Source organism: Neofelis nebulosa, chromosome 7, assembly GCF_028018385.1.
Source record: "Neofelis nebulosa isolate mNeoNeb1 chromosome 7, mNeoNeb1.pri, whole genome shotgun sequence".
NCBI lineage: Eukaryota > Metazoa > Chordata > Mammalia > Carnivora > Felidae > Neofelis > Neofelis nebulosa.
This window is the reverse complement of record NC_080788.1, coordinates 65,646,427-65,718,515: the sequence shown is the minus strand read 5'-3', so window position 1 is coordinate 65,718,515 and position 72,089 is coordinate 65,646,427. Positions and strand designations below refer to the sequence as shown.

The window sequence follows — 72,089 nt, the reverse complement described above, 5'->3', positions numbered from 1 at the left end:
ATCTGTCTGTCACCAAAAGAAATCTCACTAATGGTATTCCACACTGTCACCAAACTCTTCCCATCCAGCTTAGAGAGCCTTGGAGACATATGAAGATATTTTAATCAACGGCAGAGCATGGAAGAGACGCAAAGAAATGGACATTCAAAACAACTTCACTTCCTTCTGCGCTCCTTCTTCCTTCTCAAACATGTAAAATACTAAAAATAGGATACCGCCTTTATCTTTCTAATGAGTTGATATGGGAGGGCCACCAAAATTTGGAAACTTTTCCATTCAAGTAGCTGCAAGCCACACCCCCGGCCGATATCAAGCAGTGTGCAGGCAGAAGCACAATGAAGAATGTCCAGCAAGAGAAAAAAAAAAGTTTATGATGTGAGGTGTGTGTGTGTGTGTGTGTGTGTGTGTATTTTTTCCCCTTGACGCTCAGCCTACCTCTTGTCTTCTGGACATTGCTTTCATCAGCAGGAGGGAACTGAAAATGGGATGCTTTTGAAAACTCACAATCCTGAGCTGCTGCCTTCCTTTCTTGAAAGGAGCAGAGGGGAAGGATAAATATATTAAGAATTTGTCAGAGAAAAAGAAATGTTCTGTGCCTGTGTGCAGCCTGCTGATGAGGGTGAGAAATCAGCCCTTCTTTCTTGAACATTAGCTTAAGTCTACAGACCCTGGAAGGAGTCATGATTTCAACTTTGCCCTTGTCATCTTATTTTCAGTAGCAAGGTCATCTATACTTGGGAGGTTTCAAATCACCTTTGAAAAATTTAGGGCACTATTTTTATCTGTCACCCTTCTACACACAAGCCTTGGGCTGGTTCCCATATCTGCTATTCATAGATTTGGCCGTTTTCAGCCTAGATTTTTGATGTGTTGTCCATCATGTGATTTTTCCCAGTTGGTCTGAATTAGCCAGACAGGGTATGGGAAGATGGTTTTTTTCAATTCTCTTACTTTGTCACATATTTTTAAATCACACAGGAGGAAAGAGTGGTGTGGCTCTTTTCAAAATTTTGGAGCTGCTACTTTATTTATAGTTTTTGCACTGTGGACCTTCTGTAAAGTAAGACTTTCTGACAAGATCACACAGCTATTATATGCCAAACCAGATTTGTTTTTTCTTTAAACATTATTGTGTTTTTTATTGAAATTTCCCAGTTAATAATGCTGCTTTACAAATTTTCATGAACTTATTTAGAGAATTTGGGAAATAAGGATTTAAGAAAATGGGGAGGACTACCCACTCCTAAGATTTCTATGAATGTTTCATTTAGTATTTAATAGTGAAAATGATGACAGCACACAGAAAGCAAGACTAACATCAGGGACACAGGCAAAGAAAAAAAAAAGCTTACGGCCACTTCTGTTCTCTCTGCATGGACACTAACCCAAAAATGTCACAGGTAGAGACACTGATATGTATTTTATAAATATCTACAAAATCAATTTAATCAAATTTTCAAACATTGGATAATCATATGTAAAACAGAGATGTTTAAAAAGTACTTTTCCCTTGTGTTCAGTTATCATTAAAGTCGCTGGTTTTTACCAGGGAAGTTAAATGCTGGAAATAAGCCTCAAATCTCCACAGAGTTCCATGCAATAGAAAGCTGACCATGAATGTAATGGGGTCACATGTGGTGAATTGGAATAGATGGGCCTGTTTTTAATAGCAAGTTTGTTACAAAGGTACAGAGAGGTCATCCAATAAATCAATCTAAAGTAAACTTTTGAGAACTGTTCATTTCTCTTTTTTTTCCCAAATACTTTTCATTTGTTATCTGGAATATGTGCAGGGATGTATAGTAATTCCAGAAGAAGCTTTTCCAAGATGGTTTACCAGATGTCAGGGTTAAACCAGGGAGCTTGGAGATGCAACGCTCAGAAAATACTGTAGAATGGGGGGCCCTGCATGGGGACACACTGGCTGGAGAAGGGGCTCAACATGGAAGACATGTTGGTGTCTGGACTGTGACCCCTGCCTTCCAAAGGAACACGGTCCCTGTTCTCCAAACGTGTGAACCTCTGACAAAGGAGGAGAAAATAATTGAGGGATGGGGGAGCCAGGCAAGAAATAAAAGAAACAAAAGTAGATTAATAGAGAGCATCCAGGAGGGAGGAAAGATCGCTTTTTGGGGTCAATGCCCTGGAACATGGTGAATGAATACAGTATCCCCTTACCTAGAAATTCACTGTTTTCTTGGTCACCAGCACCTCAGCAAACTTCTTCACCATGCAGAAGTCAAAAGAAGAGTTCGTAAATTCAAATTCTGCCTCTTCCAAAAGAAGCATAGGATTAAGGCAGGGGGCAAAGAATTAATTTCCTCCACCCTGAAAAACTCTGTACTAGAATTGACAAAGGTAAAGACAAAATTTAATACTATATACTGTAATCAGACAATATTAATAAAGCAGCACCCCTTGGACTCAGAAAATATACTGTGATTTTCCATAAGTATTTTTAATTAATAATACAAAAACTGGAATTCAAAAATCAAACCTATCTGATGACCTCAATGAGAAGAAGTTTCCTAGAGTCTGGAATTACAAATACCTGTGTTTTTGTAGCTAATTGATTGTACATGTTTTTAAACCACTGCTTTGTAATTTCCCTTAAGACAGGGCTAGTACTTTAGCTTGATGATTTGCCTATTATTTGATAAGAAATACTGACTGGAGAACAGACATGCCAACTAGCACTGAAGTGCTATTTAGTAAGATGAGAATCTCCCAGTTTTTAATCTCAAACTGTTTTTGTAAAGTCAAATTCTTATTGAAGGAGAAGAAAGAATCCAAACGGTTCTCTGAAACAAGATGTGATTCCAGCAAAGTATCTCAGCTAAAGACTAAATGGGACCATTTACTACTCTTCTGTCAAATACTCCAGGTCCCCACACCATGGTCCCCCCACCCCTTACCTTGTTGGCATCATACTTGGCCATGTGATTCGCATGGGACATATATAGGTAAGCAAGAGAAACATGTATCACTTCCAAGACAAGCCTTTTGGAGCCAGAGTGTGATTTGCCATTTCTTCTTTCCCCGTGCCATAAAACTGGCCACTATCCAAAATGGCTGTGCCTTCAGCCTGGGTCCCAAAGTGATAACAACATGGAGGGTCAACCCAGATGTATTTGTAAAAACTAAACCTTTGTGGTTATAAGCTATGGAAAATTTCAGGTTGTTACTGCTAGCATAGCCCAATTCACTCTAATTTCTAATTAATTTCAGACAGCAATGGATAATCGGTTAAGGTAAAAAGGAGAAGAAAGACTCAAAGAAATAAGGCCTGAATTATAGGGAGAAAAGTGGGGCCCATGGAGATCATAGCACTTTGCTAAGAACATCTTCACAACGTAGTACAAGTCCAGGTATCCTGTTCTTAGTGATTTTACTCTCTAACTTGCTATTTTTATTATATCCTGGGGAACTCTCCCTACCTCCTTCACTCCAACTGAAGCACAAAATATTTTAGATTCTATATATAAACCAAACATGTGGGGGACGGATATGCACGAATAAGAGAACTAAGGCTTGATTATCAAGTACAAAATACAAATGTGAAAATGTGGAAACGTAAAGTTATGTTCATATCCATAGATACCTATCCATGAAGGGAAGGGAAGGTATGTTTTACATTTTTACATGAAATAAGTGGCATGTTAACATGAGTTAATAACTGAGTCTCATCATGATGGCAGATTGATTATAATGGGGACAAACCACAAATGCATCTCCCTCATCCATAAAGTGGGAAGAATATTAATCTCCTTGGCATATATAAATTGTTGTTGCTAACACGTAAAGGATACACAGAACCCTCTATTATTTGGCACAGTAAGGGTACGGAGTGCTTAATCTAAGCAAGTATTTCAGTCTTCCATAGTTTGCCCATTTCTAAAGAATCCTAAGACAAAAAAAAATACACTTAATTCCAAAATTCTGTTGACTACAGTTGAGTTTGGTAAATATTCATATGGTACTACAGGATCTTGCAATGCCTCATGATCATCATTTATTATGACTTTGCCAACAACGGGAAGATGCAGAAATTATACCTTTGAGAGCACAGTGTTCCAACCAGAGTCAGAAGACCCAGATACAAGTCCTCACTTTGTTACTTAGTAATAGAAGCACCATACACTTCATGTTGCCAGAACAGACCAGTGTGCATTGTTGAAGTGACATACTTTATCAATGCAATTCCCTTTCCATCTCAAAACTATCCTCATTTGAACAATAAATGATATGGTCACCCTACTTATGTCTGCCCTTGAAGACTGTTGAAAATTTCAGAACCCTATTTTCCTCAATTACAGAACTGAGGATGAAACTGAAATAACATTCACAAAAAGGCATTTGTAAGCTCTGAAGTGGTATATACATGTAAGGTATCAGCACTAATATTGGAAATTTTTTTGCCTATAGAGTATCAAATAACAAAGTGTGCTGTCTTAAGAAAACAATGTATCCTTTTTGCTTCCTTCATACAACAAGTACTCATTTGGTTACTACTAGAACCCATAGACAATAGAGATTTAAAAGAAACAAATGGTCCTTACACTTCTGTAGATTTGTCACCAGCGCTTCTGTGAAAATTAATCCTCCTGGAGAAGTCCAAATGAATAAGGGCAAATCTATTTTTTTCCATTAATTGAGAAGACAACTAAAATGTAAAACGGTGAAGCTCTCAGATTACTCTACAACTCAGTCCACTTTGGATGGAGGCTAAAACTCAAGAATCCTAGTTCACATCCATGCTCTGGCCCGTTCATTATTTTGTTTTTAAAGGATTAATGGAAATTCTTATAGTGTCCTTGATCTTACCTCAAGAGATCTCCTAGTTCATCCTGGCCTCTAGGCAGGATTGCCCTTAAAGGCAAAACAAAAATAAAACTAATCCTTGCAATTGTGAACAAAGTTGGTCAGTCATGTTTATACTGACTCCACAAACCTATCTTCAGGATGTTAGTTTCAAGCTTAATAGCCCCATCTTCCAAACTTTATGAGCTGCCATAGTCCTAGAGACCTCAAAACAGTCCAACAACATTCCCAGCTGACAAATGTAGGACTTTTAAGGAAATAAAAGGAAGGAGAGAAGCTTCCATAATCGAATACCAAACAAAGCACCAATGAGAAAAGTTTTGGCTACACATCTATAAAGGTAAGTTTTCAAGGTGAATATAAACATTAGTCTTTTGCTGCTGTATTCTGTGGCTATCAAGACAGCAGCTCCTTCTGACACTAATCTATTACTACTCTATAAAGACAAAGGGAATAAGATTGTGAATCACTAACATTAGGTGCACTTAAATAAATGTGCATCTTCAGTTTCAAAAAGACCAAAGTCAGAGCCTACCTACCTGCATCTTCCATATCTTTTCCAGATTCCAAAACCATATTTTAATCAGATCTATTCTATGGGAGTCAGAAAACATCCTGACAAATCTGAGCCAAATGCCTGCTCAGATGCAGTTTGTAACAGCCATTCGGAGAGCTCCAAGTGCCCTCTTTTGGCCTGCAGAGAGAACTGCAATCCCCTTCCATTGTCAAAAGAGCCCTTTAGAAAAAGAATGTGTTTACAACAAAGCCCTTTACTCATAAGCAAACCACAATAATGACTAGACAAGTGGAAGTTGCCTCTAGTAAAAGCACTTCTGCTTTCAGAGAGCCTCATTAAATGAATTTCATTATACATCCCTCTCAACCCTGGTCGGCAAACACAGCACATTCTTAACCTCTCAGTCGAACACTAGATTTTAATAGCAATTCATCAAGGAACACATGGTTCTCTGTCGTATAAGCTGTCTCTTAGGACAGGTTGTGGCCAATAGTTATCTGTCCTCTTCTCTCTCCATTTAGTATTTATTTCATTCCATCCTATAGTGCAGTTGTCTACTTACAAAATGGCTTGTCAATTCCTTGAGGACATGGACTATATACTGTTTATCTCTATACCCCTAGAACCTAGCACAGTGCCTGGCATTCACTGGGGCTCTGTAACGAATGAAAAGATGGAGGGATGTGACATCTTCAGAAACATGTGAGAAATGTGTTCAGTTACATCATTGTTGGAATGGATTTTCTTCCTTCAACCTCTTTTGTTTTAATTCCCTGATAAACTTTGAGGACTCAAAGAGCTTGAGCACAGCAACAAAACACAAAACAAGCAAACAAACAACAAACAAAACCAAAGGTACTAAGTGGCATAAGCTTTTCAATGGCAAGAGGAGAAACTCAAAGTTTTACGGTCCCCTTATTAGGTCCCTGCCTTTTAAATACCTGTAGAAAATGTAGTGTGATTTCAGTTGCAACCCGCAGACTTCAACCTTGGCAAAGAGTTCTACCCAGTTATACACAGGCAACAAATCCACAATCTACTAGGTCAACACCCAACTTTATAATATATTCTCATGGGAAATGCTATCTTTGTTGAGAGATATCCTTGAGCATTCTTAAGATATCTTGAGCAATATCCTAAACTTAGTATTTACTCAGGTGATCTGCACAGCAACTTTACTATTTAGATTAGTGCTAAGTATGGTGGCCGTGTTGGACATGCTGAGTAATGTGTTGGAGATGCTTGCTTGATAAGTGCAGTGAAATTTTTTTTTAATTTTTTTTTAACGTTTATTTATTTTTGAGACAGAGAGAGACAGAGCATGAATGGGGGAGGGTCAGAGAGAGGGAGACACAGAATCTGAAACAGGCTCCAGGCTCTGAGCTGTCAGCACAGAGCCCGACGCGGGGCTTGAACTCACGGACCATGAGATCATGACCTGAGCCGAAGTCGGACGCTTAACGGACTGAGCCACCCAGGCGCCCCAAGTGAAATTTTTTAACGTGACATACCTCAGGTATTATACTGTGTCTTTATCAAATATGACTTTCTGAAATTCCAAAAAACAAAGTTGACTTTATCCGACAGACAGCCTAGATCACACAGCATAAAACAGGTGTATAATGGCCACTTATATGACTGAATAAAGTTTTATCAGCACTTACATCAAAAGAGATTTAAAATGTAGTAGGAACATTTTCGTTAAATGTTTGTTTTGAGAGAACGAGAAAGACAGCATGAGTAGGGAAGGGGCAGAGAGAGACAAAGAGAGAAAAAGAGCATTCCAAGCAGGCTCCACACAATCATCATTGTCAGCACAGAGCCCAACACGGGGCTGGAATCCATGAGCAGTGAGATCGTGTCCTGAGCCGAAATCAAGATTTGGATACTTAACCAACTGAGCCATGCAGGTGCACCGGTAGTTGGAACATTTTGATCAGACAGCACCATTTATCATGAATTGGTGTTTACTGAGCTTCTGACAGATCCAGGGGACCTTGGCAACTACTTTACTGGAAAGACAACAAATGGTGCCAAGGACCATGGAACCCAATCAGAGGGACTCAGTCCACTTAACTGACTACTTCAGGGGCTGACATTTAAAGAAAGGACTTGAAACATAAACTCAACTAGAGATACCCAATATACATGAATAGAATAAAACCTATCACAGCAAGATAGTAATAGGTCACACTCGAGTCTAGTCAATATCTGCATAGAAAAAAATATATGAACAAATAGTCTTTTAAATGACTATTTTTGGAAGGGGTATGTAGAAGGTATAAATCACCTCTGCCTCTTCCTAAAACAGAAAGGCTTTAAAAAGTAACTAAAATAAAAACCTTGCTTTCAATGAGAAGCTGTGGCAAAGGCTCAAAAGTAATGTGTCAATGGATAAATAGATAGTGTAGCACATAAATGGAACAAATAATTTTGCCAGAAATAAACAATTTGTTTCAAATATAAATTTTAAAATCCAAAATTTTACTTTTTATACTAATATTTGAGGAACTGATGACTAAATTATAACACAATCTAATTGGACAAAGTAATTAATTAGTTGAAATTTTATAAATTCATTTTTTAAAACCCCAATAGATAAGAACCAGAGAGATTTATAATAGAGAATATTAGTATTTAAGGCAATAGAAAACTCCCATTTTAAGTCTTAGCTATAAAGTGTATCATTAATAAAAATGACTTTTCACTACACAGTAGATAAAACTTTGATATCTATGTATGTCCATGTATGTGTACATAAATACAGACCTATACATATAAATGTATTTGTGTATATATACATAATCTTAAAGGATAGTTGCTTGAGGAAATATTCAAATCAAGAGACAAAGCAATAAGTCTCATTTCTAGAAATTATTTGTTAGCATTTCCCCTTTGTCAAATATATACTCAAACAAAGAAAATATGGTATTAAGGTAGGATATATTAACATTTCCAAGATTGCTCTAGGTTTTTTAAATTTCTCTCTGAGCTGAAGCATTCTGTATTTGATCACTATGCATAACCCTTTAGTTAAATAGAAAAGGAGGTTCTATGGAAAATATGCTCAATCTTTTGCTATAGCTATATTATCAACATGTTAAGAGAGTGCCCATTGCTTTTGGATCATCTACTGATTAATGAAAAGGAGAGTCAAAGGAGGAAGTCTGACCTTATGCAATGGTTTCTTTCTTTCTTTCTTTCTTTCTTTCTTTCTTTCTTTCTTTCTTCCTATGTGTCTGTCATTCTAATCAAATCATTAATATCTAATACCTAATTCAAAACATTATGTAGTTCAGGGTTAACTTTTTGTGTGCCATGGATTCCTTTGACAATCTGGTGAGATCTATGGATCCTTTCTGAGTATAAGTTTTTAATGTTTATAATAAAATACAGAGAATAACAAAGAAACTAATTATATTTAAATACATTAAAATATTTTAACATAAAAAATGATGATGAAATAATACGGTGCTTCTTCAGCTTATTAAACATCAATATCTAATGGTGGATTTAATAACTACTGTAATTTAAAGTAGTGATGACCACGAATGACATTTTGAGGGACCTGCAACAATAATAATATGCCAAAAGAATCCATGATATGTACTGGTGACAAATTCACAAGAATTGATAGAGCTAATGTGGCATAATAATTAATTAAGAAATGTTAAATGTCTGTGAGAGATTAGTGAAAAGAAAGATGTAAGTTATTCATCATCAGTTCTCATGGACTCCCACATCTTAAAAATCCCCTGATGTAGACTCATAGTACATACACACAGATTGTTAATGGTCTGATTTGGGTAAAGTAATAGTAATGTATATTCCTTGTTTAGGAATAAAATGTGTGTCTACATTTCCTCCTGTGTTACTGATACAATTTGCAGAAATCTTTACCAAGCCAAACTTATACAGCAAAAGCAGTGCTTCATGTTATACATTTTAAGATTATTAACGGAATTCTCAAGGGCAATTAGTAAATCACTGAATTGTTTCTAGACTTGATGACACAAGGCGCGGGGATATTGGAGAATTAAATAACAAAGTCATAAAAGAAAAGGGGATCGAATATATATGGATATTTTAATAAAATAGTGAAAGCCTAAATTCACTGGTGATTAGAAAATGGCCTAGCAGCACCTAGGTGGCTCAACTGGTTGAGCACCTGACTTTGGCTCAGGTCATAATCCTGTAGTTTGGGAGTTCGAGCCCAGGCTTGGGTTCTGTGCTGACAGCTCAGAGCCTGGAGCCTGCTTCAGATTCTGTCTCCTCTCTCTCTGCCCCTTTCCTGCTCACATTCTTTTTCCTCAAAACATTTCAAAAATTGAAAAAAAAAAAAAGGAAATGGCCTAGAGATTTCATATACAAAGATGTTAACTAACCATTGCTTCCAAATGTTCTATGACTTTAGATGTAAAATTGAACAGCATACACTACAAAGCTACATGCAGATAGGGCTTAAGAAAGCCGAGTGATGGGGCGCCTGGGTGGCTCAGTCGGTTGAGCATCCGACTTCACCTCAGGTCATGATCTCACGGTTCGTGAGTTTGAGCCCCGCGTCAGGCTCTGTGCTGACAGCTCAAAGCCTGAAGCCTGCTTCGGATTCTGTGCCTTGCTCTCTCACTGCCCCTCCCCTGCTCATGCTCTGTCTCTCTCTGTCTCAAAAATAAATAAAACATTAAAAAAATTAAAAAAAAAAGAAAGCTGAGTACAATAAATGTCCTATAGAACAAAGGGAATGCACTGTTCAAGGAGCTTGGCTTAAAAGAAGAGAATGCAGGAAACAAAATAGGGTCAGATGGTGATAGAAAGGAGTGGAATTAAGGATGAGTAGAAACGGATTTGAAGGCCTGAAACAATATTGAGGTTGGCCATTTCCTGGCCATCAAAGTTATTCCCCTCTGGGAAGCATTTGAGACTTTCTAATACATCCTTACCCTCCAAGCTAAACTATTCACTATTTTCTGTATTTGTTAGTGTACTTTCCCATCAGCATACTATACCTTTCTTCATGTTCCTCTATTTATCTCTTATAAAAATCTCACTCTTTCTTCAAGATGAAACTCAAATGTGAATGTCTTAAGAGTCTTTTATAATGAATGCTCTCTAGTTAGAATTAATCTTCCTTCCACTATTTTGGCCTTTTGTCACCATAGCACACAACGCCCTTCAGTGGGTTGGTTGTGCAAATGACTATGATTATGGTGAAGAACATAAGTTTCTCATGTTTGATATTCTCTGTAGCATTTAGCATCATACCTAGAAAAGAACAGGTACTTAAGAAATTGTTGTTATGTTGCTAGTGATATCTCATCAATAGGAAGCAACTCCAAGGATACTGTATCATTCAGAGAGCCATGTTGCTTGTGACCAGTAGAAATGCTGAAGATGAAACCTAATTGTCTGCTCACTAGCTGTCATCTCCAGAAGTTCCATCACCAGCCACGAACGCTTTGTTGGGTTTTAATGATGACAAAATTAAAGTCTGGAAAATATGTGCTTATTACCCAAGATCACAGAGCCTAAACAATAATGTTGATTTCCTAATATCCACTCCACCAGTCTTCTGGCTTCATTGTATGTTAAGAAGAGAAGACAAGAGAGGCTCTGGATTGAAAGGTCATAATTCCCACCATATTGTATCTAGCTCTTCAGGAGTTTTTCTGCTTTTTTTTTTCTTTTTAGTAAATATAAATTAAAAATAAATGGAAAAAGTAAACAAGATGGCAAATGATATTTTGATATGTCACAGAAAGAAATGGAACACTCCTGAGCTTGAAGGTACAAGATATCAGTGAATGAGGTGTAAAGAGCTGAAGAAAGTAGAAGAGGCAATGTGGGGGTAGGAGCAGAGGAGAGAGGAGTGAAGAGAAGAGAGGGGGACACATGTCTCCTTGATGTTTTCCACCATGACTTAGGTTCTTCCAGTTCCTCAGACCAAAAGCCCTGGAGCCATCTTTAACTCTTTTTCTCACCTCCTCACCTAGTAGTCCCACAGCAAATCCCATTGGCTCTACTTTTAACATACACCCATAAGTTGATCATTTCTTACCACCTGATCTCCACTTCTGCCTCTGTAGGCTATGCTCATCAAAGCAACAAGTGAGACCCCACTAAACTGTTTGTGAGATGTCACTTCTCACTCAAAGCCTTCCAATGGTTCCCCATTGGCCTCAAGATAAGAGTTGATGTCCTCATTGTGGTGTACAAGACCTCTATGAGCGCCCCTCATTCCCCATTAACAATGACCTCACCTCCCACTACCACACTCACTCTATTCTGGCCACAGAGGCTGCTCTCCAGTCTCTCCAGTGCAAGCTCACTGCCACCTCCAGGTCTCTGAACTTGCTCTTCCAGAATAAGCCAGAGCCTGCCCAGCCCCATAAGCCAATTCATAAGTCAGGGTCTCAGTGAGACCTTCTCTGGCTACCTTTCCAAACTGAACTCCACTTCCTCTAGTGATTCATTTGCCTGCCTGTGATTTCCTTGTTCTCCTTAGGTCCTAGCACTAAATATTGTACTTAAATATCTTGTTTATAGCTGATGCCCAAATAAAAATTAGATCAATGAGAGATTTTTGCCTTTTTCATTCTCTTTTGATCATTGATACACCCCTAGTGCCTGGAATGCTGACTGGCATCTAGTAGGTGCTGAATAAATGTTTGCTGAATAAACTAATGAATAAATGCAAAAATCACTCTCTGCTCTTAATAGGCTCTTAACATAGAAAGCTTTGCACCTCCCTAAAGGAAAACTTTACCCACACTCTAACATCATTTAAATCTAAACAAATTCTCTAAAAGGTAATTAAGAATTTTTTCTTCCAGAGACAAATGAGACAATTTCCTACTGACTAAAGAACTCCCTACTTGATCACTAGAGTTTATTAAGCATACTAAAGTGCACATAAGAGGAGGGGTGTGTGTGTGTGTGTGTGTGTGTGTGTGCACACAAACAAAAAAAAAGGGGCTAAAGGGTCATGTGTTTTGGAGAGAGATTAATATCTGTCAGACCTAAAGACTGGTGCAGGTATGACTGGCAGACACCAAATCATTCAGTTACTGAAAACCAGAATAAAAGTGTTGCCAAAACTGGAATGTGAAATAAAGAAGTCTTCAGAAAGAACAGAAGCCATATCTAAGCTTGTTCTTCTGAGCCTTTAGATCTCAGAGTATGATTCTCATTTCAAAAATCAGTTCCAGGGGCACCTGGATGGCTCAGTCAATTAAGTGTATTACTCTTAGTTTCAGCTTAGGTAATGATCTCACATTACCTAAGTGCGCTCATGTTGGGCTGTATGCTAAAGGCATGGAACCTGCTTGCAATTATCTCTCTCCTTCTTTCTGCCCCTCCTCACTCATGCTCATGCTTTCTCTCTCTCTCAAAATAAATACATCAATTAATTTTAAAAAATAAAAATAAGTATCAGTTCCACAATATTTTATAATATTAATTTCAGAAATTCAGAAATAAAATCATAAAAGACTCTTAAATACAAACAAAACACTGGGGGGTTGGTGGAGAGGTTTTGGGTAGGGGGGATGGGCTCAACTGGTGATGGGCATTAAGGAGGGTACTTGTTGGCATGAACACTGGGTGCTACATATCAGTGATGAACCAATAAATTCTATCCCTGAAATCATTATTACACTATATGTTAACTAACTTGAACTTAAATAAAATTTTTAAAAAATAAGTTAGAGGAAAACAAACAGAAGTTCTGCAGAAACCTCAGGCATCTTTATGATCCAAATTTAGTGAGAGCGTGTTCATTAGAGCTAGTACCTAGAAAAAATATAAACATTATTTTTAACTAATATTGAATCAAAGTTTACAAGGCATTTTAATAGGTATTATTTCTGTAATATAGTATATGAACTATAATTCTATATTTCACCCTCTCCCCCAATCTTTACACTTTATCTGTATTTCCCCCCAACCACAAGTTTTATCTGTATTTATTTAAATCATATATGGCACAAGGTAAAAAGATCTAGCTAGCTAAGCATAGTGGGTGTGTATGCATAAAGTTTCATTACCCATGTTTGGCAGGTAAGGAAACTGAAACTCAGAGAGTTTAAATGAATATGTCCAATGCTACACACCTCACTAAATTAAAGAGCTGAGATGCATACAGGGATGATCTGACCCAAGCTCTGTTTACCAAACCACACATCTTTTCTATGATATACCATCCAAGTTAATGCAATGCTTTGCCCAAGATAATAAACTAGTATAAAATATCACCTCGTATTGTACCAGGCTCTCCCTCCAGCTGCAGTATGAACCTTTCAAGTTTTCAGATGTAAACATGGGACGACCAGTCTGATTGGCCTGTCTGCACTCATGCCTGTGATGAGTCCAATGCCTGGCCAGTGGTGTTCATCTTGGCTGACAGCAAAGCCACGCGAGTGCACACAAACCCACAGAATTCCTCAATCTGTCTTCCTAGTGCTCTGCTCATTCTCTAGTCCTCACCCAAGGTCCATTAACATGCACATTAGGCTACTGTCCAAAGGAATTTGTTGGACATCAATTTAGGAACTGGGACTTTCTCTTATCCTAGTGGACTCCCTGGCATATAGAGGATGTTTATTAAGAGCAGTTGAATTGCTCAAAATGAGGGATCCATGGATTGGAACATGTACGTTTATATTATACTCAGTATTTTTGGTATTGTAGTCATAACATTCCTAGCAAGATTTGATCTATAATGACATCATGAAACAGACTTTAAAATCTAGGGGTGCCTGGGTGGCTCAGTCAGTTGAACAGACAACTTTTAATTTCAACTTAGTTCATGATCTCATGGTTGGTGGGATGGAGCCCCACATCCAGCTCTGCACCAGCATCATGGGAGTCTGCTTGGGATTCTCTCTCTCAAGCCCTCTCTGCCTCTCCCCCACTCATGCTTGCTCTCTCTGTGTCTCTATCTCTGCCCCCCCTCAAAATAAATAAATAAGCATTTTATTTAATTCCAGATGTATCAGGATATTTCCCACCCCAGCCACTCAAGCCAAGTAAGGGAAGCTTCAGGGAAACCTCTCAGAAGGCTTAATGTGCAACCCCTGAAGTTTGGAGGACACAGAACCTGGAGGCTGACTAGTCTGGAAACAATCCAAATCTGTGAAGCTTGCAGGAACTGCTGCCTTTTATGGCCAAGGACAAGAGAGGGCCAGGGTGGAAGCAGCCTGTACTGTCAGAGTTTATGGGACAGACAAGCCAAGTGTGTCCTTTGAGCCACAACGGATGCCAAGGAAAGTAGGAGGACTAGAGTTGGCATCAAAGGGCCATGCCCAAGTGGTCACCATCCAGGGTCAGGGGACTCCAACAGAAAGAACAAGGGCCAGAGCCAGCCAGAGGCTACATCTTTGCCAGATAACAATGCTAGAATAGAGGTCTCTAAAGAACCAAAAAAAATTATCCCAACGGCCACTCAGAGGGCTACAAAGTCATATGACCACTATACTAATTAAGAAAGACTTTGAGTCATCCTTCTCCTCCTCTTCCTCACCTCACCCTAACCTTGAGAAATATGTAGGACAAGGTAGAATACAGAAAGCAAAGACAGACTCCATCCCCCTCTTTCCCCACTGCAGATTTCTGAGCCTGAGTCAGGCTGGGAGTTATAGGGTGAAGACAGGGGAGGATCTTTAAATTGAATAAGAGATTGAATGCTTGGGGCACCTGGGTGGCTCAGTCGGTTAAGGATCTAACTCTTGATTTTGGTTCAGGTCATGATCTCACCATTCGTGAAATCAACCCCTCATCAGGTTCTGTGCTGTCAGCTCTGTACTTGGGATTCTCTCTCTCCCTCTCTCTCTGCCCCTCCCACCCTCGCTCATGTGTGAGTGCACACGCACTATCTCTCTCTCTCTCTCTCTCTCTCTCTCTCTCTCTCTAATATAAAATAACCATTTTTTTAAAAAAATCAATCTTATAAAAAGAGAGAGAGAGAGAGAGAGAAAGATTCAATGCTTGACATTCCAGATACTAGGCTTCCAAGTTGAGTACTTTTTCTGAGCATTGTGCTACTTACTCATGGTGACCTGCTGTTTTCATACATATTATTATATAGTATATATGCTAGACCACACAGTGTAGAGCTTAGGATATCTGACTAAGGAGGCAAAGAGATGTAACCTTGGGCAAGTTACTTAACCTCTTTAAGCCTCAGTTTCTTCACAAGCAGAAAGAGAATACCATAGCACTATTTGGTCAGATAGCTGTGGAAATGTGGTAGTACACATGAAGCAGTAATTGATTCATACATTTAACCAATCTTTTTGAATACCTACTATATTCATTCCCTCAAGCTGCCAAAACAAACTACCAAAAACTGGGTGGCACAGAACAGAAACTTAATGTCTCGTGGTTCTGGAAGCCAGAAGTCTGAAATCAAGGTGTCAGCAGGGCTCTGCTCCCTGTGAAGGTGTTAGAGAAGGATCTTTACCAGTCCTCTCTCCTAGCTTCTCTCAGTAACTTGGCTTGGGGCAACAGAACTTCAGTCCCTGTGTGTATGTCTATGCCCAACTTCTCCCTTTCGTAAGGGCACTGATCATACTGAATTAGGGGCCATCTCCAGTATGACCTCATCTTAACTAATTACATCTGCAACAATCCTATTTCCAAATAAGCTCACAATCTGAGATAATGGGGATTAAAACGTAAACATATGAATGTTTAAAGTACATAATTCAACACATAGTGCCTATTTCGCACCAGACACTTGCACCAGACACTTCTAGGCACTGGAAGTCCGACAGTGAATAAACTGTACTTAGAGAATTTGTATTCTAATTGGGAAAGTCACACATTACATATACAAATAAACAAGGCAATTCCAGATAGACATAAAGCTCTGGAGAAAGTAAAATAATAGATTAGAGCAGTGGTCCTTAAACATTTTGGTCGTATGACCCTTTTCCTCTTGGGCTCAAAAACCTTTCATGTATATGAATTATACATTTGTCAATATTTACCATTAGGAAATTTATTTTATCCATTGTTCCAAGTTGGAAACTTGGTGACTTATGTTTAGTATTTCATGTGGAAACACCAAGTTTAATATTAAAAAACTAAATAAATTAATGAGCAGGAAAATGTAAACTTTCAGGGTCAATATTTATAACTCAAAAACATGACTTTTATATCATCATGGCATCTGGGTTCAAGTGATCACTCAAAAATCATGCCTCACCTCACCTAGCCAAATACCTAAGCAGTGTGTACCTATCGGTAGTTAATTAATTGCTACTCACCTCTAAATTTGTCGTTCTCAGCCTAACTGTACCTTAGAAACACTTGGGGAGCTTAAAAATTTTGATAATGAAAAGCCACCCCAAACCATTTAAGTCATAATGTTTGGACATGGGTTCTGCTGGCTATCAGTGTGAATTCCTTACTTCACCACAGATAATTAAGTAAGCTACAGTATCTGTGAAGAACTGAAATCAAACAGGCACAAATGCTATACAGGTGATTATAGGCCAGAATTCAGGACCACTCCTCTATTCTGGATGAATATGAACTCTAACAGGCATGGATTAGTAAAATCACCCTCTCTCAATATTCTGAGAGTCCTCAACCTGACCTTGCTCTGTTCCATGCAATCATTTTGATCTAACATGAAGAGGAACTAGAATATAAACATTGTATTAATTCCACCTGTATATAGACAGTCAAATGATTTCAATGCTGGAAGAAAAAAGTTCAAGTTCAGCTCTCGCTGACTTGGAAGATGCCCAACAATCTGTCCTGCAAAAAAGGATGAAATGTCAAATGATGCTGTTTCCTACAAAACCGATTTAGAGCATGGCCTCAAAAGTTAATATATTCAGAACTTTCCTCTGTCCTTAGAAGGTCAAATATTCACAACAGTCATAAAATCTACATGGCCCTGTACCCCAAGATATCTGAGGTTGTAAGAACAAATTATAAAATTAAAGAAAAAGAAATCACTTATTGAAGGAAAGTTAGAGTTTAAGAACAAGTAAGACTTTATGAAGATACAACTAAACAGAGAAACATGTCATTGATACTACCTAAATAGTTGCACCATGCTTTACAACTTATAAAATTCTTTTGCATCTGTCAATTGATGTGAACCTTGCAACATTTGTATTTGGTAACAATTACTCATATTTCCTTCCATTTTCCAGAAAAGGACACAGAGATTACAAGAGGTTAAGTAACAGAGCCAATGTTAATGGCCCCGATAATATGTAAACTCAGGTCTTATTCAGGAAATCTTGAGGCCTTTCAACAGCCTTTCCCTATATGTGGGAATGTGTCAACATTTCTCGAACAGGTTTTCGTTAGATACTACCAACGATAAAAACTTCCTTCCCAGGCCAAATAAATGCAAAATCTGTTTTTAAATTTTATCAATACATTACTCCACTTGTAAGTCAGAAAGAGTGAATTAATTCAGTAAAATAGTATTTTTCACCAAAGATTATTGGGCATTTTCTATTCTTTATTTTCACTAACAATATTTTAAAATCAACAGTTGCACAGTCGAGCCAGTTTGGGGGAGATTCCTAGAATGCAAGATAGAATTTTTTAAAACTATTTTTCTCAGTATTGTCTCTAAAGTAAGTCAAATAAACTGTAACTATGAAAAAATCTGGCCCAACAGACATGAATGCAATTATCCCTAGGAGTCAATTCTAAGTCAAATGAAGAGACACGTGGTCAAATTAAGAAAGAACTCTTTAGTATTCCACCTAAAAATCTGATCTGACGAAGAATGTAATAATGGTAACCCATATAAAAGGCAGTGCTTTGAGTAATAGTGATGAATATGAAACCCAGTCAATGCCCCATTTTAAACATTTTAGGGAGGGAGCCAAAACATAAGAGACTCCTAAAAACTGAGAACAAACTGAGGGTTTATGGGGGGTGGGAGGGAGGGGTGGGGGGGGTGATGGGTATTAAGGAGGGCACCTGTTGGGATGAGCACTGGGTGTTGTATGGAAACCAACTTGACAATAAAGTTCATAATAAAAACAAACAAACAAACAAAATTTTAAACAACATCTGTGGCTCTTTGGAATTTATAATAATAAAATGATTCTCTTTGGTTTGTGCTCCTGTGTTGAGGCTAAGGGAGAAATAGCCCTCAGAATACCAAAATGGCAGAGGAACCCTCTCCTTTCATATAATTCCCCAAAATAGCAGTCAATTTTTACAGAATCAAACAGCCAAATGAAGAATGGACCAAATAAAAGACCAAGAGCAAAAGAAAAGCAGATGCTTTGGCAAGAAGGCAGCCTATAAATGTTGGTTTCCCAGGATTTTGATAGCAAGAGTGTTTATCGTATTGAAAGCAGAGTCTAATTGAATAAAAGAGTTTTTAAAATAGTGGGCCATTAATTAGGCAGCATGGGGTAAAGCACAGATTCCATAATGTACGAGGCTTCTGGGAGCCAGAGGCAGCACTCATTGATTCTGTCAGGATGCCAGAGGAACGAGAAAGCTGAATGTTTTGCCTCTTCTGGAAACCTACCTGATACATTTGGAAGTGGCTTCCCCATGCATTGCCTCTGTTCAAATCATCCCATAATTACTCTGGCACTGTAAGCTGCGAACTTGGCGGGCTCTGAGAGATATCAGATGTTTTTCTCATGCTTGCTGAACCTCTCTTAGACAAATTTTGCATTGTTTTTTGTGTCAGTTTTATCGTGGAACATCGTGTTGCCATCTGGGAAGGAAAACAACATGGTAGAGGAGCAGCTGGTGAATGGCAATGGACAAATAAACATTGGCAGGAAACCGCCATTAGGTGAGATAAGAGGGAGGGGCAGCCGCCAACACCGATGATCTCTCACCACTGGAACATCTTTCACTGTCCCCTTCTCTCTTATCTTCATTCAAATTCATGGCAATTTTTCACTCAGAGGCTTAAGCTCTCCAAGCGTCAGGTGTTGGGGTTTCTCTTCTGTGTCCAGGAGGAACAAGAGAGATCTATAAAATATCCAACCAATTTAATTTCTCTGCCTGGACAGGACAATGGGCTTCCTGAAGCAAGGGAAAAGCCTCTGATACCTTAACAGAAAGGCTCCCCTGAAGAATGAGAGGGTACCAAAACTCTTACCAAGCTTTTCATGCAATATAGTGGCCTTTATTTGGGCCACACCCAACATCATCAATATTTGTGGCTTTCAAACCCTTAAATATTTTAAGGGCCATATTTATGGCAAAACAATATAAGTAATACTAACATGCCTTTGGGAGCAGGGCAGCAAGGGAAAATAAGTTACACTTGTTTGACAGTTATACACCATGCTTTCTTGTTTCCAAGATATAATTTTTCCATTGTAACATTTCTAAAATTGAGATCCACAGAATAGATGTCTAAAAAAACATCTGACAACCTCTAGGCAGCAGAATAAGTTATGAAGTGCCAATAGTCATTATTGCCTGCACATCTGCAAAATGGTAAACATTTGAAGGTGAACATTCATCCAACCACTTCAGTCATGTTATTTTTATTGTTGGAACCAATTTTATTGAATTTTTAACTCAAATTTGGATTCCAACCTTTGGTTTAAAATATCTTCAAAAGATTACACACACACACACACACACGTAATATAGCATTAATTTTTCCAATTGTGTTCAATTTACAGAAATTTGTTTCACACAGGCAACATGATCAGAGGCAACAGAAGCTTCAGGAACCACTCAGAATTGTTTAAATTAGTAGAAATTGGAAGAATGAATCCATGTATCATGGAGACTAACCTTCAGCTAGAACATCTATCTGACAAAATCTTCCAGCTGACCTTCAATACACAATTCAATTAAGGATAAAATTATATATATTCAATACATATTATATTTGATATATAATTCAATTAAGGAAAAGTTATATATATAAAGTATAATTTATATATATATTACATCATTGTTTTCTTTAGTGGATTATATATTGCATATATGTGATATATTATGTATTGATTATATATCATATGTTTATATGTAATATTTCATATGTATGAATTGAACCAAAAAGTAAATGAAAATGCAAAGTTCTGGAAATCTCGACAAGATTACACTCTAAGTCCTAAAAATGATGCAGTTAAAAGCAAGAAGAACAGTGTACCAGTATGTCATTTATAAAAGTCAGTGACTAAGAACATTTGAATGCTGAAGTGTAAAAGGCTTAAACACAAATTTTGATTGTGGTAGTTATGAAAATGGCATAAAATTATACTGGCCATTTATTATAAAAAATCATATATAAAAACTGTATACAGTTAATATAGTGTTTCCTCCACCACATACATACAATTGATGGTGATGTTAAAGGAAATATGCTAATGTTCAGAATTACTGAGAATCATCAAATTTATCTCTTTGTTTAGAAAATAAGGTCCTAAGATCCCACAGGTTACTTGTGACAGAACTCAAACTAGAAATTATGAGCTAACCAGAGAGGCTTCAAAAGAGGGACAATATGATGGCACAAAATGAAAAGCCTTGACCTACAGGATACACCAAATTAGGGCCAGCCAGTAACTCTCTGAAAATAACATTAAAACAAGCTCTCTGGCGGGGGGGGGGGGGGGAGGGGACTCTGCTACTAAATCAATCCTCACTTAAATGACAATGGTTAAACATGACCAAGAAGACTGCTGGGAAAATCTAAGAGAAACCAATTCACAAAGAAAACTTCCTAAAAATCTATTTAAATACCTTTCAATATCATTCATGAGAAAGGCCAGAAACTCTCAATGTTTCAGTAATTTACATATGGCCACACTCTTTTGTTAATGTGTTATTCATTCTTCTGACACCTGTCAGGGAAGTATATGACAATTGTTATCACCCTGTTTTGAGCTCCAATGAGACTGAGTTAATTTCATCACATTGTTAATTCAGAAAATTTGAGACCATATGCATTAGTCCATAATCCTTAATCTAAGAATTCAAAAAGATTTTTGCCTATAGACACTTTTATTCCACATATATGAGAAATTTTGCAGCAGGAAACTACTTTTTTTTTAAGAAACTTTTTTTTTTAACGTCTATTTATTTTTGAGAGAAAGAGACAGAGACAGAGCACAAGTGAGGGAGGTGCAGAGAGACAGAATCCGAAGCAGGCTCCAGCTCTGAGCTGTCAGCACTCGAACTCACAGAACGTGAGAGCATGACCTGAGCCAAAGTAGGATGCTTAACCCACTGAGCCACCCAGGTGTCCCAGGAAACTGTTTTCTAAAGCAAACCCATCATTGTCAAAAAGAAGCTTCAAGCACTTCCTCCTTACTTCTTGAGCATCTACTACATACAGAACACTAGATGGACTCTGCTGTGATACCAGGAAAGGTCATTCTTAGCCCTGTTGTACCAAGCCAATGGAGAAATTGAAACCTAGAAGTGGTAAATAACTTGCCCAAATTTAAGCAGCTCAAAAACCCAGAGAACTATCTCTAAGGCCTATGACCTTAACTGCTACACTGTGATAGAAGGTGTTTAATAATTAAGTACCAAATTAGTAGCATATAAGTGATTGTGACTTTGAAGTCAGCTTGAGTATTCAGGTAAGCCTCTTGGAAGAGCTAGAAAATAAATAGGGCCCTTGAAGGATAAAGAAGATTGACAAAAGGTAGATTTTTGTCAAAAAATCAGCAAATAAATAAAGCTGAGGAGCAACGATTGGACTACAAGAAAGGGAAACTCAGACAGGAATAGTTGGAATTTTGTAGAAGGCCTACAGGAGATGAAACTGCAATTAGAATTACATTCTGGCCAAGGTAGTACAAATCAATTTGTAAATGTTGATGTCCTGTTGGAAGGCTTCCAGGGAGACAGAGCAGAATGGAGAGGAAGTAGTCCCCCTTGATGAGTAAGTCAGTGCCTTCCTGAGAGGGTAATAGCCTCACAGCTCAGGGGGGGCTCAGATGACGGAATGCAAGAAGGCGACATAACTAATATGATCACTGAATGATAAATTAGAGCATATAATTACATGGATATTTTTTACCCCAAAAGACAGGATCTGGTCACTTAATAGGATCAATGAAGAAAGAAGCATATCCCTGGCTACTGAGAAGCACCCAGAGCCACTGTATCTTTGCTTTGTTGAGAGTGAAATGGTTTTGACGTAGCTACAAGTTCATCTTCTGACCCACCAGAATGTCCCTGTTAACAACAGAATTTCATAGGAATTGAGTAAAATATAATCATAACTACCTTGAATTCCAAGAATGCAACAATGGAGCTTTATAAGGTAAAGCTCAGGCTTGGAAGAGTCCAGATTTAAGATGTCCAGGGTAAGAAAATCTTGTCATGTCAACATTAGCAAAAGGGGCACATTGAGTTTGAAAAATAAAGCAATATATTCTACCATGAGTAGCAATTTTTTAAGAAGAGCCTAATACTGCATGCTTACCAACAGAGTCAGGCCTGGGGTAACAGAAGGAGATATGGTGGAGGGTGGGGTGGTGGGCTATTTCCTTCCACAAAGTGGGCATAAGTGGGAACCCTAAAAGTTATAGAATCTGTTTAAATATGGAAGGCAATTTATTCTGACCTCTAAATAGACCACAAGGGGCAATGTCAAGTGTCTTAAGTCCTCAGACCAGGAGCCTAAATTTTGAGAATGCAAATGCAAGGAAGTAAGAACTACTGGACCTGACAGTGGACCCTTTAAAAAGGGAATAATATTTTATTTATATTAAAATTCCCAAGCACAATGCCCAGAAAATATTAAGAGTTTAATAAACATTTGGGGTGCCTGGGTGGCTCAGGTGGATGGGCATCCAACCTGAGCTCAAGTCATGATCTCAGTTTGGTTCCTGGGTTCAAGCTCCATGTCGAGCTATGCGCTTACATCGTGGAGCCTGCTTCGGATCCTCTGTCTCCTTTTCTCTCTGCCCTTCCCCTATGCATGCATGCTCTCTCTCTCAAAAACAAACTTTTTTTTTAAGTTTAATAAACATTTGATGGCTAAAGAGAAGCATAATACTCCTTCTAAGATTCCCTTCTGAACTGCAGTAGAGACAGAATAAGCCTTACAACAGGATAAAAAGGACATCACTTAAGTGATGTTATCAGGAGGGCAGGGGGCCCCTTTGTTCCCTGAATGTTTCCAGTAGCCATCAGGACAGGCTTATGTAACCGTTGGCTGTCATTTCTCAGTGTTAGGTACCACCCTCTCTCCCTGGTAAATAGTCCTGGAAGCAACAAGCTCATTAAGTGCTAACGTGTAACTGGTTTCACTCTCTCAAGCATGAGTGGCATCAATAGCCTAACTTGGAGATGTCAAAAACAAGTCAGAAAAAAAAAAAAAGAATGTTCTAAAAAGCAACTGCCTACATAATATATTGCCTTGAGCTCCAAATAGAGAAGACCACATCTTTTGTAATACACAGGCACTACCATATTTTAAAGCAGTAGCAACGTTTGGGTTCCATGGCCCTATGACCCTGCTTTCTTACTCTCTCTTCCCTTTCAATACTCCTTAAATTCAGCTCCAGGAGAGCCCACATGCACAGGCAGCCTCTTCTGGGTAAAAACAGGCTCTACTGTGGTAGGTAAAATTCTTGACTCCAGGTCTTCCTATCCCTTGTCATTCAAGCTACCTGCCATTTATTTGCCCCACCAAATATCAAAGCCTATTACATAGCTACAGTAACTAAAATACTATAGCGCTGGCATAAGAATACACAGAAAAGGGGCACCTGGCTGGCTCTGTCACGGAACCCGCAACTCTTGATCTCTTGGGGTTTTAAGTTCAAGCCCCAAATTAGGTTTAGAGATTACTTAAAAATAAAATCTTTAAAAAATAGACATTAAAAAGTCAATAAGAGGCTTAGAAATAGAAAGTAGTGTTCACTAAAATTTATGTTGTGAAGGTGATAACTCAAATCAGTTTCAGTGATAAATATTACTAAAATTTTTAGTAATTTATTTGACTTTTAACTCTATATAGTTCTAGTTTACTTAAAAGATACATACAAAAACATAAACTATAAAAAATTGAAGAAAATAAAAAGTAATTTTATTGATCCTGTGGCTTTTTAAGTCTTAAAGTTAGTCAAGAAATTACAGGGGCGCCTGGGTGGCTCAGTCGGTTAAACGTCCGACTTCGGCTCAGGTCATGATCTCGCGGTCCGTGAGTTCGAGCCCCTTGTCGGGCTCTGGGCTGATGGCTCAGAGCCTGGAGCCTGCTTCCGATTCTGTGTCTCCCTCTCTCTCTGCCCCTCCCCCGTTCATGCTCTGTCTCTCTCTGTCTCAAAAATAAATAAAACGTTAAAAAAAAAATTTTTTTAAAAAAAGAAATTACATTAAAACTTAAATGTGACAATGTAATATTTTGTCTTTTTATCAGAAAAACATCTTTAGCAAAATTAAAACTATAATAGACATCTAAATTTTTTTGTAGCAGAACTTTAATTTTCCTTTGGGCTAATACTATGCTCCCTCTTGGCTTATGTAAGTCTGTCCCTATCCCTCCAAAAGTGGGTGATCAAGGTAAATATGGCCATTCCCACATTCTATGTTCCTGGGCAGAATGACTGTTTCAGGAAGGGACACACAGCCATGTCCACCCAGTGAGACTCATTCGAGTACCACAGTGACTGGAAAAGGGAACCTTCCTTCACTGAGTGACTAAGAAAGCTGGATCTCTGCATGGCCATTTTGTCACCAAGAAGAAAGCTATGCCTAAATTATGTCAATCCAGAGGAAATGCAAGCTGAGAGATGGACAGATTCCGAGTCTGGATGATGCTATTAAGCCCCTGAACTCAGCACTACCTAAAGGCAGCTCTCTGGAGCCATCAATGAGCCAGTAAATTCCCATTTTTTTGTTAAGCTGGTTTGAAGCTTTCTGTCTCATATAACCAAAAAACATTAAAGAGAAGTAGCTGTAGGGGCACCTGGATGGCTCAGTCAGCAGAGCATGCAGCTCTTGATCTGGGGGTTGTGGGTTTGAGTCACGTGTTGGGTGTAGAAACTACTTAAAAATAAAATCTTTATTTTTTTAATGTTTTTTTTTTTTGGGGGGGGGGGTGGAGAGAGAGAGAGAGAGATACAGAGTATGAGCAGGGGAGGAGCAGAGAGAGGGAGACACAGAATCCAAAGCAGGCTCCAGGCCCTGAGCTGTCAGCACAGACCCCGACACGGGGCTCAAACCCACAAACCGTGAGATCATGACCTGAGCCAAAGTCAGATGTTCAACTGACTGAGCCACCCAGGTGCCCCAAAAATAAAATCTAAGAAAGAGAGATAGAGATGTGGCTACAGCGCCGAGTACAGGAGGCAGGAAGCCGAGTGCTGGCAGCAGCTGGGTGGGCACCATGGCCAGGACCACTACTATCGAGGCAGTGAAGATGCTGGTTCTGCAGCAGCAGGCCAGTGGTGCAGAGGAAAGGGCCAAGCCCCTGGAGCGGGAACTGAAGGGGAAAGGTGAGTCTGGGAGCAAGCTGAGGCCGAGGTGGCCTCCTAAAACTGCAGGATCCAGCTGGTTGAGGAAGAGATGGACCCTGCCCAGGAGCACCTGGCCACTGCCCTGCAAAAGCTGGAGGAAGCCCAGAAACCTACTACTGAGAACAAGACAGGTATGAAGGCTATTGAAAATGGAGCCTTAAAAGATGAAGCAAAGATGGAACTCCAGAAAACCCAATTCGGACAAGCAGAGCACATTGCGGAAGAGGCAGATCGGATGTATGAAGGAGTGGCCCGGAAGCTGGTGATCACTGAGGGAGGACCTGGAATGCACAGAGGAGTGAAATGAACTGGCAGAGTTCAGAGCTGCTGGAAGATGGAGGAGGACATCAGACCTGATGGAGCAGAACCTGGTGTCTGAGAGCTGCTGCAGAGAAGTACTCTCAGAATGGAGACAAATATGAAGAAGAGATAACGAATCTTACTGATAAACTTAAGCAGGCAAAGACCTGTGCTGAGTGTGCCAAACTAGCGAAGACAAGTGATGATTTACAAGATACGTCAATATGCATCACAGAGGAACACCTCTGTACACAAAGGATGCTGGACCACCTTCTGCCTGACCTAAATGATAGCTGCCCTGCAGCTGCCTCTCCTTCTGACCCCAGCTCCAGCCTGAGGCCAGCATGCCCGAAGCTGGCCTTGAAACTGAGGGCTGATCTCTAACTGGATCACTGCTTTCTCCTTTTGCCGCATCTCCCATCCCAACTCCTGTGTCATTTTCACCAGTATCTGCCCCTCCCTAGAGATTCCAGTTGGGCTTGAGTCTGAGCATCTCTGGGAACAACATTTAAGGGAATGTGAGCACAATGCAAAGAGTCATTAAAAGCGTGTTACTCATGCGCACTTCCTCTTTCTAAAAAAAAATTTTTTTTTAATCACTTTTGGGGCATCTGGGTGGCTCGGTCAGTTAAGCATCCAACTCTTGGTTTCAGCTCAGTTCATGATCTGAGTTTGTGGGTTCAAGTCCCACATCAGACTCTGCCCTTGCAATGCAGAGTGTGCTAGGGATTCTCTCTTTCCCTCTCTCTCTCTTTTTCTCCCTCCCTCCCCCCCCCCTCTCTCTCTCTTCCTTCTGATGCTCTCTCTCAAAATAAATAAACTTAAAAAAAAGCATGTTGTGATGTACACATTTTGTAATTACCTTTTTTGTTGATGATGTGGCAACCATTTGTAAAACATTCCAAATACAGTAAACCCTGGTTTGCGAGCATAATTCATTCCACAAGCATGCTTGTAATCCAAAACACTTGTATATCAAAGTGAACTTCCCCATAAGAAATAATGGCAGCTCAGATGATTCAATTCACAACCCAAAAATATTCATATAAAAATGATTACAATACTGTAATATAATAGAAAATAATAAAGAAAATATAAAATATAAAGAAAAATAATCAAACTAACCTGAACTTACGTTTGAAAACCTTAGTGGCTGGTATGAGGGAGATGAGAAAGGAGGCTTATTGTAGAAGATGACTTTCCCTATCACTAATGGAATCACTGCTATCTATTGGCTCAATGGAACCTTTTTCTGCATGGGGACCACTGTATATGCTCGTACAGATGTTGACTACAGTAAACTAGTAATAAACTCTTGTCATATGCTGTATTTAAAGTAACTGGCTATAAGGGGCGCCTGGGTGGCTCAGTCAGTTGAGCGGCCGACTTCAGCTCAGGTCATGATCTCACGGTCTGTGAGTTCGAGCCCCGGCGTCGGGCTCTGTGCTGACAGCTCGCAGCCTGGAGCCTGTTTCAGATTCTGTGTCTCCCTCTCTCTGACCCTCCCCTGTTCATGCTCCGTCTCTCTCTGTCTCAAAAATTAAATAAACGTTAAAAAATTTTTTTAAATAAAGTAACTGGCAATAAGGCAACAGAGGAAAGGGTCTATATCTGCAGGCAGCCTGACCTAGAATGAAGCACAGCATTCCTAAGCTTACTCTTGTATGGAATGACAAAGGACGGTCCATACGTGTTTTGAAGTGACAAAAAATACACTAGTGCCAGTTGTGAACACCTTCCAACATTCTGAAAAAACACTGATTTATGCCAAACATCACAGCCTGAGTCAGAGCATCCGAGCATAGGAGATGATCACCCACAATCCCACAATGAGAGAAAAGAGTGAGAAAGGGACAGAGAACCAATGGCTCAGTGGTGATCATGCGACATTCAGCATCACATACTACTCATATTCCAAGACATCACTCATTTATCAAGTAAAATTTATTACAAATGTTTGCTTATTTTGTGGAACACTCACAGAACAAGTTACTCGCCACCCAAGGTTTTACTATAACTTTTCCACAGTTCTGAAGCAGCAGTCTAACCTCTTTCTCACCTTTGGCAAGTAATTTTTCAGCTTAATGCATATTGCCATCTCCACAGAGAAGGAAAAGCCAATAATACAACTGTTTTGATTCTGAAAATTGACAAGGGTCTTTTTGAAATGAAGAATCAGCCCCTCCTCATCCCCCCAAAAAAAGATAATTAAAACTCAAAATAGAGGGGGGGAAAGTGTACTTAAACACTGCATAAGAGTGGTAATTTTCTGAATATATAAATTACTTATATAAACTGGTATTTTACCTCATAGAAAAATGAACATTAAAAGGATAAAATGGCTAATAAATATGAAAATTTTTAAATATGCCACATGAATAATCAAAGAAAACTGAAGCATATTTTAGATAACTATTTTTCACCTAAATATTTACCCAAAATTGTGATAATCATTCAAAAGAGAAGAGAAGAGAAGAGAAGAGAAGAGAAGAGAAGAGAAGAGAAGAGAAGAGAAGAGAAGCGAAGCACTCTCAAACCCTGCTTGTGGGAATATAATTCTGCACAGATACTTTTGTTGGTTGAAAACCTCAGGAGTTTCCTGGATAAAATGTGAAACTGGCCCTCGTACAGAGAGAGCAAGGAGAGACTGAAGAAAGAAGTAAACCATTCCAGATTGGCAGGTGACAGGTTTAAAAGCAACAGAACTGGGGCACCTGGGTGGCTTGGTCGGTTAAGCGTCTGACTTCAGCTCAGGTCATGATCTCACAGTCCGTGAGTTCGAGCCCCGCGTCAGGCTCTGTGCTGACAGCTCAGAGCCTGGAGCCCGTTTCAGATTCTGTGTCTCCCTCTCTCTCTGCTCCTCCCCTGTTCATGCTCTGTCTCTCTCTGTCTCAAAAATAAATAAACGTTAAAAAAAAATTTTTTTAATGAATAAATAAATAAATAAATAAAAGCAACAGAACTTACATACAAGGCTTGTCTTGGGCATCCCCAACATGAGTAGATGTCTGTGCCCAACCACCAGAACCTTAAAGTTTATACAGAGGCCTTTAACTGAGTTCAGTCATGTATACCATATCCAGATGGTCTGAAGAATACACTGTTCTCTCAAGGCTGTGAAAATGGCTCCCACTGTGGGAATGATGGGTAGAACAGACATTGCAAGGACAGGGGAGGGAATGAGAAGCCTCCAGTTGCCTGGGTCCAGCTCTCAGATCAACTGGCAGTCACATTCTCCGATGACCTCCTTCAACAACTTATTAAAGAACTATTGGATTTTATACACACACACACACACACACACACGTTTAAAGCCTCCAACACTTCATTACAATAATTCCACATTTAAGCATCTTTCCTAAGGAATAATCTGAAGTAAAGATAAAATATTATATATAAAAAACTTCAAAAATGATGTCTTTAAAAATGACATTTATAAAGAGTTTTAAAAGCATAGTTAAAATAGGGGTGTCTGGGTGGCTCAGTCAATTAAGCATCCAACTTCAGCTCAGGTCCTGATCTCATAGTTCGAGCCCTACATGGGGCCCTGTACTGTCAGCACAAAGCCTGCTTTGCATCCTCCATTCCCCCTCTCTCTTGGTCTCTCCCCCGTTTGTGCACATTCTGTTTCTCTCTCTCTCAAATTAAACATTTAAAAAAATAAATGAAAGCATAGTATAATATTTTCACTATATCATTAGGTCAAAAGGCAGTAAACAAACACATTTTCTCAGAAGTAAAGTGACTCTTGTAGGCATAGAATGTCACAGATTCAAGGGCTACTCTAATTGGAAAGGATTTCAGAGGTGATGTAACTCAACATTTCCCCTAACAGAGATATCACATCCTGTGATCTCTAACAAAGAGTCCTTCCTTCTTTCCTTGAAAACCTGCAGTGAGAGTGGGTGGGGCAGACACAGAGCTCACTCATACTTGAGGGGCCTCAGAGCTCCAGGTGATGGAGAGTTCCTCATTATAGTGACTCAGCATGTGATGCTGAATTTACTATGCTGACTCCTCTCTTGGTAATTAGCTTTACTCTCTGGAGCAATGAAAATCACATCATGGGAAGATCATGGCTTTACCATGAAGTAGACCAAAATTTGAATCTTGGCCACACATCATACTAATGTTATGATATTGGACAACAACTCTGAACCTCGGTTTCCTCACTTGTAAAAATAGAGATGATGATATCCACCTCCGGACAAGTGAAAGAGATCCCATGTACAAGGCACCAAGCATAAGTGCACACAGCCGACACTTAATGAATGTTAATTCTCTAGTCTCTTCTCCTGAGGACTGGGCACACTGCCTAGAATACAACAAGAATTCAAAATTATTTGTTTAATGAATGAGTTTTTTTCAAAGAGCTGCGAATCCACCTATGCAAACAATAATTCACTCCTATTTCCCAACCATATCTTTGAGAATGCAATGAGAGAACATGAGATACTCCGTGGAATTTAGAATACAAAATATTTTGGCTTTACTTAGAATCACTAGTCTAATAAAAGGGAAACGAGATCTGATTGGTCCAGTTATTGTTATGGAATCCATGTTGCTTTCAATGATCACTCTCCCTTGATAACTGCTCATATGTACTTAACTAGTCTAGTCAAAAATGATGCTTACAATGACATCAAAATTAGTAGGCTATAGTTTTCAAAATCCTTTACCTTCTTTTTTTTTCTCCATTAGATTTTTTTTTTGGCATTTTCACTGTAAACTCTTGAACTGTCAAGAAAAAAAGTGAAACAACAACAAAACAACAAGAGCAGAAAAAAACCAGGTGCTCTTAGTGATGACCAAAAGGTAATCAGAAATCATATTCGTTGGTTGTGACATCCTGGAGTATAATGTATCAGGGCCTGAAGACCTGAACTCAAAGCACATCAGTGTTCTCTGTTCCCCCAACTCCCTTGAAATATGATTCTATTTTCATATACTAAGTTCTCCTCTTTCCAGGAGGGAGATCAGGTATTCAGAGCCAACAGGAACAGAATGTGACTTTTGTTTTCTCTCTTAACTGTTACTATTGCATCAGGTGCCTTTGAAAGGAGTCTCATCCTTCTGGACTCCATGTAGGAGATCTGGCAAGCCTCTCTGGTCTAGCAAATTTCCCCAAATGGTTCATACTGGTTTCTGCCTGTTCACCTTTGGTTATCAGAGTCTGATTTTATTCTTTTAAGATAGGAAGAGCAATAATGATTTTATCTAATATTCTCCCCCTTTTCCTTTTCCTTTGGATTGAAGCAGGATATCAAGTGGAAATTTTCCAGGTTTCCCAGAACTACGTCTGATATCGAGGTCAAGACTCAAATATGCTAAGACTCCCATATTCTAATATACAGAATATCCCTACAGGGTTTACTAACAGACCTCAGTTTAGAACAAGCCTTACTACCAAGTATTACCACCTCTCCCTGTGTAATGTAAAAAGAGAACTTAGAAAGTAATGAGAAAAGTAGCCTCCTAAGGAGACACTATTCCATGAGGGAGAAGGAGAGTAAATTATCTTGTTACCTAAATTCAAGGGAAGTGGGTTCAAAAGTGATCCATGTTAATAATAGGAAGTGTCTACTTTTCCAAACAAGACATCCAGATGGCTAACAGACACATGAAAAGGTACTCAAAATCACTGATCATCAGGGAAATACAAATCAAAACCACAATGTGTGACACCACCTCACACCTGTCACAATTAATAACTCAGACAACAATAGATGTTGGAGAGGATGCAGAGAAAGAGGAACCCTTTTACTTTCCTGGTGGGAATGCAAACTGGTGTAGCCACTCTGGAAAACAGTATGAAGGTTCCTCAAAAAACTAAAAATAGAACTACTCTACAACCCAGCAATTACACTAGTAGGTATTTATCCAAAGGATACAAAATGTTAATTCAAAGGGGTACATGCTCCTCAATGTTCATAGCAGCACTATCAACCATAGCCAAAGTATGGAAAAGCCCAAAATGTCCATCGACTGATGGATAAAGAAGAAGTGGTACAAAGATACAATAGAATATTACTCGGTGATCAAAAAGAATGAAATCTCGCCAATTTGCAACAACATGGATGGAACTAGAGTGTATTATGCTAAGTGAAATAAGTCAGCCAGAGAAAGACAAATATCATATGACTTCACTCATACGTGTAATTTAAGAAACAAAACAGATGAACATAGGGAAAGAGAAGCAAAAATATACAAAAAACAGAGAGGGAGACAAACCATAATAGACTCTTAAATACAGAGAACTGAGGGTTGCTGGAGGGGTGTTGGGTGGGGGGGTGGGCTAAATGGGTGATAGATATTAAGGAAGGCACTTGTGATGAGCACTGGATGTTATATGTAAATGATCAATCACTGGGTTCTACTACTGAAACCATTACTAAACTATACGGTAACTAACTTGGATTTAAATAATAAACAAACAAACAAACAAACAGGAGGTGTCTACATGAAGGGAAGTTGGGCAGTTTATTTTCCAGACAGCAATCTGTTTGGCCAGCACACCTGGGCTACCTGGATCATGGAAAGAGAGCTGGAAAGTATGCTGGGAGAAGAGGCAGCCATGAAGCTACCTGTCCCATTATTTGACAGGTCATAGATGGATGACTTTCCAAAGGGTCAATAGACAGGAAAAAAGTTGCTAAATACTAGCTGTCTTTCTAGACTTCATCAAAAAAGCTGACCACCAGGAAAGGGAGACCTTGATTTTGGGTGGACAACTTTAAGAAGCACTAAGGGAGTGGAAAATTAAAGCCAGATTTTTCACATCCAAAACTATGCACTATGTAGGGAAGGACTTTGGAAACTCTTCAAAGAACCTACATATGAGAGGACCAGTACCTACACGCCTGCCCACAAAAGGCAATAAATGATTACCTTGAGCCAAACACATGAAGACAACTAACCAGTCAGAGAACTCAACTTCACCACAGGCAGTTTAACAGGGAAGTGTTTACCCTTGTCCTTTTCCTTCCACCTTGCCTTCCACCTGGCCAGAAGATAGAGTAGGGAGAAGTCATTCTGTGTAGAATGAAGAGGGAAACACAGCTTTGAATCCAATTCAAAATTAAATTTTTGAGGGGTTCCTGGGTGGTTCAGTGGGTTAAGCATCCAACTCTTGCATTCAGCTCAGGACATGATCTTGTGGTTTGTGGGATTGAGCTCCGGGTCAGGCTCTGTACTAATGACACAGAGCCTGCTTAGGATTCTCTCTCCCTCTCTCTCTACCCCTCTCCTGCTCACACATGCTCTCTTTTTCTCAAAATAAATAAATATTTTTTCAAAAATAAAATTAAAAATTTGAAACAATGTAAGACTATTATAATAATTAAAAGTAGCTGAAACCTTCTGCAACCTAGCCAACATATTAAGGTACCTGTTGTTGACTACCTACAATGAAGTACTATAATATATAATTATATCATAATACAGAGAAGAAGAGTAGTCATTAGAAGCTTATAACCAAATAAAAAAAGTATACAACAAATATAGTTACATTTTCTCATGCTTTTATCTTCTTTTAGAATAAGGACAGCCACATTTTCATTATTTGATGTTGTCTCATTTTCCCTCTCTTGTCTGGATTCTATTGTGGTTGTACACTCAGGATATTTATGCCTTTTGGTATGCCTTACAGAAGCACAATAAAAATTACTTGAAAAAGTAATCTGAAGTCAGAGTCCTCAAATGGTCTCTAGTCTATCCTTGCAATTCAAAAATTCAGATATGGCAGTGTGCTTCTGTATAGACTATCCAGGATGATTGCAGGGCCTTCACCAACAAGCAGTGATTGATGGACTAGAGATGTGGTTACAGAAGCACTCAGAGAGAGGGCCCAGGAACTTTTCAACAGTGTGAAATATAGAGGGAATTTGGCCCAAAGGGAGATTCAAGATGCCTAGTTCAGTAGAGGGTCAGGGGGTGATTTTACAGGTCACCATGGACAACATCATTTGTAATATCTCCCAAACCATTCCCATAATAACACGCACCAAATTCCACTAGAAGGAGCAATATAGGAACTCACAGGTTTGAGGAGAAGAATTATTGAATTAAAATAAATTAGGAAATCAGCAGGCACACTACAAAAATAAAAACTCAAAATCAGATTATCATTAAAAAAAAAGCCATAGCTGGTGCAAATAGAGTTCTACATTTCACCAGAGTAACACTACCAACCTATCAGGTGATATTCATTTCATGAGCTGTGCCACCATAAGGCAACAACAAATCCTACAGCCTGTATGAAAGTCATCCCACCTCACCAAAAATGTCAGCCTAAAAAAGAGATTCTAGATAGCAACAGAGCAGTGCGCACACACACACACGCACACATACACACACGAAATGCTTAATAAAAAAGTATCAACATGAAAATGAATGGTGGATGTGCTTGCTTCGGCAGCACATATACTGAAAATGAATGGTGGAAGAGGAGGACTTTTAGAGACATCAAAGAGAATGTGAATTACTCTGAACACCCTGTCAAGAAAAGGAATTTCATAGATTACATTGACAGGGATTTGAAAAAAGAATATTTTCATGATACTTCCCTTTATTATTTATGAATCTTACCATTTTTATTATACTGAATCCCCAGGACAAATGTGGTCTGGAAGATTTAATAACTTAAAATTAAGGTAAATATCAATGGTTGAAAACTTACCATTTGTATTTTTTCAATGTTTATTTACCTTTGAGAGAGACAGAGTGTATGCGGGGGAGGGGCAGAGAGAGAGGGAGACACAGAAGCTGAAGCAGGCTCCAGGGAGAGCTGAACTGTCAGCACACAGCCCAACGCGGGACTCAAACTCAGGAGCTGCGATATCATGGACCTGAGCCAGTCTGATGTTTAACCGACTGAGCCACCCAGACACCCCTACCATTTGTATTTATTGAACTGGAAATTTCAATACCTTAGACCAAAGTCATAAGTAACAGGAATTTCAGGTACCATTATAGGCATTACAGAAAGAGGAGGAGGCTTTTGAGGATGGGCCATGTATTTATAAAATTCCTAACAATATTGGCAGCCTAGCACTATACACTGAAATGCTCTTCTTCTATAAAACTGATGTTTCTGACCAATGTTATCAAGGGAAATATTTTGAGTTTTTCTTTCGTTCTTTTTTTCTTTCAGTCAACAATGATGAATTTGATCCAAAACATGGCTCAAACCTTGTGAGTAAATGAAATGGTAGCTTGATGATCTTCAGGTCATACTGCTCTGATACATTTTTTGGTAAACTTTATATGAAATTGCCTATAGCCAATGAATAAAATAAAACTGGCAAGTTGTTGCAGAATATTAAAGCTGAATATTTCACATCCAGCTTTGTTATGAAACCTAAGTAGAAATCCTAAAGTGACAACTTCTCCATTTTGAATATTTTGCTTGAAAAAAAATAGAGGAAGGTGAATCTGCTACCATAGGATTGGTAAAAAAGCTGAAATTTAATACATTCCAAACTAAACATCACTTATTAATTGGAAATTCAAAATACCACTGAATTATAGAACTTTTTAGAAAGTGAACAAGGAATTGAACAGGGATGCCATATGTAGCTTGACTCTAGACAGCACAACTGCAAAGCCAATAACATGCACTTTCACCCCCAAGGACCTGAGAAATAAGCAGAGACAAAATATTCAAGGGCTTAAAATTTAGCTGTGGGAAATTTACTGCAGCTAAATAGAGAAGAAAACAGCTGATCCCATGGGAAAGACATAGATGGCAATGTAGGGTGCAATTAAGAGCAGTGGCAAAGCTATTCACCATTACTATTTGTTTAATACGGTCACTCTGAGCAAAGGTAGCTGCAACAAGGAAACTGTTCTCTCTACCCAGGTATCTGGGGAATTCAGGGATTTCCAGCACAAAGACCCATCACTTGAAGGACGATGTGACAGAGGATTCAGAGAGACTGGTTGTCTAATGGACAGGGGAATAAATTCTCCCAGAACACTCCCTGTTCAAACCATTGGAAATGGAGGCGCCCTTCAGATCATCTGTATGCCTGTTTCTTTTTTCCATTTTCAATTTATAATAACAATAACGACCTAGACATAGGACATTTCCTGGGCTTTAATGACTGTCTGAGGTTAATGGCCCTCAACTACACCTCAGGCCATCAACCCCCCCCAGCCAGTCATCAATCTCCAGGAAATATCCTGTTCCAGGGTCATTATTGTTTCAATATCAACTATACCTTAAAAGCTTTATGGATTCTGCAAATACAGATCTCTTGCCAATAGAGGTTATAAAACCTGTTTAGAATTCTGAAATTATCTTGAATTTGACCTCTCAGAGATGTTGTGTTCAAAACTAAAATCGGCTTAAGAAAACATTCACCTTTATCTTTGTTTATTTACATTTTCACAGGAAAAAGGTCTATTAAATATTACAAGGGCCTAAACAAAAATCAATGAGTATTAGAAGAAAAAAATAAAATTTAAAGATGAGCACCCTCTCTCCAGAACTGTAGCACAACTCAGCCTCTGAGAACACTGTTATTTGTGAAATAGCTCCCTAAAATGCTTTATGTGTTTAAGTGTCACCAGACAATACCCCATGCATAGAATTTTCAAAATATATCCCAATTCTAAAATCTCATTTTTCACTTTCATAAAAAATACCCCAGTTTATACATTAATATTATTACAAGAAGCATTCCATCCCCAGCGGAATATTCCACATGAGGATGAGCTGTTAAAACAGGGATAAAATACAATTTCTGGAAAGGGCAGCTATCAAGGTTCTGATTCGGCAGAAAGGGGGAGGATGGTAGTCCAGAAAGCATCTGAAATCTAGACAGCTGGTATAGACATAGGAGGGGGACAAGGCAAGTGATTAGAACCAAGGAAATCCAACAAATGGCAATAGGTGCACTCTCTGGTAAGCAGGCAGACCATATACCCATGAGGACTTGGGCAGGCAGGACTCTCGAGAGAGGTAGAAGCATTTGATGGGCCCACCTTTGGGGAAGAATTTAGGGTCAGAGATCTGTGCATCGGGTTCTGACAAAAATAGAGCCTAGTTGCAGGAGAAGTCAGAACTGTGTTCCCAGGCAGGTTTGTGACACAATTCTAGACCCTGAAACTGAGAAAGAAAATAGGATACTGGTCACAGGAATGATATACAAGCTTAGGTGATAGGCTGGGAGCAGAGAGTCAAGAAAACAGAAAGGGAGGCTGGCTGTATTCTACATAAGTTCGATCCCCATGATCAGCAAGGGGAGTGGTCATGGAGCCTGGCACAGAGCTAAATCTTTAGAGGAGAAAGTCAAACAGGTCACATACAGCTATCCATTCTAATATCCCATTTTGAAAAGGAAAAAAAAAACTTTTCTTTGAAATAACACTTGAAGATTTTACTCTAAATCATGTAACTGTGAAAACTGTAAGGTATCAGGACTCAAAGCAGAGAATAGAGGAAAACAACCACTTCCCAGAATTTCCAAAATTAACTTCTCATCACAGGGAAATGAATCTTTTAACTCAAAAAATGGAATGATGTATTATTGTTTTCCTACTAATCTATTATAACATTTTCTATAAGGACCAAAGTTGATATACTAATTGGTACTGGAATATTTTAACAGTAAAATCAGGAACGCAGAAGACAAAAGTGATTTGAAATAGATCCTAAGATAAGGACTTGAGTATCAACAGTTTATTTGGAGAACTTCTTAGATGACTCTTAAACTCCTCACGTACTTTTAGAATTACTGTAGAGCCAAAATAGGCAGCAAGATTTCTTCAGAGGGCTGTGCTGTGTCTATACCCACAATGGGGTATACACCGCTCCCTAGCCTAGTGAGATGTGAATTCAAAGGGAAGGATGGGAGGACTGCTTCTCTTTGCCTCAAGATAAATGAGGTAGGGGTGCCTGGGTGACTCAGTCAGTTGAGCATCTGACTTTAGGTTAGGTCTCACAGTTCGTGGGTTCAAGCCCCACATAGGGCTGGCTGCTGTCAGCACAGACCTTGCTTTGGATCCTCGATCTACCCCCCCCCCCATCCCTTCCCTGCTCATATTCTCTCTCTCTCTCAAAAATAAATAAAAATTGGGGCGCCTGGGTGGCGCAGTCGGTTAAGCGGCCGACTTCAGCCAGGTCACGATCTCGCGGTCTGTGAGTTCGAGCCCCGCGTCGGGCTCTGTGCTGACAGCTCGGAGCCTGGAGCCTGTTTCCAAATCTGTGTCTCCCTTTCTCTCTGCCCCTCCCCCGTTCATGCTCTGTGTCTCTCTGTCCCAAAAATAAATAAAAAACATTGAAAAAAAAATAAATAAAAATCATTTTAAAAAAAGATAAGCAAGGTAAGTTGAAAGATGACTGCCCCCAACATGTCCTTGTCTCCATTCCCTGTGGATATGTTACTTCACATGACAAAGGGTCTTGAAATGGGGAGATTAACCTGAGTTATTTAGATGAACTAGAGGTAATCATCAGGGTCCTTATAAGAGGGACACAGGAAAGTCAGAGTGAAAGAAGACAATATGATCACAGAAGCAATGCTCAGAGAATCAGAGAGATTTGAAGATTATACACTTCTGGCTTTTAGGTAGAAGGAAGGGGCCATGAACCCAGGAATGCAGTTGGCCTTTAGAAGCTGGAAAAGGCAAGGAAAAAGATTCTTTCCTATAGCCTCCAGAGTAAGGTAACCTTGCCAACACCTTGATGCTACCCACTGGGAACCATGACAGCTTTCTGATTTCCAGAACTGTACGATAATAAATCTGTGTTGTGTTAAGCCACAAAATTTGTGATTTATTTTAGCGACAATAGGAAAATAATACAAGAGAAGGGTTTTTGTGAGCCCATTAGGAGATCTTACTAAGCGTCCTTGAAACCTTAGGGAATAGTGGAGACCACTGTCTGACTGTCATCTAGAAAATCTAAGGGCATGATACAGGTTAGCTAACTGCTTTGACAACAGAGTAAACAAGTGGGAGCTGGCCTATGTTCCAGAGCCTGTTTAGACAAAGAATATGTGACTGTGTCTGCCTGCACAGGATTGTCTTAGGTCTCATTCCTGAGAGCCACCTACAAGGCCAGCTTCATGGACATGGAACTTGTCCAGTCACACAAAGAGCTGCATTCAAAAGGAATCTATACTTGGTTTAATGTTCTGCTGTCACTGGCTTGAAATTCTTAATAATTTCTGAGAGAAGAGTCCTGCATTCTCCGAGTTCTACATAGACTGAACTCAGCTCACAGAGTTCTACAAATTATGTTGCCAGTCCTGGCCACCTAGAAGGGCAAGTGATCAGCAAAGTGAAGCTGGCAGGATGACAAAAGTCTTAGTGACCGAGGGAGAAGCAAAGGAACGACTGGTTTAGACATGCCATGGTCCAGGTCAAAGCTACAGATTCCAGTTATGTTGTGACAATGTTTAGGCAACCTCCAACAACTTCTTTAAAGCATCTACCAGAGAAAGCATCATGTCTAAGTTTCAAGCAGGCCTTGAGGGACAGAGTGCTGGCACACAACAGAATCAGTGAAGGAAGGACTTTCAAGTCCCCTTTCCTCTTTTACCTGGTAGGTGTCTGAATGAGTAGCTGGCCCAGAAGAAAGGTGAAGTAGACGTGCTCCCTGTGGAGAGAGATGAAAATCAATAAGCCCCTTCCCCACTGCAATCTTTCCACCCCCAGCAGGCAGAAACCTCCACTCCATACCAAGTGCAGAATTTTGATTATGACATGGTAGTGGATCCTTTGATTATTGAAGGGGAATATTGTTTTGTGACTGAAAGCAACCAGAAATTGTCATGGGATTTGCACATGTCTATTTAGGGGAAGAATTAGCCCCAATGAAAACATTTCAAAAGAACAATGAGAGGGACACCTGGGTGGCTTGGGTGGTTAAGCGTCAGACTCTTGATTTCAGCTCAGGTCATGATCTCAAGGTCATGGGATCGAGCCCCTTGTCCAGCTCTGCACTGACAGCACAAAACCTGCTTGGGATTCTGGCTCTCTCTCTCTCTCTCTGCCTCTTCCCTGCCTGCTCGCACATGCTCGCTCTTGGTCTCTCTCTCACTCTCTCTCAAAATAAATAAATAAACTTAACAAAGAACAATGAGAAACCAAACCATCTACAGATTGCAGTTATTCAAAGCAAGGGCTACATAAGTTACAGTGGAGGAGTTAGGGACAAAAACTCTCTCATTCCAAGTGTGGTAGACATCATTCACCAAGAAGATTTAATATTGCCCTTATAAACCAAACATAAAATAACATAATATTAAAAACTCTAATATGCAATTTCCAGTGGGGTAAAAAATGCATGATAAAAACTTGAGCCTCCGTTCCAAACAGAAACATAAAGTATCTCCCCTGAGATGGCTGATCATAATGCACAGTATGGACAAGCACTGGGGGCTTCTTCCTCCCATCCATCCTTCACTGCCCCAGAATTATCTTTCTCAAATATGATGACCATGTCACCCTTCTACCTAAAAGTCTCTAATGCCTCTTGGGGTGCTTCAAGATGAAACCCGACATCCTGAGCACAAGTACATGGTGCTCCTCTGCCGACCTAGCTGTCCTTTGCCACATGTGCTTTTAGAGCACTAATCCCCAAACTTTAGTTACTCACATTCTACCTTCACAATGTTTGCGACATTCATCTTCCCTCAGAATAACTGTCTACTTACTATTTTTCTTTAAATCAAGTACTATTTTTACTCAAATTTATTCTCATTCAAAGCAATGTCTCCAAATCAAGGGTTTTTTTTAAGTTTATTTATTTATATTTTGAGAAAGAGAGAGAAAGCACGAGCAGGGGAGGGGCAGGGAGAGCAGGAGGGACAGAATCCCAAGCAGGCTCCGTGCTGTCAGCACAGAGCCTGATGTAGGGCTCAATCCCATGAACTGTAAGACTATGACCTGGGCTAAAATCAAGAGTTGAACACTTAACCAACTGAGCCACCCAGGTGCCTCTGTAAATCAAGTTTTAATGTACTACTTATAGCTTTACTAAATATTATCACTATTTAAAATTAATTTTTAAATTCAAAAATGTTACCTCTGTGTCTCACCTAAATCTATCAGTCACACAACCCACTGTTCATGTCACACACATTGGGATGTGCTACTTTAGGCAGAAACTACAGTGAATTTTTACCCTTCAATACTGAGCATACTGTGCCTTTGAACCTGTTGTTCCCTCCTCTTAGAGTAACCTTTCTATTATCTATAATGTTTCTCTCTTCCTTTAAGACTCAACTCAATCCAAAAGGCACCTCTCCTTTAAAGCTTCCCTAAATCATAAAGTTAGATGCTCCCCCTGTGAATTCCAAAGCAATTTTTATCTGCCTGCATTTTAACATTTATCACACTGCAGAGCCTTATGAAACTGAGAGTACTCTAGTCATCTTTGGGTCGTCCTGTTACCCACTTAGATGCTCAGAAAAATGTCTGCTAAGTAAAGGAAGAATAATGAATTATAGAGCCAAAGATAAGCTACACACAAGCCATTTATTGTATAAACATTCCAGCATAGTATTACTTCTGCTAAGTAAAAGACATCCTAAAATCTCAATGTATGAAAGACCTCTCTGTAATTATCAAAAGGGACCAACAAGCAAATTTAAAGGTATTCCCAGTACACGGCAGAAAGAACAAAGAAGAACTGAGAAGGGAGTATAGAATTATATTAAATTTCAATGTAAAATTTTTACAAAAGTCTGCTTGCAGAGGTTCTAGTTATCCTTTTTAGTAATCTGCCATTTAACAATCACTTCCTAACTGCAAACTTTTTAAATTAAAGCTAGAGAAGCAAATTTAAAATAAAGCAAAGGGTTATGAAAGCAGAGATCAAGCATGGTTACTTTAGAAGAAATGACCTCACTGAAAATGAAAATTATATCACTAATATGTGAAGTACTCAGAATAACTGCTCCTCAATACCAGCACTGTGTTATAACTGAGGAAATGCCCTTGTCCTATTACACTTTCCTAGGCTTACAGAAGAATGAACCAGAAAATGTTGAGAGATGCGGTATCAGGTTTGGCAGATTTTTTAAAAATCTGTTTTAATCCCAACAAGACATTTAATCTCTCTTGTCTTTACTTTCCTCATCTGTAAAAAGCAGTTGACAGATATATTAATGAACAGGCTTTCAAAACCGGTAAAAATGTAAGTGTATATACTTTAATACTCTGGTTATACCTGAAAAAATATAATGACTCTACAAATATATTCTCTGAAGTGCTGTTATTTAGGCAAAGAGAGAACAACCTGAATGTTCATCAATTTGGTCACAGTTAAGCACTTGCTGAATACCTGATGTAGAGTGACTTGCGTCCCCCCAAAATCATACATTGAAGTCTAAATACCTCGCACCTCAGAATGTGACTTTATTTGGAGATAGGGCCTTCAAAACAGTAACTAATTTTAAATGAGGTCATTAAGGTGGGTCCTAATCTTACATGACTGACATCCTCATAAGATGACATTACAACACAGACACACACACACAGAGATGCCCGTGTGAGGACACAGAACAGACACAGCCATCTACAAGCCCAGGAAAGAGGCCTTAGGATAAACAGCCCTTCCGGCACCTTTATCAGGACTCGCAGCCTCTAGACCTGTGAGAAAATACACTTCTGTTGTTAAAGCGTCCCTGCCTATGGTACTTTGTCATGGCAGCTCTAGAAAATTCATATAGGTACTCTCCAGGCCCTCAAGAGGAGATAGGTATGCAAAAGGGTAAACAGTGTGGTAAGAAGGTTAGGATGAAGCAGATTATGAATGTTATCAACTCAGCACAATTTCATGTAGTGTTTGAAATTATAATTACAGAGAGCATATAGCAACCTGGGAAATGTTCATAAAAATTAAGTGAAAAAGAAAAGTACCACAGTATATCTATTCTATGAAAACTATAAAAAAGGGTTTAACAGGCAAAAATAAATAGATTTAGTTTTAAAAGAAAATACATAACCTTTTGCCAATTTAAACTACCGCAGTTTACTGGATATTAAATAATGACAATATTAAGTACTGGTACACTCTCTTTCTCTCTTTTGCTTCACATTTCAGTTTAGTTCAAGTTTCTGCTTTTGAGAAAGCTATTCTGAGAAGGATTCTGAAAGGAAACTGAAAGAGATTTCATGAGCCTAAAGACTGTACAGAAATAGTCACTAAAAATAAGTAAGGACATAAGGAAAATAGTGTACTTGATTCTGTATTTGAAAACTGATCTAAAATGAGGTTCTAGAGCCTTGCCTGGCTATGAGCCTCAAAACCAGGCTCATTTATAAAAATATCCAAGAAGATTTTGCCAAAGTAAAGTGAGGACAAGTGAGATGAGCAAAAGAAATAGGTCTCTCTCCCCGGGAAGGGGCAGAAAGAACAAGGGCCCAGGCAGTTTCTCAGGCTTATGCACCTGACCAGACCCCTCAGAGTAGGAGGGTGAAGCCCCAGCAAAAAGAGCCCAAGTGCTCAGCCTGTCAAAAGAGGATGTTTTCACAACACATTTCCACATAAACGCCACTGCATCCCTGGCAGCAATGCAGCAAAATCTGCGTCTCTCTGGCAGCGACTCTGTGCAGGTCAGGGTGTGGCGTGGAAAAGTTAAGGCGGTGTTAACAGCTGCCCTAAAGCTGCACTGAGTGTTAATCAAAAGCCACCTCCCAAATAGCAGGAAGGCTTCCTCAAGGACCTTAACCTGCCCCCAAGGCCCTGTTTTTACCTTGATTTAGCAATTCTTACTAGTGGCTATCTGTTGTCTTCCTCCCACACAAGGCCCCAAGCTTGGGGTTCTGCTGCCCCTACGGGCTTGCCTTTGGTAGCCCCTCAAGGAGAAAAGCTCCCCAGGAAGGAGATAGAGCTTTATTTTTATCCTAAAGTCTCTATCCAATACATTAATCGCCAAGATAACCTTGGTCCAGGGCATTTCCTGAAGAAGCTATAACCAGCTGGGGTTAATGAACTCTCCCTACCATTAATTCCTCCGAGAGGCCATTGGCCTGAATTGTTACTTAATTACTCTTCTGTGTACAGCTTCATAAAGCAATGAAATGCCTTCTTTCAGGAAGAAGGGAGATGGTAATGGGGGTCATCAGAGGCCATTAATTTTACAAATAGTTTGTTAGAAACTACAGTATGTTAAGAAGTCACTCTGGCCCACAAATCAACTCAATGCAGTCCTTATTAAGTCAAGATCTGAAACTTCAGGTTTCCGTGACTTGCACACATAAAAAGTTACAAATTGTGCCTAATCTGGCCAAAATATACATACCAAATAAAATCAATTTACTCCTGTTTTCTGTTGATTGTGTTACCCCTTTCCACCCCCAACACACACTCTAAAGTGTAAACTCCATAAAGCCAAGTGCTTTGGGCTATTTCGTTCCCATTCTGTCTCCCTCGTACTTAGAACAGTGCCTGGCAAAAATAGGTGCTCCTTCCAAGTTTCAGTGTTTGTTGAATGAATGAGTAGTTAGTTGACTACATTATGGGATTAGGCTGCTGGTGTTAGGACCCAGAGTTCCCATATGAGTCAAGCTTGGGCAAGGAAAGTGCTCAATCTGCTAGAGAAATGAGACAGAAGCTATCCCTTCAATCTGCCTAGAAATCAGATCCATTGAAACTACTGCCACCAAAGGGAAGACTCAGCTCAGAACTTGGCACAAATGAGGAGAAACCATTGCCATCCATCCTATTGTAACATACTGCCCCACCCATCCTATGTCAAGAGCAGAATTATGACCCTATAGAAGGTTCTGAGATTCTATTGGATGGTTCCAGTGGGGAAAGATTAGACTCTTCAGAAGCTAATAGACTAGAGCAGAATCCAGAAGACCATACATCAGAAGGGAGGTAGACTTTATTGGAGAAAAGGAGGAAACTAAGTAGCAGAACAAGCCAAATTATTTAATCCTGCTTGTTTTTTCTGAGTCCTATTTAATACCAAAGATCTTAATATCTGGAGATTCTTGCAGAAGCCAGGCTAGAAAGATTATTTTCCAGGGCAGTTATGCACATTTATCTATGCACATGGGGCTTAAGAGAAGCACCTGGGCATAGAGAAAAAAAGATATTAAGAACAACTGATAACATCTATTGATGCTTACTGCCACGTATACATTTCCAAAGGGTTTTGTGTTGGTGAACCATCTATCTGCTGCAGGATGTATATAGAATTTTCCAGCATTATCCCTCTATCCTCACTGTATCCTTACTGAGGCATAAGCATATTCATGGGCAGAAGAATCAGAAAGCTAAGTTTCGTTATGGCCAAATTATAGGAGTGGGAGGGAAAAAAACCAGTTAACTTAATTTTGTTCCTGTCTTTTGGGACTCTCAGCTAGTTACTGTGTTTTATAAATGGACCCATTTCCCCAATTCATTACATACATCTCTGCTGGTATTTTAGGGAATCTACAATGGAAGAACACAAGGACAATCAGCTAGACTATGAGTAAGTAGTCCTGATTATGCAAAGTCACATCCAAGGACCAAGGTATGAAGCAGGTCTGCTACTGATTCCTCCTTTCATCTTCTAGTCTTGCTCTCTCCTTCAGCTCCTATCCATCTGTCCTCCACTGTATACTCTGCCCCAAACACCCCTTGGCCTCCTGAAGTGACAGCCATTGCAAAAGCCCCCATCCAAGCCAGCCCTTCAAGGTAGGAATTTCTTTTCCAAAACCGTCCCTTGTGCCTACTCAATACATATGCCCATCTACCTATCTTATTTCCAGTTAGTGATTTTAGAGACAAACCAATTAATTCAATGAATTAATTCATTTTCAAGAAAACAAAAAGTTTATTGAGAGCTTCCCATGTGCCAGATACATTTCTAGACTACACTAGCATTAAGTTACCATTATTTCATTCAAATTTACTTCATAAATGATACCTGCATTCTTGAAAGTGAAAACCTGGATTACTTCTGTGTGTGCTCAATGGAGTGACTCCCATAGGATATTCTCAAGCTTTCTAGTAGGCAATAGCAGAGAAATTTTCAGTTGAAGGGAGGTAGGAAAAGACTGAAGCCCTAACTGCTGGTGGAAACTTCTTGTGGTTCTGCATAAACCTATGTCCAATCATAAATTATGTACCAGCTTCCTGACTAAATGTACTTGATATAAGTGTACTGCATGAGCAGCTTTTGTGAACAATTTGAAAATCATTCTCTCCAATGCAAAAGGCTATTTAAGGAAGCAAAACTTCTCCTGGAACCAGAGTGGAGGTGCACTATTATACTGAGCACTCTGGCCAAGAAAGACCTCCTTTGCTGAGTTAAGAATTATTGAAACAAATTGTACAGCATAATTAAGAAATGTAATTTCCTAAAAATGAAAAAGGAAAGGTGTGCTCCCAAAAATAGCCAGGCTAATGAGTTATATGTCTTCTAGATATCCTTTTTGGCCCAAAAAATTAGTGATCTTAAGATAACTGGCCCTTATTCATTTTGGGGGCTGAGCCTACAGGTCAGAGAAAGTGGAAATCTTAAGACTGGTCCAGTCAAAGAGGAACATTAACAGTTTGAACATGGACCTTGAAAGGGATATGCAGAGAATAGATGAAGCAAATCAGGAACTTCTTCTCAAAATCCAAGAGAAAGAAAATGAGATTCAGAGGTGAGTATTGGGGTTTCATGTGGGAAGTTCCTAATCCAAAGAACTGGGAGGAGAAGAAACAATTGAATTTTCCAGCTTGCTCTAGAGCCTTTATCTTTTTATAACAAAGAAGTTTCTTTTTCATTCTTCAGTATTTGTCTGTGGTTCAAACCCCTGAATAATACAGCAAGTTTCAAAGAGAATCCTAAGGACACCTGGGTGGCTCAGTCAATTAAGCATCCAACTATTGATCTCGGCTCAGGTCATGACCTGAGGGATCATGACCATGGGATCAAGCTCCTCATCAGGGTCTGTTCTGACAGCATGGAGTCTGCTTGGGATTCTCTCTCTCCCTCTGTCTCTGCCCCTCATACCACTTAATTTCCTTCTCTCTCTCTCAAAATAAATAGACATTAAAACAACAACAACAAAGAAAATCCTAAAAGAATGAAAGATACTCACCTGAGCTGGAAGTACATTGGGGTGTTTGATGTGGTAAATGGGGGAATCGTACTTTTCTTGTCTTTAAAGAGATTCTGATCCTAAGGATCCAGGAAAGAAAGGGTTTCCAACTTTAGATTTTATTTATTTATGTGTTTTATTATTTCTAAGGCTGTCAGTTCCTCATAATGTGTGCTTGCATCGTCCAGGATGGAAGGTGAGATTGCTCACACCAGAGACTTGGCTGAAGATAAAGAATGGGAAAAGGAGAACCACACCATGATAGAGAGGGAAAAGGCCTTGCAGGAGCTGGAAGAAGAGACAGCCAGACTTGTAAGCAAGAATTAGGGAAGAGCTTGGTGTTCCTGGGTGGCTCATTTGGTTAACTGTCTGAATCTTGACTTCAGTTCAGGTCATGATCTCGCGGTTCATGAGTTCAAGCCTGAGTCAGGGTCTGCGCTGACAGTATGGAGCCTGCTTCGGAGTCTGTCTGTGTCTCTCTGTCTGTCTGTCTCTCTCTCTCTTTCTCTCTCCCCCCCCCCTCTCTCTGCCCCTCTCCTGCTGGCTCTCTCTCTCTCAAAATAAATCAACTTTAAAAAAAGGTTTAAAAAAGCAGGGAAAAGCCAACTGATAGGGTTGATTCCTCCTCACTGACAGAAACAACAGTTTCCCCTTTTTACATACAAAGTATAATCAACTCAAAAGTCATAGCAGAGTATGTCCTTGCATGGAAGGGGGTGTGTGGAGGGTAGGGTGTCTCTGGTAATATTTAATATTGGGAAGCCGGGGATGTGGTCATCTCAATCCCTGGGAAGTTGGTGTGTACGTATGGAGATCAAACCACAGGTCCTTTACCTGACATTATGCAGGAAGGTACAGTTACTGTAGTAAAATATCACTGGGGTAAAATAAAGAACAGTCAACCAAATCAAGATGGTGGTACACAGATGCACATTTAAACTCTGCTTCGTCCTCTCAACAGGATAGGAAGAATGAGACTCTGGTCCACAGTATAGAAGAACTTCAAAGAAAGGTGACATGGGGCTTTTGTGTTCCCTGGTGTCCCCACAGCAGCACCACTCATCAAAGAGGCAAGGGAGGGCAAATAATCACAGAAGATCCCACATGTCAGAGAGGCCTGTGCTGGGCGTGGGCACTACTACTAATCCACTCTCCTGAGGCTGAGTGTCATGACCAAAGTACCATGGATTATCCCTGCAAGTGTCAAATTGAAAGGAGTGGATAGGGCATCCCAGGTATTCAGTGATCCCATAGGTTCTTCATTCTATCACAAGGAAATTGCTTCCAAAGGGATTGACTGGGACCTCTGTGGTGAGAGGTTAATTTTGCTTTCAATAGAGACTTTTAAAAACACTTAATTCCTAAAAATTCCTTCTTCTTTGTCCAGGTATTCCCTCTACCTCAACTGGTCAAAATACAGTGGATTTCTTTATGATTCCCCTACTTTCTGACCCATGCCCACAGGCCTGAATAATGTGGCATAGATTAGGGGTTCAGGGAAGTACTCCTGCTTTGAGCAGCTTTGGTGGCCAAAACTAGTGAGAATAAATGGAGGTAGATTAAAGATGTTCCCAAAGACACCAAGTATCCATCAAGGGACCATTTCCTGGCAGCTTTGATATGGGCCAAGTTACTGTCTCCCACACATCAGAGAATGTCTTTGTCTGCTATATTTTTTTTATTTGATATATTTTTTATTTGAAATGTATCTTTTCTGTTTGAAACCACAGCTTACAAGGAAATCACATAAGGCAACCAAGTGTGAACAAGAAGATCTAAAAGGAACCCCAGAAGAGTCAAAGGTAAACAAAAAAGCAATCTCGAATGGGTTTGGTCTGCGTGACCAGGAAAACAAGTCTTTAAGTGGAAACAATTGTCAAAGTTGGGATAAATTCTTTGTAGTTTCAGCCATGCCAGATTAAACCTGGGCTACTAAATGCTGAATTCTCCCCTGCCCTTAGTAAGGGCTTTCACTCTGAAGCCATATATTTTATTCTCTTTCCATCAAAAAGAGGGCACAAATGCACAAATACATACATAACATTGGAGGTAGTTGAAGTCCCTCATTTAAATCCCAGACCCAGAGGTACTTAGTGTGATATATGAAGTTGAGCAATTTAATCAGTTCCTCCCAGCCTCAGTTTGAAAACTGAATGAAATTGTGTATATAAAATATTCTTTTTTTGGAGTTCTAAAACATTAAAAAGTCACAATTTTAAGGTGATTATTTAAAAGTATGGCAGAAGCATATGCATGAATTCATATAGAGGCAGAGTTTGGACTTGTAAATCTACTGTGTGCTAGGTAATTTACACACCCTGTCATTGACTCCAATCCAGCAAAGGATTCATTCAACTGGTCATTCAAGTATATAGTGACCTCTAACTGCTAAGTGCATCATACAGGGCTTACCATTTCCCTAATTGTGTTTCACAGTTAAGCACCTGAGCACAACCATAACCCATCTGATCAAAGATGCAAGATTTAGAGATCTTTTTTTTCAGAAGGCAGATTCAATTCTTATTGATAATTTCTGTAGGAATATGTCTTTGTCCTTGCCTTATCTAATTTTTCTTTGCTTCTTTTTATGATGTTTAAGGTTTTTTTTTCTTATTTTTTCTATTTTTTTTTAGAAATCTCTGCACCCAGTGTGGGGCTCCAACTCATGACCCTGAGATCAAGAGACACGTGCTCTTTTGACTGAACCACCCAGGCCCCATCTTGCTTTTTTTTTTAATTGATACTTATTTTTATATATGTCACTTAAGAACAAGTAAATTAAAGAGCAGAAAAACACACTGTCCCTATCTTTCAATCTCTTTTGCTTCTTAAGCCCCACATTTAAGCCCATACTTAAGCCCATACTGTGTGTATGAAGACTCTGAAGATATAGACACATTTAAAATAGAAATCGAAAATGAAAGAATAGAGAATTACTGCTCTATGTTCTGGTGGCCAAATTAGCATTGATAGACATAAAAAAGAGGAAGCCAAAGCCTTCAAGTAAGTTGTTTGGGCATGCCTATCCAGGACACTTATCTGGAAAGAAAGAAATCAGGAGCCTGTGTGTACATGGGGAATAAACTTGAGCTAAGACTAGAAAGGAGCTTAAAGCTCCTTGATTATCCTAGCCATAAAACTGCAGAGATTAGAAGACTGATTTTCTTCCTTCTTCTGCCCAAAACAAGTTTTGCTAACAGCAAGTCTGCCCGAATCTAGCGGTGACACTTTAAGTCTGGCTCTGCCGGCCACATCACGTGAGCTGATTGTGACAGACTCCAGACAGAGAGTTCCTGGCACAACAGTGGCCATTATTTTCCTGGCAGCCATCAGCCCAGCCCTAAAGAGTATTATTAATGCTTTGAATCATTCCCTTTTGTCCACCTATTTTGAAGAATTCTCACGTTGTATCTCTAACTCTATGAAATATACATTATCTCTTTTGCTTCTGTTCCTCTTGCATGCTGGTGATCAGTTCAGCAGTTTAATAGGACACCCGACTCAACTCCTTGTGACTCAGGCCACTGTCTTTAAAATACAGCCCATAGCACCTTTGGCTGTCTGGCCCTAGATGTAATTGACTGGTGGGGAAAGGAACTGTTAGAAGAGTCCAAATGTGAAAAAAAAAAAAAAATGGTAGCTCAATGAAAGTGGGAACAATAGAGCTGAAAAGGGAAGAGAGGAAAGCCTGCAGTATGTCCCCTCTGCCTACAGAATATACCCCAAATGCATCTTTTCCTCTCTACTACTATTACACCGCCCTTTTGCAAGCCACCGTAACTCCTCACCTGGATGCTAAAGTAGCCTCCTAACTAGTTAGTCCTCCTGCCTTTATACTTAGACCTAAACAGTCTACCTTCCACACACAGAAAAGATTATTCTTTAGAAAGAAAACAAGCCAGGGGCACTTGGGTGGCTCAGTCAGTTAAGCGTCCGACTTCAGCTCAGGTCATGATCTCAGTCATGAGTTTGGGCCCCACATTTGGCTCTGTGCTGACAGCTCGGAGCCTAGAGCCTGCTTCGGGTTCTGTGTCTCCCTCTCTTTCTACTCCCTCCCCTGCTCTCTTTCACTCACTCTCGCGCGCGCTCTCTCTCTCTCTCTCAAAAGTAAACAAACATTAAAAATTTTTTAAATAAATTTAAACAAGAAAGAAGACAAACCAGATTGTATCTTTACAACTTTAAGCTCTCACCTGGCTTCTCACTGCAATTAGAATAAAGAACCAAACTCTCCAGAAGCTATAAGGGCCTACTGTAATCTCTTACATGTCTACCTTTCCCCACCTCATTTCATTCTTACCAATTGCCCCTAAGCTCCAGCCACGTAACATCTTCATACACACCAAATTAGTGCTACTTCACACTAGATTCAATTCATGTGTCCTCTCATCTCAAGGTTGAATCCCCTCCATTAAAAAGACATCTAAAATTGGTCCTGAGGCACTTTAACCACCTGTGAGATAATGTTTGTGATCCCATTTCAGAATGGAATCCTGTTTTTACCTGGCTGAGTTACCAGTCTCTTTCCCTTTCTATAGGCTAAGTTAAAACAGCTGGAAGCTTCCTGTGCAGACCAAGAGCAAAAGCTGACCAAGGTAAACGACAATAACTTCAATGTTCCTTCTCCCACAGTAAGGAAAACTTGATCTTTGGTCACAAGATTTGAAGGAATGTATTACATCATGTCAATACAGTCCCCCAGATTACCTTCTCTTTTCACATTTTTTACGGAATATTCTCCATAATCTATACCTTCTATGAATTAGTATCTATTTTTCTCCCAACTGTCCCCAAGTAATTTCCATCGGGACTGTAAAGTACAGCCTGTTCATCCACAAAAAAACAAAAAAGGCATGATTTCATACATAACAGCAAATACATATTTAGAACAATTAGAAAAGCACATTTAAGGCCTGGGGCCTAAGAGGAAACAAGTATACTACTGTTCTTATAGCAACTTACTGAGTAAAATTTAAGACTGAATTTTGACTTCCCAGGTAATGGAAGACTACACATTTGTGGCACAGCTCTGTGAAGATCAGGCCCTCTGCATAAAGGTACAGTTTCTCTGTAAAGGGATAGTAATGCGTTTGTTAAGGTACAGGATGAAGTGAAACCAGGCTTTTCAAAGAACACTGCAACAATTTTAATGCTTCAAGGTGGCATTACAAAGGCCTTTAGGGAGGATGACACTCTACCACTAGAATCATTCTATTACTGCCCTCATCTCCAAAGCTCTGAACTCTTAAATTAATAATGAGCACTTTTCCTGTTTATAATCCCAATAACCACAGGGACCTGCCCAGTGGTGAAGTGCAGTAAGAGATCTGGAGTAGTAGGGGGCTGGTGGACTGGGAAAGGAGACAAAATGGCAGTGGGAATACCAAACATTCACATGACAATGCTGTAACACATGGTTATTAACAGCAAAAAGCACATAAGGCTTCTAGCAAATAACTGTGGTTTCTTTTATTTCTCTTCGAAGAAGTACCAGGAAACTCTGAGGAAAATAGAAGAAGAACTAGAGACTTGGTTCCTTGAGAGAGAAGTGTGAGCTTTGGCAAACAAAGGAACATCCTGGTTTTAGTGGTAACTCCATCTCAGCCGGAGTCAGAGAAAACATTTCTCTGATCAATTCCTATTTGGAATTCAGTGAGCCCCAACACCACATAACTTTCCTCTCTGTTAGCGATCTTGTTGACCCCCACTCAACCACATCTATTTAAAAATGCAGGTCCTTCTCCTATCTTTCTTAACAGACTGCAGAAACATACCTTCCTTCATAATTGTAATCACATTGTCAATTATTCAGGTTTATATTAAGGGCAAGAACATGTGCTTTAAAAACGGTCAGGTGCCCGGGTGGCTCAGTCTGTTGAGCATCTAACTTGGGCTCAGGTCATGATCTCTGGTCTGTGAGTTCAAGCCCTGCATGGTACTCTGTGTTGACAACTCAGAGCCTGGAGCCTGATTCTGATTCTGTGTCTCTCTCCCTGCCCCTCTCCCAGGTGCGCACTCACTCACTCTCTCTCTCAAAAATAAACATTAAAAATTTTTTTAATAAATAAAATAAAGTACAGTAAAATAAATAAAAAGGGTTAGTGGTCTGGCACCCTGATAAAATGGGCATTCTTTAAATTTTATAATAAAGGTCTTAAAATTAATACTATCCTCACTTCCCCAAAATGTATGGAAATTCAACCATACGGGATAGGCATGAAACTAATCTCCAGACATAAACTAGGTCAATCATATTATGAAATGCAAATTGTATACTATATTAAACTATGAACATTAAAATTAGAAATTAGAGTAAGAGAAAAGCCTCCCCCCCCCCGCAAAAAAAAAAAAAATACTCCTTGAGTATGTCAAGAGTCTAAATAGTGAGAAACTAAAACCAAAAACCTCACTTCCATTCCCTGACCCTCTTTAAAATTTAAATCTTAATTCACTTGGGAAGTATATCCATGTATTAAATATTTTGGAGTCTTGGGATTAAGAGAAAAAGACCTAGGCTTCATACAGCCTCTAAATAGGCTAGTCCACATTGTGGCCGGGGGGCCAGGGCACCAGGACTTAGAGGTCCTTACCCCTAATGGACACCTTCAAGTCTCCTGAGATCATTTCTGAACATTAAGTATGGCTTCATTACTAAGCCAAGATTTTAGAACAGGACTAACCAATGGAATTTTTTGTGCTATCTAGTATGTAGCCACTATGCACCTATTGAGTACTTGAAAGATGGCTGTTGTGATGGAGGAAGTGATTTTTTTATTTTCATTAAATGTAAACAGCTACGTAGCCATTGGCTACAATACTGGACAGTATAGCTTTAGAATATAAAACTTTTTTAAATAACCATGATGTAATACGAACATTTAAATGTACTTTATTCAATTCCCACCTTGGTTCTTTCTCTCCTAGATCAAAAGTCTTGAGCATGAATTCTGCAAGAAAAAAGTGTAACAGCCAAAATAATAAGGTAACCATTTCAGTCCACTTTCAGCTTTTCTCAGGGTCATTACCTTCAAGGGAGTTTCCAAAACACTATAAGCCACCAGACACATACCAATCTTCTCATGTGCATTTTCCAAGAATAGTAGGACACATAATTCTAAAGCATTCCAACCCTAAACATACGAAGATGCTATGGGACAATGGTCTCTCTTCTCTCAGAGCCATGCAAATGACTTGTTCTCAAAGAAACTAGCCTCAGACCTCACAGAGTTTAGAATGGAAGCAAGAAGAAATATTAACTGAAGGAACACTCTTGTGGAGAAGAGGCCAAGACAGGACACATATACCACTCCTCCCATCTCCCATAATCACAATGGTCTTTCCTGGTGATCCTAACAGGATCCCAAATTTCTCACTACACAGAGCACCAGGGTATATATCAGAATTAGCCCATGAGTTAAAACATGAGAAGTCATTACTTCTTTATGTAACAGTTTCAGTGTCTGTTCATATTTAACATCATGATGTCATTAGCATATATGCAACGGTCTAAAGGACACAATTGGATTTAGAGCATCCTCTTGGCCTGCTTCGTGTCTTGTGGTGGCAAAAAGATAAACTTCCATTAGACTTTAATTTTGTAACTTATATTGGCTTTAGAGCCAAAATTGACATTCACTAGAAACTTTATCATTTAGATAGTCTTCATAATTTCAAAAAAAGTAAGTATTTTATTCCTAAAAAACAAATATCAACAATCATCTATTGTCGTTGGGGTCATCCAGATGTTTGGATATGTATTAGACCATGTTCACAGTGACCATGGTTCCCATTATTCGGAACAAGTTATTTTGGCCCCAAGCTTGCATATTATACAACAACCAACAGCAACAACAAAACTCCTGAAATTAACTGGACTCCACCTCTCTAGAACCAAGCTTGGCATGCTCCCTGATATATCCCATCATCTATTCTCACTGACTAATCAAAGTATTCCTTCCCACCACCTATCAGAGAAAAAAATCTTCCTCAAGATTACCAGAGTCCCATGATGGTTCAATGACCTATGATGTCTGAACAACCTTTACAGCCTGCCTGAGCAAATGACCAGCTGGCATGCTGCTTAATCTCACTCAAGCTAGGGAACAAAATTCATAACCCAGAAAGTTTCTAATTCCAATTCTGTGAGCATCATTTTCACAATTTTAAAATGTGATTGTACTTCTTCATTTTTATCTCACTAGCAAGCTAAAAGGAAAATGAAATAGCTGAGAAAATATTTTGGAAGAGAGATGCCACAGAAATCCAGGAAATATCCTCATCTTTATATTTTTAGACCTCTTAAAACTTCTCTTAGAATACATTCGTGTGGTTTTCATAGCCTGTAAACTTCTTTAAGGGTTACTGGTTAAGCAGGAGGTAAGGGTGTAATGTGGATTCAAAGGACCCAGGTTCCAAGTCTGGCCCTGCCACTTATTAGCTGTATGACCTTACATACAAAAAAGGGCAACCTACCTTGACTTTTCAGGCTTTCATTCATTTCTATCAATATATTAAAAAGTAATACAAAATTACACATACATACAAGCAAATATATACGCTTGTCTCTGAAAATTCCATCTGTTTATGCATATAAAAAATTGCAAGACATTATCTAAATATTAACTAATGGCTCATTGAATGTTATTTGACAGTGAATGGTAGATTCCAGAAATTGCTTATTTATTAATGTCTTTCCTTCTTCCAGGATGATTCTCTCCAAAACAAGGGAACTTGGTTCTGTAAAAGGTAAGGAGACACCTTTGAGTAAACTTCCTGGAAAATGGGGAGTTCCACTTAGCCATCCTGGCAGACAACAAAGTCTAGACAAGGAAACCCTTGTAGACATACCCACACACATACCCCCAGAGTGAAGTCAACAAACTAGTGTCATCGATGACCAAGTTTCTCACTTCTAACGTATGACTTCCTCATCCCAAGGCAATCCCTAATCTCAATTTTCCAGTTTTAGAAGCTAATAGGCTAGTAGTAATCAGAAATAAGAACTTTATTACCTAAGATAGATGTGGCAAATCTCATGCTTATTCCTTTTTCCCTTTAATGATTTGAATTAGCTTGATGGATCTGGTTCCCCAATAACATCAAGATTGGAAATGGGGATCCTTTTTATGATTCATAAGATGATTGGATTTTCACACTATTATGTGAGATGTGTCCCCCGCAAACTTAATACAATGTCAACATGTTACATTAGAAATACTAGAGAATTGTAAATCCATGTATACCCCTACTTAACAGCAAATGAGAGAAAATGATTATGAAAGAGAGATCACACTCAACAGTACCCAGAACATAATTCCTCAAAAATACTTGTTAAACTGAGTAAGAGCTCAAGATTCAAACAACCGAGCGGATATTAGTCCTGAGGGAATCACTGTGATAGCAAAGTAAAATTGGCACTCATGAAGCCCTTGCATTTGTAAGAAAAGGTCAGATTATGTTCAATATAATTTATTTAAGAAGGCAAAGAGAAACATATATTCAAAGTGGCATGAAATATGATTTAGACAGAGTTCCATCAAAATGGTTAACGTAAAACTATTGATGCTTAAAGGTCAGCTTCAATTGTCTGGAAAATTTGCTCAAGGGGGATACCCCTTCATTATTACATATTCAGATATCCCTAAATACAATACTCCCTGAAAGCTAGCAGAATTTCCCTAGAACTCCAAGGCTGCCTTCGCCTATAATTCGACACCAGTGTTTAGCGTGAAATTACGCGCATGGGTTCCCAGGGTAAGAAGTATCTGCTTTAAAAGAGGGTTGGTATCCTGAAGAGAATCTGACAATATCCTAAAAGTCTAGCTCATCATATCAAACTAGAAGGGTCTTTCTCTTGCTCTGCTCCAATATCCTATGGGGCACTGGTATATCGGGCACTGACTCAAGAGATAATAAAGGTAGATTATGCCTAGGATTTTCTCTGGGAATAACATCCCAAAACTTTCTTATGAATACTGTAATCAGCTTCAAGGAGAATACTAGGAAGAGATTTGTAAATGTTTTCTGATTCTAATTCTGACCAAGATGCTATACTATAATGGATCCTAACTCCTATCACCAAGACCAATTATTGATGAGGAACGGGCTGTTTTTGACTGGTGGATGGAGGTAGGTAGTGAATTGGTGCTGCCTCAAGCAGCAACGTAGCACAACTGGATAAGTGTTACACAGGAAAGGAAAAAGTAGAAATGTGCTTGTGCAAATCATAGTAAAACCACAAGGTCAAAATTATTCATCAGTTTAAGAAAAAATCAAGACCACTATAAGGGGAATTTACAGAAATTCATTAGGAAACATTAAAAGTAACATGAATGAAAGAAGAGAAATATAGTGAGATAATCATAAATACATCAATTCTCTTCAAATGATAAGCTCATTTCAATTCCAACCAAACTGCCCAAAAGATTTTTCATTAAATTTAATAAAATTATTCTAAAAATACACTGGATATAGAAGAGTAAATAAGTCAAAAATAACCTGGACAATTTTAAAGGAGAGCAAAGAGTGGGGAACGTGCCCTTCCAGTTATGAGGACTTACTTTAAAGCTACATTAATTACAATAGTGTAATACTGTCACAGGAATAAAATCAACCAATGAAATAGAAACAGGGCGTATATGGAACTCTGATATGTGACAGTGATTGTATGTCACAGAGGAAAAAAATAATTGTTCAATAAAGGTAGGGGAGGGGTGCCTGGGTGGCTCAGTCAGTTAAGCGTCTGACTCTTGATCTTGGCTCAGGTCATGATATGAGTTTGAGCCCCATAGCGGGTTCTGTGCTGACAGCATGGAGCCTGCCTGGGATTCTCTCTCATCTCTCTCTGCACCTCCCCCACTCATGTTGTCTCTCTCTTTCTCTCTCTCTCTCTCTCTCCCTCTCAAACATTAAAATAAAATAAAATAAAACAAAATTAAATTAAATTAAATTAAAAAGTAGGGTAAAAATGATTATTCAGATGAGAAATAATGAGATTGGATCACATTTAAATACACACACACACACACACACACACACACACACTATATTTAAAAAGCAAGGCCAGATATGTTAAGGACTAAATGTCCAAAAAGAAAAAAAATCTTTAAAAATTGACATTAATTATCTACTGCCACATAACACATTATCCCAAAACTTAGTGTCTTCAAACAACAAACATTTATCATCTCACAATGTCTGTGGATTAAGAATCTGTGAGCCACTTAGCTGGGTGGTTCTAGCTCACCATCTGTTATTAGGTTGCAGTTAAGATGTTGGCCAGGGGCACCTGGGTGGCTCAGTGGTTGAGCATCTGAATCAGAGCCTGGAGCCTGTTTCATATTCTTTGTCTGTCTCTGTCTCTGTCTCTGTCTCTGTCTCTCTCTCTCTCTCTCTCTCTCTCTCTCTCTCTCTCTCTCTGCCCCTCCCCAGCTTGTGCTCTCTTTCTCTGCAAAATAAACAAACATTTACCAAAGAAAACTTTTTTAAGATGTTGGCCAAGTTAGAGTCATTAGAAGGCTAGACTGGAGGATCTGTTTTCAAGGTAGCTTACTCACACATCGGACAAATGTTGCTGCTTGTTGGCAGGAGGTTTCAGTTCCTCCTTACACAGACCTCTCCACAGGACTGCTTATGTATCCTTCCCAGCATGACAGCTGGCTTCCTCCTGAGAGGAAAGAGGAAGCTGCAATGGTTTTAGTGTGTAATCTAGGAAGTCACACACTGTCACTTCCATGATACTCTATTCTTGAGAACCAAGTCATTAAGTCCAGCCCACAGTACAAGGGAGGAGAGTCTCTTAAAGGGCAGAATATCGAATAATGTGTGGACATATTTTAAACTAGAATACACTGCTAGTAGAAAATAGGAACATCTGTTAGGACGGGATGTAGGGAATGGTTTTTTGAATAAGACACAAAAACACTGGTTCTAAATAAAGATTAACACTAGACTTTATTAAAATTAATAACTTTTGTTCTAACACCTTAGAGAAAATAAAAGTTATAAAGTAGAGGGAAGATATTCACAATACACACAATGGAAAAGGACTGATATCAAGATCATACAAAGAACTCCTACGAATCAATAAGACAAGCCCAAACAACCTACTAGACAAATGGGCAAGAGCAGACATGTAAGACCTATGAGCAGATGTTCAGCATCATTGTTCATCAGGGAAATGCAAATTAAGACCATTACTTTACACACATTTGGCACAATTTTTTAAATCTGATGATATCAAGTGTTAGAGAAAATATGGACCCACAGAAACACATACCCTGCTGATGGGTTACAAATTGGTGCAAAACACTTTGGAAAACAACTCTGCAAAACAAAAAAATAAAACAAAATATAAAAGAACAAGATCGTTTCAGCCAGTGATAAACACTAAAAGAAAATCAAACATGGTGATGAAACAGAGAATACCTGGCTAGCCAGAGTATGGGAAGGAGCTGCGTTTATAAGGGGTTGTTGGTAATGAAGACAACAATTAGTGGGAGACATCTGAAGATCAAAAAGGAGCCAGACATGCATTTAGGCATAAGTTTGATTTTGTTTCTGGTTTCCTAACCTCTGGTTAACAGTTTCTTGACTTTCTCTTTTCAGGTTTTTTCAATATGTCTTTTCCACCACCCTATTTTTCATCAGACTGCTGGGCTACTTGTTTTTCCACATATGTTTTATAAATCCAGATCTCCTTATCAACACACTGCCCAAGATATTGAGCAGGGGCATTCTGTGGAAGCTAAGATGCTTCCTCTTTCCATCTCTCACACTTGAGACAGAGGACATGTTACCCCACTGATACATAAGAAATAACCTTGAGCAAAAGAAGAAAAGTGGTGTCTGAGTCTGTAGACTAAGAGACGGCGGAATTTGCAGAGGGAAGGGGTTTCCTTCAGCTTTTCCCTTCAGGTCTGTCTACTTGATTATCTTCCATCTCCAGTTGTCTTTCCAAGATTGATCTTGCCCAGTAGAAAGCTCTGTCAACAGATTTCTAGGACTACAGGATAAGCTAAATAGCACCAGACAGTAAACAAACTAGACTACTTGGGAAACAATGTCATAGATGCTCAGCAAAGTTAGAATTGATATATTCTTCTAGAAAATCTTTAAAATCTGAGAGACTGGATCCCTGCAATGCAGAAGATTGCTCACTACTTATATTAGAACTCTTTGGTTATAAGTGACCTTAACTTAAGCTAATTTGTAAATTTGCAGAAATAAAGTGGGGGGGGGGGCAGGGTTATTGCCTCATGGAACTAAAAATCTGCAGTTTCTGGCATGGCTGGGTCCAGGAGTCTCAAAGCAATACCACTGGGATTTCCCCACTCTCTCTTTGCATTGGCATTCTCCTTTTAGTGGAAACATAGTGCCAACAACCTAAGTCCCATAGTACAAGATTAGCAGCCTTGGTAGAATGAAACCATCTTTTCCAATAGCTACAGCAGACAATTTCAGAGAAACTGCCTTAGCTGGGGTCAAGTGCCTACCCCTGCCCCAAACTCAGTGTGGCCTAAGGAATGGGAGTGCTCTGATTGGTCAAGCATGAATCTATGAAATCACATTTCCAACCTCTTATAAGGGATAGAGGAGGTTAGGGGGAAAAGAGTTAAGGAAGTTAACTCCACCTAAACTCAATGGAATGTGTTTCTGTAAGAAAAAGGGCCTCACTTCCCTCAAAAAAAGAGAAAGGGATACTGAGCAGGCAAAAGCAGATGCCCATTTAATCACTAATTTTAGCTTTACATGTAAACAACCAACTTGATCAATTAAACAAATTCTTAAAGCTATAGCTCACTGCATGTGTCTTCCTGCCAATAAGAACCACAACTTCTCAAGATCATAGATTGAGATACTAAAAAGCCATTGGAAAAAAACAAACAAACAAAAAAACACCTCAGTTAAAAAAAAAAAAACATGTACATAATCAGGTTTGTAAGGCTAAAGCAAGGATTCTAAACTAAATAGCGTAAGACTATATAAACTGCTTCAAAACTTGGGATAACATATAATCAAACCTCTTATTTTTCCAATTAATTGCTGAAGCATCCATGTGCCTTATTAACATGATATATTCAAACTCCCTCTTGAAGCTTCCCGAGCCTCCTAAATTCTCCAGAGCCTTGACAGCATTGAAATCCAAGAGCAGGGAAGGGTCATTCTGCCTTCCACACCAGCAGGGAACTAACATAAAAACCCCTTAATTCATTGCCTCTTGAGGCCACACAATGTCAACACTGACAATTAGTCCTACACAGGGTGATCAAATAATTTACCCTCCAATTTGAGACACATGTGGGGTGCCTAGGTGGCTCAGTCAGTTGACCAACCAACCTCAGCTAAGATTATGATCTCACAGTTTGTGGGTTTGAGCCCCACACCAGGCTCTCTGTTGTTAGTGCAGAGCCAGTTTCAGATCCTCAGTCCCCCTCTCTCTGCCCCTCCCCCATTCTCTCTCTCTCTCTCTCAAAAATAAAGTCAGCATTAAAAAAATTGAGACACATGTGATAATAGAAAAGGTCACCTTTAATTATGCCAGGACAAGAGAAATCAAACAGAACCATCTCAACAGACCAAGACCTAAGATTGCTTCATGTGCAGTCTAAGGCCCTGCACAGTGTGTTTTGCTGAATGAAGTACGTCCTATGCTTCAGTGTTAAGTTCAGCCAAGGGTGCCTATGCTTAAGGTCCCAGTGCCAGAGTTCAAGATGCATCTCTCCTTCTATTCCTATACGGAGCCCTCTGTTCCAGTGTCAAGTTTCTAAAGGACCAAGATTGATTTTAGTTTTTGCCAGCCTCACCCTTGCCTGCCTAGGAAACCCTTCAGTCTAGGAAGTCAACCTACTCTCAGGACACCCACAATGGGTGGGTGAGTGGGAGGTCAGGGGGCCAGTCTGAAGTCTCAATACTCAAAATACCAAGGGAGACCCCAAGGAGCACACCTTCCCTTCCAGGCATTTTTCAGGCTTTTCTGGAACGTCTGCCCCTAGAGAAGAGAAACGTTTATTTACTAAAGTCAATATTCAACATGCCATTCTTTTCTACAGTCAAACCTGGGTTTTCTAACTTAGTATCAACTGGTCTGTTTAGGCAACATTTCTGTACATCTACATTTTAAAAATAATCATTCCTCAAAATGATGAGGTCATATTGCTCAAGATTTGAGAGCAGAAGGAAAAGGAAGAGAAATGAGAAAAGGAAGAAAAAGAAGTTAAATCCCTAGTTTTGTGTAGTGTTGGGGACATAAAGACATACCATCTGTCTTTGGGCAGGTGAAAAGAAGAGACAGATTATGTGCATACATGATGAGTCCCACAGCAGAAAAACAGAGGAGGGAGTAATACCCCATGCCTATGTCCAATAGGAGGGGACATCAGATCCAAGGATGATGCCAGCCTGAGAGAAAGAGTAAGAGGCCAAGCACTAAAGCCGACCATGTGTCAGCAAAACCGTTCTGCTGAAAAGCTAAAAACATCTTTTACCCTAGATGGATATTTTAAATAGAAGTAACCAGATTGAAATACCATAAAATTAAACAACTCTCTTTCTTGACAAATTACCTACAATAAGTAAATTCTTTCTTAATCCCAGGCTTCAAAAAAAAACCCCAAACCCTTTTCTCCTGGCAATTATTAGAGTAAAAACACAAAACACCTGCAGACAGTACACATAACTGAGTTATTTACCCAGCACCCACCATGTCAATAAAGGTCTGCACTGCATGCAACATTTATTCCTACACTGAATGGCACTGGAATTTTAGGATCCAGCGGAATCTGGCAGTTTTCTTCCTACTGGGTGGCCATGCCACATTGAATTGGATTTCATTCTTGGCAGAAGAAAAAGATCAGGTTGGGCCAGCTCCCATTTACCCCACCGCATGATAAAGCAAGAAATCCACACCTTCTAAATGCATGAATTTGAAACTCAATCATGAAAAAAAAAAAAAGAGTACTTTCACACATTGTGGTTTGAGTCATTTATTTTAAGAGAATTTTTTTAAAGTTTTCTTTCATGCATATTTCATTATTCACTATATTTTCTCTGCTGTAGCCAAGTGGAAAGATGCTGAAAAACAGCTCAAAAGTTATTGTAGGGGACACAAATCCCTAACACCAGCTTGAAATCCACAGAATTTCTCTGTTTGTTGTTTCAGTAAAGGTAAATGTTGACTGTATTGTTTGGGGTTATACCCAGAATGCAGCAGCTGAGAGAATTCAGAGCACGGATGTTTACTCAGAGGGTAAAGAAAGCCAGCAAGGAAAAAAAAAAGGTAGAGAAACTCAGGAAAACAATTTTCATCATATAATACCATAACTGGAGGAGATTCTGTTGTATTTTAGATAATTTCATTAAAAAGGTGGAGGAGGAGGAGGGAAGGAAGGGGCAGAAAGGGGAAAGAGGAATAAAAAAAAAGAAAGGAAGGAAGAAAAATAGGTTGATCCCCTACTAGTATAGTATATACTAGCTGGTTTGTATGCTATATGCCTTTATCTCATCACAGCTAGTAACTATGCTTTCTGAGAGTGGTATCCGAATTTTTGATTTTATAATTCTGAGAAACAGAGTTCTAAAGGCTATGGTTAAAATCAATGGTTAAAATCACTGTTTTAAAAGTTCTTTCCATTAAAGAGCAAAACTAGTAGAAGCCCTACGCAGTGAAAACGGGAAGGGGTCATTCATATGTAATGAGGGGTCGGAGCCTGCCTAGAAACAAGTACAGGGGAGGTAAGTGGCGGTTATGTCCCCTGCTGAATATTTACAGAAGAGACTGGCTGTAGGTGCAGCAGTTCTCAGTGTCTTAATCATCAGAGAAAGCAGACCATCTTGCTTTGGCTCTGGAACAGTGTGCCTCCCTCAGTATTTGACTGCGGCCACGAGGTTCCCTCAGCAACAGTAGAGGGCACTGTTCCATGGTGTATGCAGGATCTCCTCAGAAGCCATTTCTTTCCATCGGTAAAGTACACCCCTATTGGATGTAGAAAGGGGAAAGAAGGTCCACAATAGTAACAAATCTGTCCAATTTTTCACAGATTCATAGGCCAGAGTCAGGTTTGAACATCGAGCACTGAGGATATAGTATCCTATCCCAAGGGCTGAATCACTACCTACGATTACAAAATGCCTAAAATCTTCAGAATGTGTGTCTTGAGCGGAAGGATTTCCTTACAGTCTCTGCCCACCATGAAACAGGATTCCACACTTTGATGAATCCCCAAAATAGATCTCACTCCATAGTGCTACTTATATTGAATGCTATAAATATATAAATTTAAGATTCATGGCTGGGTGAAATACATAAAGGGGATTAAGAGCACACTTGTGATGAGCTGAGTAAGGTAGAGAATTATTGAATCACTGTATTGTACACCTGAAACCATTATAATACTGTGTGTTACGCTTCAATTAAAAAATAAAGATTCATGGAGACACAGGTAAAGGACACATATCGCTTATCACTTTAAAAACTAAATCAAATCCCCCTTTGGTCATGTTAATATTTCCTTTTCAAAGACTTCCCTCTTCCCAACTCTTCAATCAATCTACCTTTCTCTTCTTCCACACAACTTGAAAAGAAATGGCTATTAAGAACCATTCAGCTCTCCCTCTCAGATTATATTTACCACTCAACAAAACCAAAGTTCAGGAGTTAACCTGTATGGTAACTTGATTACATTCTACCACATACACTAACATATATCAGCAAACCCAGAAAGACTCTGCCAAGACAATCATCTGGCCCTTTTATAGCAGACATGATATTAACAATCATAAATTCCATTTACTGAGTGTATATTACATGCCAGCACTTTACTAAGTGTTTCACTTGCACTACTGTATTAAACACAGTTTTCCAAAGTAGATTATTATTATGCCCAGTGTACAAATAAGGAAGCCAGTTCTGAGTTGAAAAAAAATCAGAATCTGTGCCTGTGTCTCGCTCCAAGCTTGGACTATAAAACTTCTATTGTTTCTGACGTCAGACATTGACCACACAGCTAGCCAGAAGGTGGGGCATAGTCCAGAGTGGGTTGTCCACCCACCTGTCAAGGGAGAAATCTCAACCATGGCTGCAATTATATAAGAACTGGCCACCAGGGAGACTCTCAGACAATTCACAGATTCACAGAATTGGCAAGGAATTTAGATATTGCTCTTTCAGGCCCAGTGAGGTACTTTCCTCCAAATCACACAACTAATGACAGAACCAGGATAAGAATCTAGTCTCTTGAGTCTTTTTTCAGGGGCCCTTCTAGTAAACTAGCATTTCCCAACTCTTTATAGTGGGGCACTAACATAATGGCGATTCTGTTGCAATTGTTATTTAAGCACAAAATCAACTGTACCCTCCTGTCTTCTAAGGTAAAGTCATAACTCTTAACTCTGGGGAAATAAGCCTCCATATTTCTCTCCCTGCTCTTATAAAAACTAATAGGGAAGGGGAGAAAAGAAAGGGTAACACTTGAAATACATTAAACTTTTTTTAGGAGAGCACATTAATAAATCTTGAGTTAAGTAAAGTGTGAATTGTGGGGGAGTGTTAAGTGCTAGAGATGAAATTCTCTTCATAATAATAAAATACAAGGAATTTTATCACATCTGGAAGGAGAAGAAAGAGAGAAAGCTGAATAACATGAAGACACAGTGAGCTCCAAGTTCGTGGAAATGGGTAAGAGACTTTCAGAAGACCAGAAAAGCTAATATTCAATTTTAGATTATCTCCTAAGTGGTGCTGCAATGTATACCCCCACATGGTTCAATCACCAGTAAAATTTACCACACAGAGTTGTAGGTATTGCCTCCACAAGTTGCCTTTTGGTGACTCTTACAAGTGAATTTTGGGAGAAAAGCAATTATGTTTGACTCAAGTCTGAGTCAACACTGGATCACAGCTAAAGAAACAGCCTTAAGTTATAAAATGGAAAAGTAACTAGCAGAAAAGTTTTGCAAAAGTCCTCAGCAAAAGGACAAAAATCAGTACATACATGGAACGTGGAAGATGGCAAGAAAGGCAATCTTAGCGTCCAAGGGTGGGTAGCTCCTGGTGACACGTAAATTATAGAAGAAACTTCTACATCTCTTCTTTCCAAGGTTCTCTCCAAAGAGCCAGACCAATGCCAAGGAGTTCTTCCCCTATGTTTTCTTCTTGAAGTTTTATGGTTTCATGCCTTATATTTGAGTCTTTTGAGTTTATCCACTTTGAGTTATTTGTATACAGTATAAAGATCCAATTTCATTCTTTTTCATGTGGATATCCAGCTTTCCCAGCATCATTTTTTGAAGAGATTATCCTTTCCCCACTATGCACTCTTGGGACCTTTATTGAAAATTAGTTGACGATATATGTATGGGATCAATTCTGGGTTCTCTATTCTGTTCCGTTGATGTATATGTCTGTTGTTATACCAATACCATGCCATTTTGATTATTACAGCTTTGTAACACAGCTTGAAGTCAGGAAGTGTGATGCCTTCAGCTTTGTTCTTCTTCACCAAGATTGCTTGAGCTATTTGATGTCTTACGTGGTTCCAAGCAAATTTTAGGGTTGTTTTTATTTCTGTGAAAAATGCTATTGGAATTTTGATAGCAATTTTATTGACTCTGTAGATTGCTTTGAATATTAATTCTTCCACTCCATAAACATGGGATGTATTTCCATTTATTTGTGTCTTCTTCAGTTTCTTTCACTGATGTTTTATAGTTATCAGTATACAGATCTTCCACCTCCTTGGTTAAATTTATTCCAAAGTATTTAATTCTTTTCAATGCTATTTTAAGTGGGACTGTTTTCTCAATTTCTTTCTTGGATAATTCATTGTTAGTACACAGAAACACAAATGATTATTTATGTTGATTTTGTATCCTGATACACTACTGCATTTGTTTAATAGTTTTAACAGATTTTTGGTAGAGTCTTTATTAGAGTTTTCTATATTTAAGATCATATCCTCTGCAGAGACCATGTTACTTATACCTTTCTGATTTGGATTTCTTGATTTCTTTTTCCTGCCTAATTATTCTGGCTAGGGCTTTCAATACTAAAGGGAATAGAAATAGTAAACGTAGGCATATTTGTGTTGTTCTTAATGTTAAAGAAATGCTTTCATCTCATCACCATTGAGTATAATGTTAGCTGTGAGTTTGTCATATATGGCCTTTTTTAGGTAGAGGTATATTCCCCCTGTACCCACTTTGCTGCGAGTTTTTATCATGAATGGATGATGAATTTCGTCAATGCTTTTTCTACATCTACTGAGATGAAAATATGATTTTTATCTTTCATTTTGTTAATGTGGTGCATAACATTTACTGATTTATATATATTGAAATAACCCTGCATCCCTGGAATAAATCCCAGCTGATCATGGTGTATGATCCTTTTAATGTCCTGTTGAATTCGGTTTGCTAGCATTTTGTTGAGAATTTTTTCATCTATGTTCACCAGGGTTTCATCCTATAATTTTGTTTTCTTTTAGTGTCCTTGTCTGGCTTTGGCATCATAGTAATGCTGGCCTTGTAAAATGAGGTGGAAGTGTTCCCTCCTCTTCAATATTTTGGAAATGTTTAAGATGGATTGGTATTAATTCTTCTTCAAATGCTTGGTAGATTTCACTAGTGAAGCCATCAGGTCCTGGATGTTTCTTCATTGGGAAAGTTTTGATTACTGATTCAATCCGCTTACTTGTTACTGGTCTGTTCAGATTTTCTACTTCTTCATGACTTAGTAAATTGTGTATTTCTGGAAATCTGTCCATTTTTTTTCAATGTTATCCAACTTGTTGATATATAATTATTCATATTTTTTTCTTATCATTCTTTGTGCTTCTATGGTGTCAATTGTGATGCCCTCTCATTTCTTTTTTTGTTTCTTTGTTTTTGAGCTGGGGGAGGAGAAGACAGACAGAGGGAGAGACAGAATCCCAAGCAGGCTCCATGCTTAGGGTGGAACCTAATGCAGGCTGAATCCCACGAACCATGAGATCGTGACCTGAGCAGAAATCAAGAGCTTAACCAAGTGAGCCACCCAGGCACCGCTTCTCTTTAACTTGTGTTAATATTTAAGTCTTTTCTCTTCTTGCTCTAGCTAACGGTTTGTCAATTTTGTTTATTTTTTCAAAAACCAACTCTTAGTTTGGTTGATCCTTTTTACTGTCGCTCTAGTTTCTTTTTTTCATTTATTTCTAACTCTGATCTTTGTTATTTCCTTCCTTCTACAAACTTTGGGTTTAGTTTGTTCTTTTTCTAGTTCCTTAAGACACCAAAAGCACAGACAACAAAAGCGAAAATAAACAAGTGGTACTTTATCAAACTAAAAGTTTCTACACAGTAAAAGAAGACCATCAGCAAAATGAAAAAGCAACTTACAGAACAGAAAAATTTTTATAAACAATGTATCTGGGGGGCGCCTGGGTGGCGCAGTCGGTTAAGCGTCCGACTTCAGCCAGGTCACGATCTCGCGGTCCGTGAGTTCGAGCCCCGCGTCGGGCTCTGGGCTGATGGCCCGGAGCCTGGAGCCTGCTTCCGATTCTGTGTCTCCCTCTCTCTCTGCTCCTCCCCCGTTCATGCTCTGTCTCTCTCTCTGTCTCAAAAATAAATAAACGTTAAAAAAAAAAATTTATAAAAAAAAAAAACAATGTATCTGGTAAGAGGTTAATGTCCAAAATATTAAAAGGAACACTTACAACTCAATAGCAAAAAGCACAAATAACCCAATTTAAAAATGGGTAAAGAAGGGGCGCCTGGGTGGCTCAGTCCATTAAGTGGCCAGCTTCAGCTCAAGTCATGATGTCAAAGGTATGAGTTCAAGCCCCGCACCGGGCTCTGCGCTGACATCTCAGAACCTGGATTGTGCTTCAGATTCTGTGTCTCCCTCTCTCTCTGCCCCTCCCCAACTCATGCTCTCTCTCAAAAAAAAAAAAAACTTTTTTTAATGGAAAAATTTTTTAATGAATAAAGGACCTGAGTAGACACTCCTTCAAAGAAGACATACAAATGGCCAGCAGATGTATAAAAAGATGCTCAGCATCACTAATCCTCAGGAAAATGCAAATCAAAACCACAATAAGTTACCACCTATACCTATTAGGATGGCTATTATCAAAAAATCAAAAGATAAATATTGGTGAGAATATGGAGAAAACGAACACTTATATACTACTCATGGAAATATAAACTGATACAGCCATCATGGAAAACAGCATGGAGAGTCTCAAAAAAAATGCAAACGGGTGCCTGGGTGCTCAGTCTGTTAAGCATGCTCTTTTTTAAAAATATTTTTTAATGTTTATTTTTAAGAGAGAGAGAGAGAGCACAACTGGGGGAGAAGCAGAGAGAGAGGAAGGCACAGAATCTGAAGCAGGGTCCAGGCTCTGAGCTGTCAGTACAGAGCCCAACGCAGGGCTCAAACTAACAAACTGTGAGATTATGACCTGAGCTGAAATTGGATGCTTAACCAACTGAGCCACCCAGGCGCCCCAAGCATACAACTCTTGATTTTGGCTCAGATCATGGTCTCATGGTTCATGGGTTCAAGCCCCACATTGGGCTCTGCACTGACAACACGGAGCCAGCTGGGGATTCTTCTCTATACCTCTCTTTCTGTCTCACTCGCTCTCTCTCTCTGCCCTTCCCTCACTTACATGCTTGCGCACTTGATCTCTCTCTCAAAAATAAATTTTTAAAAAATTTAATGAAAACAAAACAAAAACTAGAACTTCCATATGATGCAGTAATTCCACTTCTGAGTATATATTCAAAGGAAATAAAATCACCATTTGAAATAGATATCTGAACTCCCATGTGCAATGCAGAATTATTACCATCAGCCAAAATACAAAAACAACCTAAATGACCACTGACAGATGAACAGATCAAGAAAATATATATATATATATATATACACACATACATATATATATATATATATACACATACATATATATATGTGTGTGTGTGTGTGTATATATATGTATGTGTATATATATATGTATGTATATATATATACACACACACATATACATATACATCTATGGGAAAAAAAACAAGTGGTACTTTATATACATATATACGTATATATGTATATATACATGTATACATATATATGTATGTATCTTTCTACATATACATGTATATATACATATATATCGTGTATATATCGATATATACACACATATACGTATATATGTGTGTATATATCGATATATATACACATATATACGTATATCTATGTATGCAATGGAATATTATTCACCCCTGAAAGACAGAGAAGGAAGGAAGGAAGGAAGGAAGGAAGGAAGGAAGGAAGGAAGGAAGGAAGGAAGGAAGGAAGGAAGGAAGGAAGGAAGGAAGGAAAGATAAAAGAAAATTTGAGATAAAACTGATGAATCTGAAAGGCATTATGCTAAGTGAAATAAGCCAGACACAAAAAGACAAATATTGCATATTCTTACATATATGTAGAATCTTTTAAAAAAGAAAAGAAAAAAGTTGAATTCAACAACAAAGAGTAGAATGGTGGTCTGGGGCATGGAATGGAGCCTGGGGCATGGGGAGAGAGGGGAGATTTAAAAAAAATAGTCAGAAAAAGCCCCCCCCCATCATTTTCCCATTACACAGAAGGCAAACCATGTGGAAAGGTTATAGAATTCCACCAGATTTTAATTATGAGGTTGCAGGGGTTTTAATTTTTCTTCAAAAATTAGAATAATTTTCCCTGGCTTTTATTACTGAATCCCACGCTCATAAAAATACTTTAATGCAAATGAACCAAAATTCTATGATTTTTTTTGTCTTCTTTCATCCAAAGCACATAATATTCATAAGTTTCTGTTGGAGTTCCAGCAATACACTGTAAATTTTTTGAAGTTCTGTGAATACAGGAAATGCTGTACTCTACCATGGTAAAGAAATACTTTTTTAGAAACTTAAAAATTCCTGGGGTGCCTTGGTAGCTCAGTCAGTTAACTGTCTGACTTCAGCTCGGGTCCTGATTTCATGGTTCTTGGGTTTGAGCCCCACGTCAGGCTCTGCGCTGACAGCTCAGAGACTTGAGCCTGTTTCAGATTCTGTGTCTCCTTCTCTCTCTGCCCCTCCCCTTTCACACTCTTTGTCTCTCTTAAAAATAAACATCAAAAAAATTTTTAAAAAAAGAAACTTAAGAATTCCTTTTCATTCTATTTTTAAGAAAATAATCAAGTAGGTTGACTTTGTCACCTTTACAGACATCACAGAGAATCATGAAAACATGAATTTCAAGGAAGAATAATAACCCATATTACCTTAGGTCCCCTTAACTTAGAAACTATGTTCATTCAGATGTGTACAGACTCAAGTTTTGACTCGCTCACTCTTATTAAATGAAACGTGGCTTCTTCTATCCAGCTACCCTGTTATCTCCTCTAAAATCAATTTGTGTTTAAGACTATTTATTTAAAATATGTCCTGAAGGGTGCCTGGCTGGCTCAGTGGGTAGAGCATGCAACTCTTGATCTCAGGGTTGTAAGTTTGAGCCCCATACTGGGTGTACAGATTACTTTTTAAAAAAAATATTTTAATGAATTAAAATATGTCCCGAAACTCAGTTTCTCACTAATTCACATTAGCCTTTCCAAAGTTAAACCAAATTTTACTACATTATTTATACAAAGAACATGACTTGGTTAGAGTCTTTTCTACTCAAGAAATTAATCAATAAGAAAGCACTATGCCTTAATAATCCTTCAGCTTCCAAAACTTGTAGATATTGGGGGCTAGAAAAAGCCACCAAGATCATTGAGTCCCAGAGAAATTAAGTGAATTGCCTCAGTTTGTATAGATAACGAGTATTAGAAGACAGAACTCAAAGAATCACAGAAAACTCAATTATAAAAAATAAAACATTTTATAGTAGTAAAATACACGTAACATAAAATTTAACATTTTAACCATTTTAAGCATACAGATCAGTGGTGTTAAGTATATTCATT

General features: G+C 39.0%; 1 protein-coding gene and 2 pseudogenes across 8 annotated transcripts; all 3 read left to right on the top strand.

Moving 5' to 3' along the window:
• Nucleotides 1-25,649: 25,649 nt before the first annotated feature.
• On the top strand, nucleotides 25,650-26,463 carry LOC131517925 (tropomyosin alpha-3 chain-like; annotated as a pseudogene).
• Nucleotides 26,464-44,842: 18,379 nt separating this feature from the next.
• TMCO5A (transmembrane and coiled-coil domains 5A) lies at nucleotides 44,843-61,020 on the top strand. Of its 8 annotated transcripts, none has more exons than XM_058738248.1 (13): nucleotides 44,855-44,917; nucleotides 45,474-45,518; nucleotides 45,604-45,724; nucleotides 46,531-46,680; nucleotides 47,310-47,433; nucleotides 48,083-48,133; nucleotides 48,852-48,923; nucleotides 51,660-51,716; nucleotides 52,119-52,178; nucleotides 52,607-52,671; nucleotides 54,046-54,103; nucleotides 55,826-55,866; nucleotides 59,728-61,020. In XM_058738248.1, the coding sequence occupies exons 2-13, from the start codon at nucleotides 45,515-45,517 to the stop codon at nucleotides 59,924-59,926; spliced, it is 1,002 nt and encodes a 333-aa protein (XP_058594231.1). In that variant the 5' UTR covers nucleotides 44,855-44,917; nucleotides 45,474-45,514; the 3' UTR covers nucleotides 59,927-61,020. The 8 variants fall into 8 exon arrangements, with proteins under 8 accessions (XP_058594236.1, XP_058594231.1, XP_058594237.1 ...); XM_058738251.1 differs by having other exon boundaries at nucleotides 44,885-44,917; nucleotides 45,622-45,724; XM_058738249.1 differs by having other exon boundaries at nucleotides 44,887-44,916; nucleotides 45,477-45,518.
• Nucleotides 56,238-56,335, top strand: LOC131518542 (small nucleolar RNA U13; annotated as a pseudogene).
• Nucleotides 61,021-72,089: the final 11,069 nt, after the last annotated feature.

Excerpts from the sequence above, each read along its gene's own strand:
- TMCO5A (XM_058738248.1), top strand. Across the intron at positions 45,725-46,530 it reads ATCCAAGCCAGCCCTTCAAG|GTCAGAGAAAGTGGAAATCT; the intron begins GTAGGAATTTCT and ends CTGAGCCTACAG. Across the intron at positions 48,924-51,659 it reads GAACCCCAGAAGAGTCAAAG|GCTAAGTTAAAACAGCTGGA; the intron begins GTAAACAAAAAA and ends CCCTTTCTATAG.